The 60,948-nt window shown below is 37.5% G+C and overlaps 1 protein-coding gene across 1 annotated transcript; it reads left to right on the forward strand.

Annotated features, from left to right (window-relative positions):
- The first annotated feature begins 46,551 nt into the window (after positions 1 to 46,551).
- Positions 46,552 to 59,587, forward strand: AGA (aspartylglucosaminidase). The gene is made up of 9 exons (XM_032186230.1): positions 46,552 to 46,849; positions 48,594 to 48,747; positions 49,381 to 49,493; positions 51,390 to 51,502; positions 52,399 to 52,510; positions 54,561 to 54,636; positions 55,477 to 55,584; positions 57,614 to 57,747; positions 58,605 to 59,587. The coding sequence occupies exons 1-9, from the start codon at positions 46,552 to 46,554 to the stop codon at positions 58,703 to 58,705; spliced, it is 1,209 nt and encodes a 402-aa protein (XP_032042121.1). The 3' UTR covers positions 58,706 to 59,587.
- The last annotated feature ends 1,361 nt before the right edge of the window (positions 59,588 to 60,948 follow it).

Genomic DNA, 60,948 nt, shown 5'->3' on the forward strand with positions numbered 1-60,948 from the left:
GGGACATTTATCTTTATTTATTTGTTTATTTTATTTTACATCTGAACAATACCACTATTCTTATTATCACCCACAAGTTCTACATATTTCAAAAGTAGACCATCTTTTGTGGGAATCAATCATTGTTCTCTACAGCCATCTTCCTTGCAGAAAATATACTGTTTTAACTGGTTTAACTTAAATGAATCTCACTATTCACTAAAGTATATAAATTATCTGATCATACACTGGCCATCATATTTATTACAAATCTCAGCTGTTAAAAAAGGCTTTGTAAAACAGTGGTCTACCTTCTACATGTTCAAACAATTTAGATTTCTGACTGTAAGATTTGATTATATGCATTTGTAACGGACATCTTCATCTGCATGATGGATGCAATCAGGAACATTTAAAACACCTCATCAACTCTTACCTTAAAACAAGGAGTACTCACTCTATTACCCACATTCATAATGTTTGTGAACTCCATAGACAAGAGGGTAAAAATAGATGACTGTATAACATATGCACAATGGCTCAGGCTGAGAGCAAAGATGGGAAAGCATTTCTCATGCCAAAAAAAGTGCATGAGTGTGTGTAAGAGCATGTGCACATACAGTGAGATTCTATTAATCAAAATATCCACACATTAGTCACTGTCATCATTCACCAACCACTGTTTTTTGATTTATTATACAGATTTGTTTTTCTTGACTCTGAGAACATTGACAGCTTATATACATTTATGCCTGCAGAACTCCCACAGAACTTTGTTTCATATACATTAGATCCAGTCTACTTCCCCACTGACAGACACTAAAAAACACGGAAAAAATCTTGATCTCTTAAACCAACTACTATTTCTTAAATAAGTAAAACTTTGCAACCCCCACTTCTGTCACTGCTGTCACACTTTCTCCTCACATACATGTATAAACATGCTGTTCAAATGTATACTATGCCCCAAACAGTAAGAGAAAGGGAAATATTGGAGGAATTTACTCTCTAGAAAGCAAGAAAATAAGGTAAGAAGCTATATAACAGATGATGGCTGCAAGACTGCTCCTAGTCATCTCTGTCAAATTTAAAGTTTTGCCTACCAGAAAGTAGGCTAGGAAAAAGATCTTTTTTAAATGGGTGACCCTGGAGCTAGAAGCTTGAATACTAAATGGGAAATGTGAATGAACAGTACTTTGGGACAAGAGATTAAATTTTTATTTTCTATTTGGAGATCAAAATTATCTTACTGAAATATATCATTAAGTTTGAAATTATTAGGGAATGTCAGGAGACATGAATCTCATCTTGATATATATATAAACATTTTTACATCAGGCTTTTATGGTTTTCAAGTGAATATCATCTGATCAATATTTATGGTTCATTCATATGTATATATATATATACACGTGTATATATGTATAAATGTATAAATATATATATATATAACCTAAATACAATGATAAGCTGGTCCAGAAATATAATTTGTAGATGCTTTGAAAAGTCAATATTAATGATAATGATGATAGCATCAATAGAAGTATATCTTAAACATGAATTAATGTGTGCCTTTGCAACCATTAGTCACTGAAAAGTACATGTTAATACCAAGCCTCAGATTATCCAATATCTCCACAAATCAGTGAGACCTGGTAGATAAATTATTTACTTTCTTTAAAAATGATTAAATTATTAAATTATTTACTTTCTTTAAAATTAAATATATTTTTTTTTCTTCTGTTGGGCAGTGTATTTGAGGTAAAACAACTGTTCATAGCATAATTGTGTTTTCCAAAAATGTGTTTGTCAAAGTTTGGCGTCTTTTGTTGCTGTCTGCTTCAGAAACATGAAATAATATTTAGGTCATATCCCCTTTTTTGAGAACCAGGATACAGAGTGTCTATTGAGAAGGTGGAATGTTGGAAAGGAAAAAATGTGGCACAGTCCCTTGCCAAAGAAATCATATATTGGAACCAATATTCTGTCAGATTAAAGCAATTGCAGGAATAAAGTGAAAGAAATTCCTTATCTGGGCTTTGCATTCAGGGCTGAAAATAAAACCTTCATGAAACAAAAACAAAGAATGAAAACTCTGGGAAAAAGAGAAAAACAGATTTTTTGATGCCTTTAACTCAATAAAATAGCAAAATCACATGGAAAGAGATTGTGAATTGATACTAGCCTGAGATGTAGCATTTCATCTGCCTTTTGTACTCACTTGGCAACTGCAAGGCAATAGAGCCTTCACAACTTGAAGTTTGTTCTCATCTGCGAGAGCAATTCTTATATCAGTGAACTTCCTTCGGAAATCAGTTTTCTCAGTTTTTAACGTTTTGCAGTAGTTAGAAGAGTGTGATCAGTCTCTCCCTTAGTTTTTTTGTTGTTGTATTTTTGTTTGTTTTTAAGAACTGTCTGAAATCCTTCCATCAATCACAATTAGATTTCTGTTATTATTTTATATTTATGGGTATGTAGCTGCTTTTCCCTAGCCCTTTCCCCCACCCTTCCCATCCCCAGAGGTAAGTAAAGTTAGTAAGTTACTATTCTGTGTTCCTTGGTTCCTTGAATTCTTAAACACAGGGAGTCTAAGAGATCTTAATCTTGGAGGCTAGCCCTGAAAACACACCCCAAATCATATTTACAACTTCAATAAAAGATTGCTCCTTAAGAACGCTTATTTCAGGAAAATAATAATAATAATAAAAAAGCTCAACTGAGCAACTGTATAGCTTAAAATATGTTTCTCACCACACTTAAATAGAGGAGAGAACACAAGTTAACCTGGTTCAATTTATTTCGTTACATTTTCAATTGTAAGGTCCCAGTATAGGGACTAATTTCTGACACCTGATGATTTGAACAAATCTAGTTCTCACACAGCATGTTACACATCCCATGTTCTGCCAATTATTCACTTGCTTCTGTGTCTTTTCAACAATGTAAAAATAAAAATAAGAAAATAAAAATCTGTAAAGCTCTCAAAAAATATCTCATCACTTTCAACAAATTAATTCTTTGAAAGAATTTCTCTGAACATCCTACCAAAATAATTGCAGCTTGTTCCAGTTCATCCTTACAAAATAGAATCTCACTAGGACACATTTCACTATTGAATATAACATTTATGTTTATAGGTCTACTCTGACGTAGCTGACTGATTGGTCAGAGTATTGCCCTCTGTGCTGCACTTTTCACAGGTAAGGTCAATGTTATGGTCAGATCCTGATCAGCTTTCCTGGATATAAGGAATTAATGAATTCTTAACATAATTGTTCTCCAAAAAAAGTGCAGCACAAAGAAAGTCTCTTCAGATTCATTGGAGGTTCAGTTCATGCTCCTTTCTCATGCTTCCAAAGATTATGCATGTCTGAAAGAGCCGAAGACAGTGATGTTGGTGTGGTCAAGATTTTTTGCCATTCCACCATTTGAGTAAATCAACATTATGATATGAGACAGGGTAAAAAGGGAAGGACAGCAGCCTAGTTTGCAGTGATATTATTCTAACACTATACAACCATGTGGCATTTTTGTCACTAATAGATTTGCAGATGTTCAACTTTGAAGCATCCATCCTGCACATGCAAAGTGCTTGCTGCTGAACTTGCTGTGTGTGAACGTGCTGTGGCTTGCTACCACATCCACACTGAAAATGCACTGTGTCAGGCAGCACCTCAGTGTGCCACCTCAGCCTTGGTCCTGGCACTCAGGAAACCCCTTCTAGTGTACCAGTCTAGCCCTACTTGTGACTCATTTTAGCAAATTATACTCAACTAATTACCTTTCCTTAGGTTTTTCATCTATCACATTTTCCAGCTTTAAACATGGAATTCATTGCTCTCAGGTGAAAGCAATCTATCTGTTACCATAGCTGAATAGCTAGCAGTGTAATTAGTACGCCAATTTGCATATAACTGACCTTTTTCAGTGTTTTCTAATCTCCTGACTAATAGGAAAGGGAACTGGTTAAATGACATCCAAGAAAACTGATTTTTTTTATTTGTAAAAGGCTCAAATAAAGGAGCTATTCAGAAAACCCTGAATCCACACCTATGTCCAGTGCATCATTAAAGACACACTTAAGGTCTAGCTGGCTGACCTAGACATAAGTGCAGACTCAATTTGGAAATCTGTTTCATAAACACACAAATGGAATGATATTGCCTGAATGTCTGGATGTCAGCAGTGCAGAATGATTTGGTTCTCTTCACTTCTTGCATGCTTGTTAGTTTTGCATTTATCCAGAGACAACATAAAATACTAAAAGAACCGCACCACTTATTCTTATACCTGAAGAAGGACATTTTGTTAAACCCTTAGTGGCTGAGTTATAAATTCTTCTATCTAGCCCAGAAAAAAAATCTTTCCCATAAGACTTCACATTTTTTTCAAATCAGATTACTAAAGGTGTAAGGTTTATATGTAGGTTTCCCAGCTGAGCTGAAATAACATTTTATCAATTGCAGAGTGTAATTTTCATTCCCCTCATATTTAATGTATGTATAAACCTTTTTTTCATTATGTTCTGTAATTTAATAAGTAATGGTATGTTTGCGCCACACTTAAGCATATATTAAATGCTTTATAAATGCAGTCAAAATGTGTTTTAAAAATGGCAGGACAGCCAAATGACTGCAATAATCTCATCTGCTGATTGATTTGGATCCCAAGCTGCTTTTATTGCAAGAGAATGAAGTACCATTACATCTGGGAATATATTTTCTCCTGCAATGTTTTGCTATATCTAATGAAAGACAGAGAATTGGGATATTTTTCTTAACTTCAAAAACGTCACTTTTCCTAACAAAAACACCATAAGAACTCCCAATTAATTTTTCCAAATATAGTCAGTGTATTACAAGGTAGTTCTATCTGTGTATAAGCAATGATGATAGTAACCAGTGGGGAAGGTCATTAGGAAGCCTTCCTGGGAATACTTATCAGCTAGATATCCAACATTTTGGGGTTTGGAGCCAGGATAACAAGGCTGATAGGATAGTAGATCATGGACTATAGATTATTTACTCAGCATGGGATTGCTAGCTTCAGCAAATAGAAGGAAAGGGAAAAGAGTTTGAGTTTGAGTTAAAATATAGTTTGAAAACTAGGCCAAAAAGATGAATCTAACAAAAAAGCAGAATATGCTGCTGAGTGTATGGCAAAAGCTTTTAAGAGAGTGTAGTTATGAGATCTAAAGTCTTTTGAAAAGCAAAAGGTACCAAACATTGTTCCATGTATTTATTTCACCACTTGAACAGCTCAGAAGCATTTAACGTGCATTCTGCCACAATAGTAACAATCTTCACAAACTTCACATTCAAGAGGCAAGATATTTTCTAACTGAAATTTGGAAATACAAGATTTTGCACACAATAGCAGCAAACAATTAAGAGCTTAAGATTCTAAATTAGGAAATACAGAGAAAGAGGAGAAAGAAAATATTAGTTTCATGTGAAAGAAGGAAAAGCCTTTGTTTCTAGGTATCTTTGTCTTTACAAACATAAGTGATGCCCAGTCAATTCATTTCTAACACGCATATGTTAGTTTTCATAGTGGTTTGTGATGTTCTCCTCTTGAATACCTAATGCAACACGAAAAGAGTTTAATGGAATGCAGAAAATAACTTAACACCAGAAATCTGAGACAGATTTTAAATTATTAAGATACTAAATGATCAACTTCTTATTCCGATTTTACAGTCTCAAAGATATTTTTCAACCTTTTCTTTATAGTGTGGCTAATTAAACCGAGCTGATAGCAATCTTTTCTTAAAGAGTACATTTGTCATTTCATAAACTGTCTTGGATTTCTTCTTGATTCTGAGTTGATGTTTATAAAAGTCTTTTAGACAGGAAGAAATTGACAGACTGTGCAGGAAACAGTGAAGCTGTCTATACATAATGGGAAATGGACCATATTTTTGCAAAGCTTCTGTGGTCTACTGATGAAAAGTGCTGTATAAAAGGTAGGTATTATAATTATTACAGAGAGCTGTCAAATGCACAAAGTAAACCAATCAAAAAAAGCAGAGATTTTTTTCATTAACTTTTTTCAATTATAGTAATCTTGGTTGCTACTTATAATTACACTCAGTAACAATTTTTCAGACAGCACTGTTATTTTCAAGTTGATTGTGTCCCTTTAAATAAATCACATCATGTGTCTAAATCAACCACATGGCAGAGAGCTGAAGCAGGTATTTAAAACCCCATGTGCACTGCAGATTTTGTGCTTGTGAACTTGTCAGTCATTATCTCATTTTAGTATTTTCTTGATAGAGATATAAAAGATGTTTGCGAAGTCCTTGAAGCATATTTTATTACATGTACATGTTATACATCCCTAGATTTATCTAACTTTGCATTTCTAGAGGTCAAAAATGTCCTTCAGCTACTAGAGTCTGTTCTATTTACTGAAAGGATCACAGAAAAAATAAATATATATAAAAAAATAAGTGGAGGGAATGAGGCAAAGATCAAAATCAAAGTGGGGATTGGATTCCTGAGACTTCTTAGAGAAATTAATATGCTTGCCCAAACTAATTAAATGGAGATTTTATGCCAGAATATCTTTCAGTAATAATTTAAATACCAGACACTATGTGTCACAATGTGGAAAAAAAAAAAAAAAAGGTCAGAAAATATGCTAGGGGGTGACTGAAACAAAAAAAAAGAAAGCAAACCAAAATGGTAATATAGAAGAGATCAAAGTTAACACACTGCAGTCAAAAATAAGATAGGCAGACCCAAGCTACACATTTTAAAGCACAGAACTGTCTACAAACTCCACTGGGGGTGCACAGTCATGTTATATTTACAGTCTTATATCATATAACATTGCTTTCATCTGACATCACAAAGTAAATTAGTCTGTTTAGGATGTTTTCCCTTTCCGCTATATTTTCCTGTATTTTTGTATAAACTGCTGACTTTCCTTAGGATTGTGACAACTGTCCTCTTCGTTTAAATCCTTTTTCCTGCTTTGGCTACTGTTCTCAGATTGAAATACACTTACCCGTTTGGCCTCTGATTTCCTAACACAACATTCAAGCCTGAAATTATGTGGATGACTGGGTAACTCCACCTCTCAGGAGCCACATTGATTGTATCTTCTCATTATATTTGATTACAGTTTTTGATAAACTAATCTAACAAAAAGGGTGACAGAAGATGCCAAGGAAACTTTCATAGGTAATTACAGCTTTATCCGCAAGTTCACAAGCACCTGTTTAAGAGCAGTGATATTTTATTTCTCCACTTTTGAATATATCTATCTGTTGCCTAATGATCTCTCCTGTACCCCAGAAGACAATGCAGAAAGAGGTGGGAACAATCTGATGAAGCTACACGTTGGAATTGGGATCTTGCCATTTTTGCAAATAGTGAAAAATCATCATAGAACAAGTGTGTCCCTCCATGGCCACTTGCTTTCAGATATGAGTGATCCTGAAATTCACATAATGCTAGCTAATATCTGTCAGTAATAAAGTAGACTAGCCCTTAGTAGTGAGGAAGACGGCTATAAACCTTGTAAGGAAAAAAAAAAAAAGGAAGAAATACTCCTCACGTACTTCTTGTTACAGTTATTTGGCACTGCCTTTTGCATCTCATCCTATCATCCTCTATTTTTAAGAGGTTGCAAAATGGTCTTTTTTGTGGTTGTTGTTGTTGAGAAGAATTTACTAACCTCCTGGATTTTGATCCACATCACCACATAGTTTAAATTCTCTGAGCCGTGTTCTGCTAAACCTCTCCTTTAATCTGCTTCAGGAAAGGATCAAATTCTGATGGAAGACAGCATAATATATTTCTCCAGGTCCATTCTTCTTTTATTCTTATTAGCAGATTCCCAGATCTATACAGTCCTTCAGAAATCAAGAGCTCAAGAAAGACAGGAGTGCAAATATGCAAAGAATTGTCATCACCCTGATTTCCAGTGGCCAGGGATAGCTGTATGTTCCCTTCTAAGTATTTGTATGATGGGCAAAGATCTGACTCTCCCTTATGTGTTGCTTTTTATTTTTTCTTCTCACTTACATGCTGAAATGTCAGCCAAAGACTGGTAGTATTATTAAACTCTGAATCAAATTATGTTGAGGAAAATGGCATTTTTATTCACATCTTAGACAACATGAAAAGCTATTTCTGGGCCAAAAATAGAGTCTCATAATGCTCCAATTTATTCACAGCAAATGAAATACAACATTGTTTAAAAAAGGATATTTTTTAGCTCTTAGAGTTCAATTAAATGCACCTGTAGTACCCGTGACATGAGGTCATTCTACTAAAATAATAAATAAGTTAATACTAAATAAGTATAGATAGAGACCTATAACTGTGATGAACTTCTACAAAAATTGATAACAAAGCTAAGAGAAAAAGTGTCATTAAACTGGCACCAGAATTCAGTCCAGTGGATAGGTAAAAGAGACCCACCCATACCCAACCATTATGTGTTTATATCTTCATGGCAGAATAAGTTCAGGTAACCAGGTAGCAGCAATCATATCTAAATTTTCAGGTCAGCTTGCAGAACAGAGGATGACCTATCATCCCTTTGACCAGCCCAGCTCCTTTCAGAAAAAAAGAAGATAAAGTGTTACATGAGCATCTCACTAGAGCTAGCTAGACATCTGCTACCCAGGTTAGGATCTTGAAAAGATGTTGCCATCTATTGTGTGGATACACACAATGTATGTATGTAGTATACTACTACAGTGAATATGTGTAGTATGCAATGGAAAGCTCTCCAGCTAGGAGCATGCCTTTCATGGGAACAAGTTTCCTCTACTACCAAAGAGATAAACTTTTCCTATTTGTACAACACTCCTCCAGATATCTGTACAGGTACTGCAAGATACTGAGAAGCAGCTCCATACATTATTCTCCCTGAATAGACCAAAGGTTTCTAGTCAGACTGTACTGCTTCAGTTGTTTGTCCTTGTGTGAATGCTGTGCTTTTGTCCTTGTGTGAATGCTGATATTTCACCTGGCAAAATATAAAAATCTATGAACAAAACAGTGTGCAAAATATTGCTCTTACAAATGAATTTAATCCATCGGATTCAGCAGAATAGGTATCCAGAGTACGGCATGAATATTAGGAGAGCGGTTGACCAGAATTGAAAACCACCTTTTGGAAAAGAAATACAACAGCAAGAGGCAAGCACAAGGAAGTATTAAATTTCTATTCAAAGTTCTGTATAATGCTGACAAATCTTGTGAAATCTGAACTCAAATTCTGCTTCTCTAATAACCCAGTATATATATATATGCATATATATATATATATGTATATCAAGATAAACTAAAGAAGCAATGACAGGAGTTTATTTTTAGTGTTAAATATCACTTGGGCATAATTACAAACAGTCCAAATTTACATAGTAAAAGCAGACACAAATCCATTTACAATAAATGAAAGACAAAAAGTGAAACGTTGCTGAGGATAAAACAGCACTTAGAAGGTGGGTGTCCAGACAGCATGACTCACTACACAAACCTCAGCTTTGACACATCTCAAGCCAGGAAATCACTCTAATTTGTGACATTGATTGCAATCAGTGAAGTGGCGACTGTACATAATAGCTGCTCTTCTGCGCAGTACATTTTGTGCTGTACTTGGCTGATGCAAGCCAATTTATAAACTGCTAGGTACTAACCCCCAAAAGGGAGGCAGTCTTATTGCCTTTCTCCCCTGAAGCAAGCTTGTACTTTTCTTGCTTTGTTTCAGCCCCATTTGCAAAACCTACCTCAACAGTTCACTGTTCCCTTATACCCGAATGTACCCCAACATAACAGCTGGCAGTCATCAAATACAACACAGGGCTGATCCAAAGAGCAGTGATTCAGTGCAAGAAAACCTACTGAACTGAGGTTCAGGGGAATCAAGCAAGGAAGGTGAGTAGCACTATCTGTAAAGAAGTTCTATTTTAGGTTTCTCAGCCTCTGAAATATTTGTCCGTGTTAACAGGAATAGCAAAAGAAAGGGCACAATTTTTGCTTTACTTTCTTTATTCGTTTGCCTGTTATATTCAGTGTTTGACAGGCATATAGCTATATATAAAATATAATAGATGAATATATCTAGTATACCAAAACCAGACTCTTAACATTAATAGTAACAAAGTGGAAATTATAATGGAATGACAATCAGCTTTTCTAACAGGAAGAAAATGAAAAATGGCAGGATGCTTTCAGAAAGGAAAACAGAGCCTTGTAGATCCCTTTTTAGAATACAGCCTTGAATCTCTCATATTGAAAAAGATGTCTCCTAAAAGTGTAAGTTTTAAGGTCAGAATGGACTATTATCAGTATTTCAGCCTCCTTTATTGCACAGACCATAGAAATTTACCAAGTAACTCCTACATCATGACTGAACTTCTTTCTCTTTGATCTAAGGAATATGCTACATTTAACCAAACATATATATATATATAGCTATTCCTGGTGTGCTCTTCTTGGAATAACTTCTTTCAGTTCCACTTATCATAATTCCAACAGGTAGATGCTTTTCCAACAGACGACTCAGAAAAAGTATGTACCAGCAGCTGAGCTGCTTATGGTAACCTAGTTTCTAAAATGGAGTTCATTTCACATAGCCCACAGTAGCCTGGTACAGCAACCTCAGTCCATTCTGACCAACAGCAAGGCTCTGCAGAGTTGTAGTGTCCATGCCACAAATAGTTTTTACATGAGAAGAGAGAAAGACCTCTTGAGACAATGAAATGAAGCTACCACACCTGAGCAGAACACATGACTGACTGCTCTGGCTAGTATCTAATTGTCCTGCTTTGCTAAGAACATCCAGTTGTACAAGGACAACCACTGTCCAGCTTTGCTAAAGATCTGGAATTCCCAATATATTCCTGACTCATTACAATTTCTTCATGTTTCAAGAACCAAAGCACAGTCGTTTCATGTCTCTTTTTATCCTGGTCCTCACCGACTTGGACCAGCAGCCAGGTGTGTAGCAGCCTGCCCTGTCAGAGCTGCTATTCTGCTCTCATTTTACCAATGCCTGGTGGGGTGCCTTCAAAGGCTCATTCAGGATTCAGATCCTAGATATCAGGTTGTGAAAGTATGAGTCTCAGGAGGCAAAGTGAAGTGTGCACCTACATTAAGCTTAAAGACCAGGGAAGCCACATCTCTCCAGCAGCTGGCAGGGAAATCCCAAGACATGAAACCTTCCGAAATCCTGGCCTGCATTCAAGTAGCAGTGGCTTGGGGAGCAAACGGGATGGAAAGGCTGCCTTTGAACTGCAAGCACCTCCTGTGGCACAGCCTCTGCTTGAGCCATGCTCACTTTTTCCTTCAGCAAATGTCCCTTCCCCTCTTCTCAGGAACTGCAACCGAAAGCTGAAGATGCTGTGAAGTTTCTTTAAAGCAGCAGATGCTGTGAGTCTGTCAAATGTAGCGTTATATATATATATATGTATGTATATATAAATATAAATATCAAATATATATATATAATTATTTCTTTATTTATTTTTATTGTTCTTTCGGGGCGATTTCCCTCCTGAGGCACTCCAGGGCCAGGCGACGGACTGCAGCACTGGGTTCTGCTGCCCCCTGGTGGCCAGAGGGGACATGGCCGCACCGGGCGGCGCCGGCTCTTCCGGAGGGCCCCGTCTTGCCTCAAGGAGCTGAGGGGGTTTGTAACACGGTGCTAAAACTAAAACGAGCGGCAGAGCGATTAAATTATCCCCGAGGATTTAAGCACGGCAAAACCTGAAAGGGGGGGGGGGGGGGGGGGGGGGGGGAGTAGAAGTAACAGAAATAAAGGGAAAATGAAGTCTGTGAGGTGAAATTATATATACTGCTGACAAAGAAACAAGACTGTCTTCTGTTTGACACAACTGAAAAAAATATATGATGCATTACAAGACAGGAAAAAGAAGTGTACTTATGAAGTCCTCAAAAATGGGATTACTCCAGCTGTTTGGTTCAATTTGAATTTTATTTTGAAATACTCTTTCAGCAGCATTAGGAAGGACAAAAGTTATTATCCAAATATATGTACCATAACTACCAAAGAGAAATAAAATCTCTCTTAAGGTGAAGTGTAACAGGCACTTTATAAGTTGTGCTTCCTTCAGTGCAAACACATTGGTGCACTGTATGCAGTAAATATAAATTTATTCATAATTTTTATAAATTCAGAGATACCATCACCTTCTTATCTCTAGCCTCCCTCTTCACCCCTTCCTAAGCTATAAATAAAATAATAAATAAAATCTACTTGTTGGGAAAAAATATCTTATTTAGGGTGTTACCTTCCCATAATTTTCTACTACAGAAGATTTATCCAGATTCTTTTGACATACGTAATAAAATCCTCACTTGTAAATACAATTTGCACTACACAGTATATACAGTATATCCTATTAAAGCACAACATTTACTAAAGCTTATCGGATACTAATTATTCTCAACTGGTGTTAATTTCAGAATATCCCTTAGGGAAACAATATCTTATGGGTCAGGAATAACAATAATATCAGACCAGAGGATTGTTCACAGAATGTGAATATACTTGAGGTATAGCAACTTTTAAAAAGACTGGCAATAAAGTGAGATATTTAAACAGCATTTTGGTCTATTCAGAAAGATAAGAATAATTCCAAACTTTTAACATACTCATGCTTATTAGTTCAACAAGGTCATTCAAGAAGCACAGCAGTCTGTTCATGTAAGGGGCAAACACCAGAGCATAAATTCTTATGATGCACAGTATATTTCTTTCCCCACACAAGACTTCCTATGTACTATTTCTAAATTGTATAGTACCATAGCATTTAAAATAAAATTTTAAATCTACAAAAAAAATATAATCTACAAATAAGTAATTGAATCTTTATTGTGAATTTGATTATTTACAAAAAAAAAAAATTGTTATCAGTTGCCTATGTGACTAACAGGTGTTTATTCTAATTTTATTATAAAAGGAGTTGCGATTTACAGCGTACTTTGTGTACCTAACATGGCAGTTGGGCATGATTTGACAGAAATATGTCAAGATTCTAGGTATGTCAATTTTTTCAGATATTCAAGATTTAATGGAGATGGTTTCAAGCAGACTGACACTCAGATTATTTAAAAATAATAATAATTTTAAATAAATAATTAAAAAAAAAAAAAAAAGAACAAGCATTTATTAAACTGTTGCTGGACAGACTGCAGTGTTATTAATCACTTTAGGGAAAACCTAGGCTAATTGGTCATATGCTACAAATGGAGTAGGTGTCCCGCTGTTCATGTGTTTCATGCTTTTTGAGGGGAGCAGAAGTAACTGCACATTAGGGACTTTTAAAGTACGTACATGAGTTACAGCCAAGTAAGCAAAGTACAACAGGGAAAGGTAATGCAGAGCAGGCATTAAAATCCAATTAAATCAGTGTATTGATAGGCACTGGTTCTGTTTCCTCTCCTGTAAACTGAGTGTTGTGGTGTCAGACTCTGAAACATACCTTGTAGGATTTGAGCAGCTTTTCCAGAGAAATTAGCAATGGGCTGATATCAATGTGTCTGCAGAGTTGACAGGGAAACATTTGTATTTGTGAGGGAAAAGGAACCAATACTTTCCACAGATGTTCTGCATTTACTAGTCTTATGTACTGAGCATCCTTCAATATTGCTCCTTTTTTTTCCCCCCTTTTTTTGCTGAGCTCCTGTCTATTTGCTCTTGAGCAAAGGGCCCTGACATCTCATCCTGCAGGAGCCCAATCAGCAGGATTATTTAGCTCAGGGAGCTCTGCATTTGAGCAGACACATGGAGAGCAGCACACTCTACCCTTCGGAGTGTTGTAGTGAGGAGAGAAGAACACCTCCCCATTCTCTTGTCCACAAAGAGCTGACACTGTTTTGTCCACCAGATATACACCAGTTGGGAAGAAGCACAGACAGTGTTCAAGAAATCAAGGACTTCAAACCCCAGAGAGGAGCTCACTACTCAGCTTTCTTCACCCCAAATGCTTTTCCTGCCTTTGCCATACAATGAAAAATTTTTGTGCTGGAAGCCAGCTCTCAGACCAAGGCAAAAAGGAGATTTGCTATCAGCAGCTCCCCAACAGTACATGTTCTCAGAAAGTTCAGCTGTGTTATGCATTTTAGCTTACCTGGGATAATCCCCCCTCACTGCATTCCATGTACATATCATTATATGCTATATAAACTGTACATATATATCATGTATATCATGATATACCATGTACATATATATCATACTATATAAACTAATGCTAAAATGAATCAAATGGTAAAGATGAAGGTAGGCCCCTTTATACATAGATTAACTAATTAAGAAAGTAATTTGGCGTCCAAAGAGAAAAGGGTACATTTTCTCTAGTTTGCTTTTTCAGAAAAATTAATTCCTCCACGTGCTAGTAAAATATTTTTACAAATTCTATGAAAGCTGACAGCAGAATATTTGGAAACATTTCCTACTTCTACAGATAAAGCAAAACCCTAGACTGGAATAAGAAGTGTATGAAAAAAAAAAAAAAAAAGAAGAATATGATTTAAGATAGTTGTCCTACTCTTCTCCCACTGATGGAAGCAAATTTGAGCTCTGACAAAACCTGAGTGAACAATCCTACAAAATGTTAAAGTTAGAGAGAAAAAAGAGTATATCTCTGTGCAGAATTATGGCCTGAAATTCAATCTTATAAAAAGAAGCCAAATATTAACAGACAAGCAACAAGATCTGATGACATATTAAATATGTGTATAGAAGTTCTTAAAAGGGAAAACCTGTACAGGCAATGGTAATTTTCAAGTAGTTCCCCAACCAGTGAAGTAGAATACATTAAACAGAAGGAGAAATCAGTGAAAACAATCTGGGATAAAATACAGAAAGAGTAACATAACAGATTAAAAAATATGTGAAAGAGGAAATTGGGAAGGGAATACTGTGTAGTTGTATCTTGAAAAGCAGAGACATGCTTAGTCTGTGAAGGTGGAGGTGTAGCTAGACAATAGTAAGCATAAACAATATGTGTTTGTAATTAGAATGGTGGACATACACAGATGGAGATAAAGGGTCTCCAACTAACCAGAATAAATCTTGGAGGGACATGGAATACACAGGCAGAAATGTGTGGGGTAGAGCAATAGAGTGGAAGCGTACAGAGGAGAAACAGAGAATGAAAAACATTTAATATACATGCCAAACTATTCTCTGACTCTTCCCACAATTAATGAAATTTTGGAGAAAAACAGACTAACCCTGATGAGCAAGTAAGCAAAAAAACCTGACTGAGAATAGAATAAGATTTAAGAAAGATTATAGAATTAAGTTTGCAAACACGTCTCAAGGAAAAAATCGGAAGACAAGAATGAAAGTTAAATTGCAGATCAGGTTAAAACATCTAATAAAGGATTTTTAGAAAATATAGAAGGAACCACTAAAGGTAATTGTAAAAAACTAGAAGTGTTTATCCAGTCCAGCTTCCCTTTGTCATTAACAGATGTTGAAATCAATGAGATCAATGGGTTCAGCTGAAGCATTTGAGTCATTCCCATTCTCTAATAATAGACAAAAGCTGTTTTAAGCTGTGGGCTAGATGACTGGCATAATGCTTGAAAGCAACAGCACAATAAAAAATAAGATGCTTTCTTCATAGTGTGTTTATTTTGTGTGTTTGTCAGCTCTTGAGAATTACTCACATCACTGATCCACTGAAAGTTTGTCCCCTTTCTTGATTTGTGCAAAACATATGCCAATAAAAGCAGGAGCAAAGCTGTAAGTGAAAAGGAAGCAGGACAGGTATATAATATAGCAAAATGTAAACGGTTTCTGTTGAGAAAAGTTAGGTACACTGCAAACACAGGTAACCCTCAAAGCTAAGCTCTGCAAAAGGACTGCATGATATGGTGGTATAAGAACATGTGATATAGGAACATCATATCCCAGTAAATCAACAGTCACAGCCCTGAAATATTACCTCTCCTGAATAGTCAAAAATAGTCAATACCACCAAAATGCTGATAAAATCAGAAAATGATTGAATTAGCTCAGAAAGAATTACACATATACCTTGTATACTTGTACTTTCTAACAGATTCTTTCTGCCTACTTATGTTAATTTTGATAAGATTTGCATATACCATTGAGTCTTTTAAGAATGAAGAACGACCCATAACCTGCTAGAAATTTTGATTCATCTTACTTCTCTGAGCCTAATAATGAGTCTCTTTTTTTTTTTTTTTTTTTTTTTTTCTTTCCTTAATGATAGCAGGAAATGTACAGCTTTTGACTTTTCAAGAATAAAAACACCTCAGGTTACTGATCTTGTGACTGTTTACTTACTCCAAAACTATCAGTTGAATAGGTTCTGAGTTTTGTACATATATATGGATAGGACATGGTAGGATATTTCAAACAGTGATTCAGGAATCCTTTATATAGAAAGGTTGAGAGGTATAAAGCTTGACAACAGGCAACATCCATAAAATTTTGACCAGCTGTAGGTTGTAGAGGGGGAAAACTCATAAAGTCATAGCATAGTGTTAAATAGAATTTAAAATATTCTATAACTCACAAAGTGGGGAATCAAATATATGATGGGGAAAATAGATCCAACATTAGGCAAGTAATAGACAATAAGATCTTATTTGGAATAATGGGCATAGTTCTGGTCACCTTATTATGGAAGTGTTGAAACCTCATTGGCTGACACCTGATACTAGGTGTTTTTGGATGTCGTCCTGTTTCTTCCATTATTAATTTTGTGCTTGAGGGCAAATGCCAGCAGTGCTCATTTTAGTTTTTACCTCCTGCTGCAACTTCAACTGTCAGAGAGACAGCAGGAGTCAAAAATGAAAGGAGCCACCTTATAGAAATGCTGTGCCACTATGTCATTTTTAAACTGACAGCTTTTTACAGTCCAATTTCTCAGGGAAAGAAAAAAAGGACTTTCATTTTCACCTCCCACTGCTGCTTTGACAGAGAAAGACATTCACCCAGGTTTGAATGCTGGTGGGAGGCAAAAATGTAAAACTGCGGTAGAGTGTTTGTAAGTGGGCTTTGACTACCCCGTAGAAGGATAAGCTGATTTGGGACAAGTTGAACTCTAACCCTTGCTTACCAGGTGGCAAAAGAGAAAAATGTGTCCACCTGCCCTTACTGCAACAGATAGAGACTATGCTGAAGGATATACATGTATGTGAATATAGAACAACCAGATATACCTGAGGAGGATTTCAGTTCATTGGAAAACATAATAATGGTTGTTTTAAGTCTTTAGCCTATAAGAAATTGGTAATAATGAAGATTCTTCAATGAGAACAACCTTTGAGGAAGGTAGAAATGTCTAAAAGGAGGAATTTAGGAAAGGGAGAGTGTGTTCTTTATGCTAAGGAAAATGCCCCCACCAAAAGACACAAGAAATGAAGCTGAGAAAAAAAAAATGCTGAAGAACCACACATTGTAATTTTTGTGCAGTTATTAACATAATAGGTACCAAAGCAAAATATTTATCATAGTGAAAGTAAAGTAATAAGGAACACCAATATTAAACTATGTACAAGAGATCCCTCTAGCTTCTCAATCTATCTAGCTTCCATGACATGTATAGTTTTTAGAAAAGTCAGAATCTAATATAATAATATAATATAGTAATAAAATTTAATTGTAGAAATAGCCCTTACTCACTGCTTGATTCAGTTTTTCATTTTCATTTTCAAAGTATCTGTTCCATACTCTTCTGAGCTCAGAGTTAAAATTAATCGCAAGTGACAATGTTATTGAGGCTAAAGAAATTAATCTCTTATCATTTTAAACTGTCTATTGTTAATCTTGTATTCCTTGTTTTGGGTCTCTGCTTCTGACAGTGTCCATGACCTTGTCAGGCTTCGAAGGATGCACTTGACTAGAACATGCAAAATGTTTGGCTTTCAAGGACAAGACTGCTGAGTATCTCCATAGCATTGTTTAGGCACAGTATATTATATCAACAAAGCTGCTGGATCTGCAAAACATTCATACTTTCCAAGAAAAATAACACATACATATATGGGGTATGCACTTGCATATACATATGTGCATATATGTGTGTGTGTATATATATATATATATATATATGTACTAAAAGACATAAAAACAGGCATTAAATATATGAGTATACCCGGGGGTTTCTTAAGTTTGGAAATCTGAGCCTTGTAATGAAAACATCTCATCAATTGAAATGTCTCAATTTATAATTAATGCCATGGGCTTGGTTGCAAACATTTTTCAAGCACATGGAATAAAAAAATATTATTTTGAATTCAGCATCTTATGTATTTTATTTTCTGTTTATTTGCTTAGAGCTATTCTGAAATCTCATTTAATTTACATAAGCTCATTAAAAAAAAAAAAAAAAAAAAAAAAAAAAAACTTTTTTCATTATATATTTATTATCTTCTGATAATTTCACACACAAGAAAAAAGATCATTTCAAGTCCCTCTACCATTTTCCAAGATACTAAGATACTTGGCTGCTACCAAGAAACCACAGTCCTGTTTTCCCTTCCTGTTTCATTTTCAGAAGACACGACCCAATACACAATTTTCTTTTAAAACATGGGCTTTCACAAATGGATATACCCCTGTACAGTTGATTCTGTGGTGAATGGTACTAATACAATTCTCAGTAAAATTGTCTTGAGTGTTAACCCTGCTGTTACACAAGAAAGCTTGAACATGTGAATTGGGAAAAAAAATAAATACAAGTTATGTCTGCATAAGTGCTCTTGTAACACAAAATATTATCGGTTGTATTTATGAATGGTCTGTTGATGGAAACATCAAGATAATAATAACTGACAGGGAAAAAATGAATGGGAAAGGGAGGACAATATTAAATGCAATCAACATAAAATATACAGTATTGTAGTGACTAAACAGCATCTTCTAAACTGATTGCATAACACATCCAAAAGCAATTCAATAATAATATTTTTTATTACTTATTATGAGCTTTAACAAATTTAAAACTGCCAATCAGAGCAGCTTGCAGCAGCTTTAGAGCGGATCCTCCAGACAAAACCAGTAAGACTTTTTATGCCACTGTATCTGAAATACCTGTATGGCCTGCTGAGAGAGCATCATTTTATGTAGGTGGAGCTTATTTTGTAGCTGTGGCTAAAGAGCTGTCTCCTTCTGCCCTGTCCTGCCTAAGCAATACTCCTGTGGAGAGAGTCATGTAGCTGGGGAAGGCAGACACAGTGTGGGAGCAGGCTGGGAGGAAATGGGGAAGGATGAAATACTCAGGATAAACAGAGCAATTGTCTCAGAGATGTGTATTGCAGAAACAAAGTAAAAGAACCTAGGTATGTTCAGAGGTAATTGTGCGGAAAAAATAGAGATGGGTTGCTCCTAAGTAATAACCTTAGAAAGAGAACACTTTTACCATTGATACAAAGGCAAAATAGGTTGCAGAGGGAGTACATAAAGAAGGGAGTTGGGTTTTTCTTTGTCTCTGTGTGCTTAATCCAAACTTCTCATTTCTAATCTGAATACAAAGCAGCTCACTATGCATCCCTGCCTGAAAGTATGACTGGGGTGCTTTCCACTGACTTCTGGTAGGACATTAGTTCCCAAGCCAGTTTTGAGCATCAGCTTAAGAAAGGGGCAGAGATGTGCAAGTGCCTGCATACCTAACATAAGGAAGGAGAGCCCAGTGGAATTTCACATATGTTACAAGAAAATCCCATCAAGCACCTAAAGAGTCATGTGAACTGGAAAAATTCCTCTCATGTACCCTTCTCATTTTAGTTTTTAAAACTCTTGTTCTTTAGCAGGCTGATAAAGCCAGAGGCCAAGTTAAACTGAGCATATACTGGCTATATACTGTGAGTAAAGGGGAGAAAAGAAAAATAAAACAAACCTGAAACAATATTGTCTTTGACTTTGCATAGACACCTCCCAATAAGAATTTTAATACAACGTATATGAAGTCCAAATTCCTCTCTTATTTGCTCTGATAGCTAGAGGAAATGTTTTGACTGACAGGGAGTCAGCTCATGTTCTGATATACAACTTTTCATTACTACAATGTTATATAGGTTCGGCACGAATCCCCGGGAGCAAATCCCTAGTATATCCTAGCACATTGTTCTTTTCAATCCTGACTGCTGAAATCCTAATTGAAATCTTATGTTTATTTATTTATTTTCTAAATCTTCCTTTCTCTCACCCAAACCTCAAGTGCTTTCATTATGATTTCTATCTTTTAATAATGATTTGACCAGCTCTGGGTCTCACCTTGTCCATGCTGATGCAAATACTCTGATGAACTTTACAGGGCAAACTGTACAAGCAGCAAAGACTCCCTTCAGTGTGTTGCAGGATCAGACTTCTGGTTGGTAAATTATTCAGGTTCAAATGTTAAAGATATTTGTTTTTTTAACTGGCAGATTGGTTGCATGACATAACTGCAGGGAACTCCGATTATTTCTAGTATGAATCCCAGGAGGAAATGTCTGACAACTGAAAAGACATCAGGGTATCACTGGAACATTGTTACAGGTGGACCAGCAGCTGCAGGGTTCATTGGGCAGAGGGACCACAGGGAGAAGTGTGGTTGTGTGGCAGGGAGAAAATGCCAGAGTGGCCAGTGAAGCATCCTAACAAAAGCTACTTATTACCAGAAAACTTCAAGGCACCACAGAGCTTGCTGAGGGGCTTTTTCCTATCAACCCCCAACCCCTGCAACCCACAACAGCAACAACAAAAAATTAATTGTACTCTATTTTTACCAAATGGGGAAGTCCTCTTTTTCCAGCCAATACACCAAGGCATCCCTGGAGCATTTTAGAAACATGTTAGGAAGAACAGTGCCTGAAAATAAACCTTCCTTGCCATTTCTACAAGTGGAAAAAAGCTCAAGATGTAAATGATTCCCCTTACATCAATGGTATGGAGAATGTCTCTGATTTTTTTCTATGGATTATGGAGTTGCACAGAAAATCCTCTGCTTCCTCAAGGCTAAACAGAAGAGCTGAACCTAAGCTGAACCTTGTGATTGATTGCTAAGCAAAAGGGAAAAAAATGAAAAAAGTGCTCTTTTATACTATTGTTATACTTCTGACTTTCCCAGAAGGAGTTACAAAATATAAAAACAATATTTTAAAGGTTTGTTGGTCGTAGTGTTGTTTTTTTTTTGTGTGTGTGTGTTTTGTTTTTTTTTTTTGTGTGTGTGTGTGTGTGTATTTTTTTCTTTTTCCTTCTCCTGATGGAAAGAGAGAAAACAAGTTCTCATGGGAAAGCCTCTTCTCCTCTTACAGCAGCCTTGTGCAAGCAAGGGGCTCAAAGGTTTGTATAAAGAGGGGCATTTGTACCCTTTAGTAATCAGAAAATTTAAATATATATATATTATTTTCACTTCATCACCACCATGCTGTTATTATAATTAATAGATATTATTATACTGCTATTCCAAGATACAGTCCTACTAGTTATTAAGCAAATGTAACTATCCCACAGGCAGAGTATACTGTTGTATGAGTTATTCAGTCATCGGGATCTTCTTGAAACAGCAATACCAGAGAATGTTGGAACAATACTAATAAAGGCTTCTAATTAATACAGAACGTTTCATTCCAGAAGATTACAAGTTTCTTCACTCATATGTCCACACAGGTATAAACAGACACAGACACACATTTAAATGTACTTGGATACAGAATCTTTTAAAGAGCTTAAAATTCTTACAAAAGAAGAGACAACCAAATGACTAGTGTAAGGCAGAAATGGAGGAAGTATGCCTGAGTTAAATAATATTTTTAATTCTGAACAATAATAATAAATTTTTAAAGGTATGTCTCAATTCACCAACCTCTTTTTTGAAAATCTTGCCTGCCAGAAATGATCCCAGACACAGAGCAGTTAATTCCACTTCTCTGGTAATATAGTTAATTTCTGATTTTTCCAAGATAATGCACCATGAATCAGTAAAACTGGGCTGCAATTCTATAACATTTGAAGGAAAATTTCTACTACTGTCTGCGAAAAAAATCACACTATTGTCCCACTGATGAGAAGCTTATTCATCTTCTTATGAAAGCCTAGAATGTTACAAAAATGCTGAATGTCTTCCAAAATAATCTTGATCTTAGAATATGTATCTTTCTTACATTAGAAAAAACTTTGGAAGCACTTGCCTGTATTTAAAATCATTTTAATTACACAGATCAGCCAACATTTATATGATCAACTCATTGCTTGAGCAATTCACTATTTGAGCAATTCATGTGCTATTATTAGTATTTTAAAACTTCAATAATAGCATGAAATTCCAAATGTATTGTGCTAAATAGATTATTTCAGTTATGGACTTACTTTTGGTCAGATCCTTAAGGAGAAGTTATGAAGTAAATTGTGGCAAGGTTCAATTACTATCTCTCACTGCCTAAAAAACGCAGAAAAAGAATGGTAACATTGTCAGTGTTTTCTGATTTTAACTCAGTTGGGAGGCATCAGTGGTAAGTTTCAACTGCTGAGTTGCATTTGATGAAAATCTTAAAAGCAATTGAGCAGTCTAAACTGTTGACTTTTATGAATTTGTATCATGAATTACTCTTTGAAGGCTCTTTACCTGGAAGGCTTTGAACTACTATTGTTGTGTTAAGCTTCCTGTATTTGCAGATAACAAAAATTAACTTTTCAAAGATTCAGTGGTCTGGAAACTGGAAAGTTACTTAAAAGGTTTCATTCCAACAGTACAGCAACACCATGAACCCTTAATTACAGAAGACAATCTTTATTGCTTATCATCCAAATAAGAACAGCACTATTCATTATTTTTTAAAACAGATAATCTGAGCTGTTTCATTTGTGGATTAGTTGGACATTTGTTTTCACACAGTTTTATGGGTGATTTGATCTTACCTTTGAAAGGTGGTGGAGTACTGCTGTATTTACTTGATTTTCTTTTTATCCCTGAAGATTTTTTACAGTCATTAGGAGCACAAAAGTAGCTTCGTAGTGACTTTATCCCTTCCATTTTGTAAGGCATTCTCTAATGGTTATATATATATATATATATATATATATATATATATATACAAACATAAAGGGCCTGATCCTGCATAGTAATGAGTGGCTTTAGCTCCCATTTAAGCCAACAGGCAGCAGATATGCAACGAACTGCAGAAGATACCAAGCAGGATGCAAATCTGAGCTCAGAGTGATTTAAAACAACATGCTTCAAGTCATGTCCAAACCATAGAAATGCAAAGAAATGTATTTTGACATGACAGAAAGACAAATCAGACATTCACCTTCTTTCCTATGAGAAAGCAGAGACTAAAGGAGTTCCAAAGATACAATGGTTACTGCAGAGAGGTGGCCACTGCAGTAGTCCCTTTTCAATCTATTTAATAAAAAAATAAAAAACAATATGTATATATATATAAATAAAAAAGATTAATTACAAGAAAGAGATGGGGGGATAAACTTAAACTTTAGTACTATCACAAGCTTACCTGAATTTGAAAGAATTGCAGTTGTCTCTATCATCTGAAATACAGATGTTTGAGACGTTTACTTTTACTTCAGCCTCCACTGCTAAGTTTGGGAAGAATATGTACATTTTCTGAATGTTTGCTATTGTCATTAGGGCTTTTCATACTGTATTTCACAGGAATCTTTAATGATCACTTTTGCATTATTAAGGATATGGAGATTGCAAGCTGTTAACACAGACAGCTAGCAGACAAGCCAAAGTATATCGTTCAAGTCCAGGATGCAACTTTTTGCCATGAAATATCATAATGGTACAAAGATAAGGTTGTCTCAGAGAGGGAAAAAAAAAATTAAAAAAAAATTGAGAGTTATTTTCTTTATAAACTCTCTAAATTCAGCAAATATGAAGGAAATATTTTGGTTACACTGAGCCTACCTGCCTTACTGAGAAGCCTTAATACTCCCGGCAGCCTTAATAAAAATCTGTTCTTAGGTCACTATCAGAGTCAGTAGAGCAGAAATGAAAAGTGCTAAGTCAAACATCAGAAGAACAGCTCCAGTTAACATCCAATTTGAGTAGGACAACATTTGTAATCTCTAATGCTTTTCTAACTCACCTCATCTATAGAGGCATTGCAGTCTGATACACACCAAGGACGGAAGTCCACAAAGCAGAATGAACACAAAGGAAACAAGTGGAAATCCTTTCTCCCTTAGACAGTACCTAATGCCAGATAACCTTTAAACACACATACATAACCTAGGAGGTGAAGGATAGTGGAGGGAGATTTCCCAGTGATTTCCAGTTGGTGACATCTTTGTTGATGAGGGAAATCGGAGTTTCCCCTTCCTTCCTTCACCATCTATCTCCCCCTCATACTATAAACCTAAAGGATCATTCTTTGCCTCTCAGAAGGTATGTGTGTTTGTCTGGACTGGCTGATAAGGAACCACAGAAGGTGCATCCCAATATATGACTATTCTGAACTACCTGCTAACTCACATTGTAATTATGTTTTAACCACAAGAATAAGATGTATGAAAGATAAATAGCACACAAAGGCTTTGGAATTTAGCTAAGTTTTATCATATGTTAATGAAATAAAATAAAATAAAATAAAATAAAATAAAATAAAATAAAATAAAATAAAATAAAATAAAATAAAATAAAATAAAATAAAATAAAATAAAATAAAGTAAAATAAAATAAAATAAAATAAATAAAATAAAATAAAATAAAAGTATTTCTGTATAGTGCATAACATTGTACTAAGCTAAGCAGACTAGCTGGAGGAAAAGCTATAATGTACTAAACTAGAGACATTCCAAATCTACACACCAAACCGACAGAAATATATTCTGGCAATGACATAAAAGTAAAAGAAAAAAAAGAAGACTTTTTCTCCTCTATACAGCTGCAAAATACAGACTGGCAGGGATCAATATCAATTCACTGGATGAAACACTGGATTCACCAAACCCTAGAAGATGAAAATGACAGTGATAAGAGTGAAAATATGCTTCACAAAACTACTGGAACACTATTGTTCTTTTCTGTTGAAGACAATTGCCCTTTGTTCATCAAATGTCAATCTGACTTGCTACGGCTTTTATAATGAGGATTCATGAGTAGGTGTAAATGAAAGTAGTTTCTGTTATTTAAATTGAAATTCTCTTGCAATTCCTTGGCATGTAAATTACAGACTATGTTACACACAGATAGAGAGATGGTATAAATAGATCTCGCAGAGTCTGAGGGGACCTTCTGAATTGTTCTGAGTAACATGCACAACTTCTGAATTTGGCCTTGAATACAGACTCTGAATCAACCACAGAAAGAAAAATTTAACTGGTGGAGAAGCTTTGAATGTGTGTATAGGCAGCACAGAAATGAACAGGCACAGCAAGGAGGATGATACATCCTTCCTAGCATTCAGGGTCAAACATGAATAGCAGTAAAGATTGACATTACAATTCCTGTGGAAAAGAAAGTTTCACCAAATTGCTTAAAATCCGACACGACTGCTAGCAGCAGTAAAATGCCTCCAGATGACAGCAAGCACTAGTATCCTATGAAATCCAACCCTATTTAGGGCCACTGGAGATGTAAAATACAAGAATCCATGAGATGACATAGCACAGGATGCCTGTAAGTCTATAATAGTGATAAGGATATTTTATCAAAAAAAAAAAAAAAAAAATTCCACAGAAGTATAACCTTGTTACTCTTTGGGGACACAATGTATGGTCTACCCTTTTGTTTCTTAACTGAGAAACCAAGTGCTGTTGACAGTAGGCTTTAGACTTGAAGCTGCTAACTTCAGCATATCTGCTAATAACAGTATATTGAACTTGTGTGGAAGCTTAATACTCTGCCCTTTCTTCACCTACTTTAGATGATATATTTTATGCTAGAAGATAACCTTTATTTTACATCATTGCAACCATCAAAACAGTAACTGACAAGAAGAAACTAGAGAGTAAGTTAAATAAAAAGGGTATGTATCACCCTGGCTTTGAAAGGAATATTACATATGCATGTGATAGAATACCTATATTGAAAGTTAAATGCTAGAAAATAATAGAAATGTACTGTATGCTGGCTCTGAGCAAGGATAAAGGAATGACAAAGCATTTAGGGACCAATCCATAGGGTTATTTTAGGTGTCAAGCTGCCTATAGTCATTCATTGCAATAGAAAGTTATATACTAAATAGGATTTAAGTAACCAGAAGTTTGTGTGGCTACAGATATATATATATATATTATAACAACTTTATTAATGGAGCTTAATGCTTTATTAATGGATGCTTTGCACTAATCATTCTTATTGGCAGAAACAATATGTTTCAAAATGTAGGCTCAAGATGCAAATATTGTACATAGCACAAGCAGTGTATAACAGTCAGAAGTAGCAAGAATAGGGATAGGAAAAAGACCAAAATACAGCAGCCAATAAGCAGTCTGTGTGATAACATTTTTTAAAGGAAAAGTATTTTTATAAGTTATTATAAAGAGGGTCTTGTTTGCACAGCAAATTCTGAAGGTATTGGTGTTAAGTATACAATAAATGTAAACAGATCCATTTATATCCTATTCCAACATGTAAAAGGAAGGAAGAGCACAACCGCATAACTAAAGATGCCTTTCATATCTGTGATATACAAAAAGTGTATGTAAGGTAGGCATATCCTCTTGATAGAGAACAACATCTGCATTAGAAACACCTTTGTTATTTTCTTGTTAAATTTCTTTGTACAAAAATCTTCCTCTGACTTGTAAAAGATCATAAATGCCAATGCTAGCATTTGAAAAGCCCTTTTGTAAAGTACAGGGATGCTGCAACTCTGAAACATTTTTTAAAAAAAGAAGCCTTAGAGTGTTCCATTAAATATGTCCTGACATGAACAGAGACACTGGTGGGAGAAAGAAAAATTAAGCAACACACTATCATCTTGACCTCAAGTCAATGACAAGAATGACACTCCAAATCTGTTCTGGCAAAGTGCATTCCATAGCTGCATGAACAAGCCATGGGATGCAGAGATGTATAATTCTCCCTCTGAACAAATGAAAGCCCAGCATTTTTACAGTTAAGTAAAACTGGGCCTGGACAACAGGGAACCAAAAACTCATTTGGATACATGTGGTGTTTTAAAACACATCACCAGGATCTTCAAATCGATCCAGTACCTAATGGCAGGCAGCACTGAGATCTCAGTACAGAGACATATGATGACCAGCTATTGTGCATGCTTAAAATCTCAGTGGTTGCATTATTGTACAAGTTCTTGTTTTGTGAAAGGAGGGCTGAGTGAGACCTGCAAGCAGGGAATTATAGTAATCCAGACAAGATGTCAGAGAAGCCTGAATTAACGTTTCAGTATCTCTATGCGACAACACTCTCAAACTTGTTATATTTCCAGGTTGATAATAGGAGTTTTGTTCCCCCTGAATGCACATGATCCCCAAAGAAAAGCCCTCAATTAAAGTTTACCTCTACATTTTGTACAGATGAAGACCAAGCAGTATTTATGTGCCACAGAGTGAAGAAACAAATCTTCAGATACAGTGTTAACAGCATTATTAAGCACAGTGGTCTCATCTTTTTCATGTTTAAAGCAATTTGGGGGCAGTCAGAACTAGACTTCATAAGAAATGGGGATCAGATGCTCCTATTGAGTCTGTAGCAAAATAATGTAAGTCTTATTTCCAATAGCAGTGCAAGCTTTTTACTTCTACTCTTCTTATCTTCCCTTGGATCTTCTTATCCCTTTTTGTCTATGATGCTTAATCAGAGACATAGCAGTTTAAACTGCTATATGACCCAAGAGCTGACTTCTTTATCACCTCTGCACTTTTATAACATAAGTAAGTGGAGGATAAATTATATCAGAAAGCTTAGATGGTGACCTGAGCTAATTTTTTGGGGGGGTGAGAAGGGGGGAGAAAGGTGCTAAATCCTGGCATTGTAACCCTTACTCAGTATTTGTTCAGGCAAAGCCTGCATGGGAGTAAGGGATAATAAAACCTGAGTAGGAACCTCAAGATTCGGCCCTTTATGACCTTTTACTTATAACTTCTTGTAAGCATACTGGGCCACATTTTTAAAAGCATTCAGAAAGTCCTCTCTGTGTTATTTTATGAAACACTATTGTTTTGTACCAATATTAATGGGGGATTTTCCAATGATTTTCCAAATAAATGCAATATGTTACATAATAGCACTTCAATTTTCTCAATAAATTAATCAAAAACATTAGCTTCACTTTGGCCTAAAAAGACAGAGTTAACACTACAATACCTCTAATGCAAATTATTTTATAAGGATTATAGCTTGTAAACAAGATTGGTAGTGCTTACAGTACCAAAAACCATATACTCCAACCTACAGCCACTAGCCAACAGGCTTCAATGACAAAGCTAATAAAGAACACACACTCTTTATTTCTCTTCATTAAAGTATCTTAGGAAATAAGGCTAGAATGAGCCTTAAGAAATTTAGTCCAACACTTGACATGACTGCTATATCTGTGATAGATTTTCATCTGTTTTAAATTTCAGAATTTTTTGTAAAACAAGAAAATGTAATAGCATATACTCACCTTATACTTACAGTGAAAATTGCAGTAAATGCTTTTTTTTTTCAATATACTATAACCATCCTTTCCTAGATGGCACAATTCATGAAAGCAGCATATTCTATCTACAAACATTTTTAACATACAGAAACTGAAATATGCTGATTTTTTTATTTTATTTTTATTTTTTTAAGGAAGTACCACTGGAGCATATTAGGATACATAATAAAAGCTCATCTGTATACCCACAAAGGAACCCAGGGAGACAATGGCTAGGAGAGCCTAAATAATGCCCTGCTGGGCTACTCCTAGACCCATCATGCACCTCCACAAGCCCAGAAGACCAAGGGCAGAAGTGCAGGCAAGATCCCAAATTACAGTCACACATGGAGCAAACACCCCGTCCAGGCCCATCCCAGGTCTGTTCCATAGAGCTTCAGCCCCAGTGTCCAGGTACGAAACTCACTGTGATCTGGGGGCATGGAGCTGCAGCAGCCTCACCTCTCTCAGGCTGTCAGATCCATCATGATGTATTTTCCTCCAACAGAAGCAAGTAAGACAAATTCAGAACTGTTAACTATTTAGCTTCCCTTTCTGTTCTGTATCTTTGATTAAACTCAGTTTTATTTTTTTTTTCCATTCTGCTTCATCCCTTTCACAACGTCATAATGCTGGTGAAATACATCAACTTCTCTCAGCTCAATAGATATGGATCCAAATGTATATAAAAAAAGCAACCATTATAGTTTGCTATTACCAGCTATGTACTCTCTCAAGAACTTCTGTTATCAATGCTCAAAAGCCCTGAGAATCCAGTCAGTAGCCTCTGACCAGTCTCATTGCCTAGTATACATAATGTAAACACCATTGCTGTTATATTCTAGGACTGCTATCGCTCTTAGGGCAGGTATTATGTTCATACTGACTGCACAGGGCACTAATTCTATCATTACCAGAAAGTAGCTGTTTTCTTATCAGCTACCTGGAAAGTCAACTTCACTGAAAACAGCAATGCACAGGATTATTTTGCCTGCTAGGATTTTAGAATGTCTTGCCTCCACTTAGAAGCTCTTTTGTCTGTCTCCTGAATGCCCAGGATTCAGTAATCACACTCTTTCCAAAACATTTTTTTTCTTAAATATCATAATAATTTTAGAATAAATTTATCTTTCTTTTCTACTCTGACTTTAAAAGCCTTTTGGTATATTCAAGTCATATTTTCAAACCTTCCCCTGCTACTATGAAGATTAAAATGTACATTTTTGTTTAGCTGAAAGCTGAGATTCTTTCTTGAACGCAGGGTTGGCAAAACGAATATAGACAGCAAAAAGAAATATAAAATATAGTATGAGTTCTCCTGAATTGCAGCATACATTTTAACAATAACCAATGGCTACTTCTTAGCTAGTCCCCTAACAAAACAAATCATTCATAAACATCAGAAATTCAGAGATATACAGCAGGCCCAGTCCAAAAATAATGAAATGTCTTAAATAATTACTGTCCACTTGACAATTACAGCAAAGGCACAATCTATTGAAGTAATGCAGAGATAATAGAGACAATTTGACAGAAAGTGCCCAGGCCAAAACAACACTGGGTAAGACAGAATACATTGTCAGTGTTATAAAGCACTGTGGCAGTAAAAACTCCTCAACATAAACATTGCCTATTGCCCTGGAGTAAAAAGTATGGACATCTTACAAGACAATAAATTAAGCAATCAAGTCATATAATGAAATATAAGAAAACAAAAGGCTGCCTACAGAAAACTGAACAGGCAGTTAGCCTTACATGAGGTCATTCTTAAAAACAGCAAAGATTGAATCTGTATGACATAAAATATTTCATTAATTCACAAGGCAAAAGAGAAAAGGAACATCTTGGCTCTGTATAATATAGTATCTGTATTTTAACACTTCACATTTTATGCCCATAAAAAAGAAGATTTAACACTGAAGTGATCAAATCATGCAAGCAGCCTATCTACTGTATGCACGGTGAATCTTAAAAGGGGAATTGCAACGGGTCCTTCTGGCTGTCTCCACTGCCACAGTGCCTTCTGGCCCTGCAGTGCAGACCTTGTTCTGCCTCTAATCAGCAAATGTTTCTAATCCCTGGCTGTAACCAGGCTTCTCTCATGGACTGAAATTAACTCTTCCCACTGAAGTGACAGAGCTGCATGCATTCCTGTTGGTGCCAAACTCCATGACACTTCAGGCATACATGTAAGTACCAGAGGTAATGAGGAGTACATTGGCTTTCCTGAGCTACCTTGAAATACCTCATGCGACTCTTGTAGACTTTGCAGTCCACTACAACCTCATGTCTTCTCTACATAGGGTCTGAATTCTTCTAAGCACAAATATATATATATATATATATATATATATATAATTAAATTAATATTACAAATTTTAAAAAATAATAAAATAAAAAAGAAAGAAAGAAAAAGTTATTCTTTATTGCAATCCTGAGTGAAACAGTTGTCTGGTGCAGTTATTTCTGATCAGTACATTTGATCAGCTGATCAGTTATTTCTGATCAGCTCTGCTGTAAATGTGCTACAAATTACATACTACATTGCCACCTAGCGAACAAACTTGGAAACTCAAGTACAATAAAATGAGCGTGCAGCAGTAATTTTATAATAAAGGTGTCCTGAAAATTCACAGATCAATGACTCCCCTATGATAGTTACGTGGTACATAATCCCATGTTCACTAGTCATTATATTCATTGGGTCTGTTTGTGTGTTTGTGCACGTGTACCTTATCCTGCCTAGTCACAGTGTGCATATTCATAATTATGATTGTATTCGCAGGATGAGCACTTTATGAACATAAGTTTTACCACTTAAAATATATATTTGCTGCCACCAATGTCAAGGAAGAACAGAAACGTTATGTGGTGCTGTCTGCCATGTTTGTCACCACACCACTGTAGGTGACATTAAATCTGATTTTTTCAGAGTGATGAGACAGTTCAGATTCTGCTTAGATAAAAATGTAGCAACTATCAGACTCTGCTGGTTTACTTGGATTCTTCTACCAACAAGCTGGCCTACCAGAAGATTTGACATGGTTTCCAACATAGACTGTGTGGGTAAAAGATCTGTGGTGGAGTTCCTGGACTGACAAATTGCAAGTGATATCTTGACAACCTCCATATGAGCTTTTATGTCATGTTGAAGGCAGATTAGGGACTGACATGGGACATGGCAATGCCAGACAAGAGTAGACACAATGAAAATGTACTTATCACAGATTATGAAGGCATAAGGCAGCGCTGCACAGTGAAAACTTTTGAATGTACTCAATCAGTGTGACTGCCAACAGGGTTGTTTCAGATGACATCTTCCTCACCACCACTCTCCACTGAGCATGCAAGGTCAAGACGTGAGAAGTTTAAGGATCAGTTTGTCATTAGTTTTTCTTGCAGGAAACATCCAGTTCCTAAGAGAAAGATGACAAAATGAACTATATGACAAGGATTGTCTGTCTGGAATATTCTGGATCTTTGCATAGAAAGGCTAATTTAATGCACTAGTTGTTGGTGTATATTCTGTGTCTATACTGAAAGATATAGCCATACAAAATCACAACTCCTAACAAACATGAAACAAGTATAAATTATTCATGGCATATATGTCAGCCCAGATTTTTTTTTTTTTTTTTTTTTTGGTGATATTGTTGAATTTGTAATTAGGATTTCTGTTGTAGTAAACAGCAAAGTATGCTTCACTATGAGCTGGAAATGAAAGACATTCCTTGCAATGATGTCCTTCATTTTAACTGGATACATCAGGACAAAAGTAAGTAGTAACCTATAATTAATATGTTTTTAGCTCCAAAGTGTGTTGGTGTGTGTGGATATATATACACTACATTTCTTAATCTTTACTGTTCTCTAGAATAATAGTGAATGACACATTCAAATGCAGATGATCCAGCTGTGTATCTAATTACAAAGTCATTTGTTGATCAAAGGTCATTCTCAGTGGTATACTTACACAGTTAGGTTCACTCCTGTTAGTATAAAACAAGCTGAATGTAGTCAAATACATGCAGTTCACAGACCCAGATGCTGCTTCTGTTTCATAAGTCGAAAAATGAAAAATACTGCTTGAAAATCCACACACATACCTGACAATATTGAACGTAGAGGAAGTTCCATGTCCCATCTGGTTTTCAAGGGAATTTTGTTATATCTCTTAGATATATTTTTCAGCTTCTGAGTATTATGTTTATTACCTGGATTGATTTGTAATCTGTTTTTCTCCTTGACTGAAACCTGTTTTCATGAATGAGAAACTGAAATAACATTCTCTTTCATCTTCTAGTTCTTACAGATTGTAGATAGAATCATAATTTCATACTTTCTGTAGACTGGTGGGAGTCTGTATTTGCTACTTCAAAGCCAGATATGTGTTAAATTAAAGAATGATTTTTCTTTAAAAACAAGCAGAGGCATTACTTATAACTAATGCCTGTATAGCTCTAGGAGTAAATACTCCTAGAGTCAAAGATGGTGCTTTTATTGGAACATCTTTCAATGAATAAAATAAAATAAAAAATGCAGAAAAAGACATGCTAAACTTTTAAAACTATAGATTTACTCATTTCACATTATCTGATCTATTTAATACCTGATTAATATTCTAGCACGACAGGAATTTCAAAGGAATAAACAGAATCAGTCTCATTTATTTTACATACATATGTAGAAATAGGTAGTGTCACAGACCATATGACAGTTTAGCAGTACACAAATCTTGATGGGGAAATGGTAGAAAAAACAGAGTGACAAAAATAGTAACCATTTAATTTTGAACGCATATATTACAAGAAAGAAAATTGAAACTGCTGAAGTGATAAACACCACAAACCAGATTGACACCAGTCAGTCACACACAGAATGTGAATCATTTCCCAGAGTAAGCACCTATAAGAAAGGGCCATCACTGTCTTATATTGATGAAGCCATTTATAAAAAAATCATTGGGTGATATTCTCAGTATTAGAAATTAGCACAATCCCTGATTCTGTATTTTTTTTTCTGTGTGTAAAGTGGACAAAATTTGTATGTCTGATATGAAATTATACACTATAATCTATTAGAATGCATGTTTGATTGGGGCAAACTCTCATAAAAACATTCAAAATAACTTAAAAAGCAACGTTACCAATCACATCACAGAAAAGTGATGTCACTTTTTCAGTCATAGCTGAAATAACAACAGCCATCTTTGTTCTCATAACAATTTTACTGATTAAAGTACCTCCCAGGTGGTACATTACTTAGGCATGACCATATTTTCAATTCAAGGATTAATGAAATTAAAAAATGTTAGAAAAGATTTCTATACAAAGAATAAGATGTATTTTCTCTCAAAGTCTGCAAATGATTTAATCCTAAACACTGTTTATTGGGATAGGCCTTTTGGACAAAATTTCATTAAATACTGTGTCACTGATGGATTAAGTGAAAACTTCAAATTCAGTATTTATGGGAAATATTTAGAGCTTAACAAAATAAATAAATACAGAATACAGAAAAATCAGCCATATTTTGTTTGATTTATTATGACACAGGGCTAGGGCAACTGCTCATGATTCCATGCTCCTCCTTTCTGCTGCCATACTCCCAATAACTTGTGGTTTAATCAAAGTTCATTAAATTGATATGTTTTCAAAAACTGTTTATCTTTCAAGTAATGCATGCAATTTTTAATGGTGTGGAAAAGAACATTACAAACATTTTTTTTGCATTGAGTTCATACTAGGATAGATACAGAAAAGAAAGACATGCCCAATATAAAAGAAAAAAATAATATTTCAGTGAAGTTCATTTAAGATGTCTTGTGTAGTGAGAAATAAAAAAAAAAAAAAAAAATGTGGATGTACTTCAGTCTTCCAGTATTTCAGCCATTCTATATATGTCTAGTCATTACTTCTGTCTCATTACACATTAGTGTGCTGCTCTTCCTCAGTGACTCACACAACCACATTAAACCTCAAGTCTTCATTTGTTCATCCTAGAGATGCTGTGTAGCTACACAGGCACTGGTGGAGGCAAGGACAGAGTCTTCTGAAAATGCTTACATGTAGGTCTTACTGATGTGAAAGAGGCTAAGAGGCTGCAGGTCATTTTGCACATCCCTGAATGCAGAAGATGTAGAATTAGAGCCAGTGTGCGAAGATAGCTGTAGATTTAAGCACAGGATGAGCAGCTATTTTGGGTTTCACTGTTTTGGACTCAAATGCTTACTCTCCTTATCAGTCTCCTTTTTCAGAAAACAGCCATTGGTCACATTGGTTGTGTAGTCCTTCTTCCTTTTGCGTTCATAGTTTCACATAGGTGGTAGTTTGGGAACCTAGCCTAGTCAGATGCTAGGCTAGGTCCATTTTGAATCCGCCTCTTCTGCAAAATACGATATATCTGAAATGTCATATGGTACTCCCTTCAAATAAAAACTTGTAAATATAAACTATGTTTTTGTTATTACATCTCTGGTAACTCTGATTACAAGGGAGATAGACATGATAAATTAGTCCTATTACGTTAAGCAACACATGCATGCAAATTCTGGGTGTTTTCTGGTGGGTGAATTGCCATTGCAAGGGTTAATCTAAGCAGCAATGCACTAGCTATTATTCTTAAAATGGATTTCACTAAAACAATCTAATAGAGTAATGTCTGTAGAATGAAAGACACCCACGTATTTTTATGGCTTATCATTTTGAATTTGAATCTCCAAGCTATACAGTTGCCTTTCATATACAAATGCAAATAATACATAGTAGAATATATAATACAACAAATATGTTTGGATAAACAGGGCAAAGCTGTTAACATAGTTCCTCTTCATAAAAAATGTGTAGTGTAGTGTAGTGTAGTGTAGTGTAGTGTAGTGTAGCACATACACGTTTTAAGTAAAAATTCTGGCAGGTTCTTTCTACAACCAACCCCCAAAAGTGTTATTTCTGTTTAGAAGCTTGACAATTTATACTGAGTCACAATAAAACATCTTGTACCATAGCAGCTCAAAATTAAGATCTACTTGGATGGAGGTCTACACTGCAACTCCATAGTTTAAATACAACATTATTCAGGTTTTCAAGTTTTAGGATATCCTACATATGCTAAACAAAACAAAGTGCTAATAGATTTCTGCTTTTCTATAACCTGATCTGGCAATTTGGGCAGGTTATTTAAATGTGTGTGTGTGTGTGTGCGTGCTCATGTATGTACAGGAAATTTCTGAAAGAAAAACCTGTATTTGCTTGTAGATGCAAATAAACATTTGACATATTTAGAAAACACAAATGGTTGTGTTGTGTACAGTGTTACCAACGGTAAAATGTAACACAGCAGTGCATTTTCTATTCACAATTTTTATAAAGCTTCTGAAGTTTCTTAATCAAAATTCCAGCAATTAATCCCCATTCTTGCCTATAAAACTCTTCTTAATAGAAAAATCCAATAAAATCAGATAACATACATTCTAATTCCATAGGTTCTTACATCAATATTATACTTGTGTTTAACACACCAATTAATGGTGTTTAGCTTGTGTAAGACTGGATTAATAGAGGAGAATATCTGGTACATAAACTAAAAACTAAGCAGACAGGAGGATGCAAATGCCGTTCCAAAACATATGGATAATAATTTGGGTAACAGACATACAATAAAATTTCTTAGAAATAAAATGTTTTGTTTTGTTTTGTTTTGTTTTGTTTTGTTTTCTGGAAAGGTATATATGAATGTGTTCATGGAAATCAAGACAATGAAAAGATGACTATAGACAATCCTAAGTGAATTTAGTAATTGCTGCCTTGCACACCATTACCATTAACTGTTACAGACCAAGAGAGCCCCAGATCAGAAGGACAAAAATGTGTTCCCTTTTTGTCAAATGACCCCCTAAGTTAGCTAGTTGTGCCCTGCATGGCAAAGAGCTCCAGTCACTACCACTATGTAACTCTTAGCTGAACTAGTTTTGCTGATAAGGGAGCAGTCATTTACTGGATAAATCTCCAACAAATCTAATGGGACCATCCGCAGCAGTAACTGTCTGAGAGGTCAGTTTAACTATTATTTATTCATGATCTGAATTAATATTTTTATTACAAAAGCAATGTAGCCTAGCTTTTCGATGTGACTCTGAAGTCTAAATATAAAAAGTAACTGTAAAATCATAACCCTGGAAGGAAGAAAATAAATGAAGAGATAAATTATATTGAAATTTATCTAGGGTTTGTAATGAGTTTAACATTAAATTATACCAAAAGTGAACATCAAAGATGACAGAAAGTGTGTGAAACAATTCCTTTATCTGAAGTAAAAGCTTCCAGAATTTGAGAAACAGCTGCATCAAATGAAAACACAAAAATTGAAGAAACAAAATTCTGCTCTTGCTTCAATCTAGTCTCCTTTGCAATCTGTGGCTATGCATTTGTGTGAAGAGGAAAAATTGAGATTATTCTATTCAAACAATCAGACTAAATCCTCACAACATAAATAAATTCAGAGCCATACCTGCTGCTTAACCGTTGGCTTGCCCTGTTGTCTCAAGGTATCATATCTTATGATTTAATCGGTACAGAAGGTCAATTTCTGGCACAAAAGTGAACTTAAAAATGTAGTGCTAGCTCATAACTTTGTATTTCTGTGCTTTGTATCTCAGCCATTTCATCTAAAATATAGTTGGTAAAATGCTATCTAGAGGGTTTTTGTTAGAGATTCTAGTTTGTCAGTCTGAAGCCAAAAAAGATGTATTTCCCAGTTAATAACCCCTGTGGTTAGTATCAGAGTCCAGAGGAACTTCCAAAGGACAGTAATTGAATGGTTGGTACATTGCTGAAATAGATTCTCAAAATGACTTTGACCTGATTTGTACACTTCTTCAGTGGTTTAGAAGCACTGCAGAGCCACAGATACATTCAGTTCAGACATCGTGAAGTAGGAACTAGCTCTTTACCACTACTCAACCCCTTTCTTAAAATGTCTTTAAGGTTTTTTAACCATGTTTACACTGAACATTACAAGGCTGTGATACCTCAGCAAACTTCATGTGGATGAACTTAAATATGACACACAGAAGCCTGTGTAAAACCAGGGCAATACGTCAATATGCACAGACTAACAAAGGAATACATGTGCAAATACATGCACAGACCAGCATTAGTGCATTTTAAACAAACAGCTACTACAGAGAAACTAACTTGGGTAGAGCGCTCTGCATAGACATCACACATTTTTTCTTTTTGAAATTGGGGTTCACACATTGTAAATCATATCCCAAAACAATTACTTACTACTTTGAGGTGTTCTAACCCTGAAAACACCACAGTGCCATGTATATTGGTACGCTTTCTAGTCTTAAATAATCGTAACTCAGTGAGGATCCTGTTTAAAGGTCTTGGTAGATATACTCTAATCACTTGAAATAGATGTAGATGCTGTAAGTTGCTATATTTCTAAAATATTGTTTGTATATATAATACAAGGTTCTAGGTACCTTCCTTTCACCACTGAAAACTTAAAGTATGTTCATTTAAAAATGCCAAGACAACTTTCAGAGTTGGGGGAAGCAAATACTAACTTGCTGTATTTGTCCAACATCTTTATTATTGCCATGGATCACATTTATGAAGACATCATAAAGTTACAAACAGTAGCAATAAAAAAAGCCGTTCCAACAATGTAAAGTGGTCCATTGCATGTTCCATATGACAACTTTATTACTGCAGTAGACCAGTACAGCAATTACAAATAGGAAATATATTACACATAACTTGTTTTGAGACAGAACACTACAACAGCCCAAAATAATACTGTGAGAACATATTATTCTGTAAGACATAATAATTACTTTGTGACTACAAATAAGAAAGTAAGCCACTGCAATTTAGCAATCTGATTAAAAACATTGGTAACAAAAGCAGATTTGTCAATGGAGACATGAGTATTAATTGTTGTTTAGTTACCATTAATAGCTGCTTGGTTACTTTAATTAGCAACTGTATTTTTTCTCTTATGTATATTAATGCTTATTAACATATTGCCAGGGAGTGCTAAGCTAGGACACACCAGTGCTACATGCTGCACAAATTTAAAATGACAACCCATACCCAAAAGAGCTTAAAGTGCAAGTAAAAGACAACACGTAAAACATGGGAAAAGATTGCTGAGAAAGACATAAAAACATGAAAAGAGTATGGGAGGCAGAGATCTTAATGCTGCGACTTCAACGTTGCACATTTTGACAGACCTCACACTGATGCTGAGTTTTAAGGAGGATTCAGAGGAGGATAACTAAGTAGCTTTGAAAATATTTACAGATAGCTCTTCTCATGCTATGCTTGAGAGAGAGAGCATAGGAAACTAGAAGATTTAATAGGTAGGTGATGGAGATATCCACAATAAATCTTGTCATCCCTTCCAATGTCATTTAGGGAATGAGACAACATATGTAACATGAGATGAAGCCATGAAAGGCATCAAAAGAGAAACTGGGGGGAAAAAAAAAAAAAATAGAATCTCAGAAACATAACATAGTGCTTCCATGAACCTACTCAAAACAGAAAACTACAGCTTAGAGTCATTTAAGAATGCATTTTAATTGCAAGCAAGATGGATTCAAAACTCTAGGTGTCAAAAAAAAATAATCACAAGTAAGCTTATCAGTCAAATATTTTTATTAAGAAAATCATTTTCATGATAATTTTTATGTGTTTATGTTAATATTCAAATATGTAAGTAAAATAAGACAAAAAGTAAACAAATTATGAATATAACTACAATGCCTAATTAGATTTCAAAGCACAGTTATGGAAAATTTGAGACAGCAAAAAGGAGCTAGGCATGCATTTTTGAACAGATGGTGCTAGATAAGGTCACACAGATATAATTGAGGTCAGATTTTGGCCACTGTAGGAATAGACACTCTGAGTGAAAGAGGTGAATTTCCTCCTGTGATTTTCATTAATTACTCAGTGCCATTCAATCACAGTATTGTCTGTGGTAGATCCTCTCAGTAATCCCTTGTCCATACAAGACTTTCTCTAGAATATTCTTTCAATATTATACACTTGAAGAAAGATTCTGTTCATGGAATTGTTCATTTGCTTTTCTACTGCAGAAACACTTAAAAGCCTACTGGTCTCACCATTTATCTTAGCTACAGGCTGTAAGATACCAGTAAGTATCAGGAGACAAACAGATTAAGGTGCTTTTTTCAGCTGATGAAAGAAGAACTAACAGAAAAGACCAGCTAATGTTTATGAAAATACAAATGAGTTTTAAATTCAAAGACCAATTTTGAAATACTTTGTATTTGACAGAAGGCAAATCAAGAGCCTGGATAGATGCAGCAGAACTGACTTGTAGAGCCTGACACATACTGGTTAAATCCTCCTCACCATTTTGCTGTTGATTTTACACAAGATATCTCAGAGCAAAATTTGCTTTTTGAATCTTTTTCACACTTTACATTAAAGATATATGCTATTAAATAGCTTTGTACAGATTAAATATGTGTACATTAAATATGTATACATTAGAATATGAATTCATTATTGTATTTATTTCTAACAGGAAATCATTCACTATTGAATGCCAGTTAGAAATAAAATCAACTGAGTTCCAACTTTGGCGTCAAAGCATATTGATATGCTCTTTCAAGTCTTACAAAATATCCTCTCCACTGATTTGCAGCTTCAGCCTGCAAATGTATCCACCACGAGCAATACTTTTATATGAATGACACCCATATCAAAGTCTTGTTACTTCACAATGGTCTATTTTAGATGGTTAAAAGAAAACAATATTTGAAAAATGTCGTTAATGTATCAATTTTAAGAACCAGTTTGATTATATTTTCCTTTTCACTTATTACTAGAATTACTTTCCTGAAAATCTTTTCCTCTGTTTTCCTTTAGTAACATTAAATCAGATTTTTATTTTGGTTCCTTTCTCTTCCCTAAAAGCTTTTCAAAGAAATACGTGACAGAAAGAAGAACAGCAATATCAGAAATAAATCAGCTAACAATATTTACCTGAGTCAAGGTTTCTCCAGACTACCTGTAGTTTTACTTTGGGGAACCAGCTGAAAACAAGGCCGTGTTATTACTGAACTCAAACCCAATGGTGTAAGTGTATTTTATTATTTTCTGACTTCTGTAGTAAAGGATAATACATTTGTTTTGTGACTACCATTTAATTCCAATGTCTGTGGATCATTTTGGTATAATAAAAATAATACTGCTTCAGGCTTTTTAAACCAGCTTGGGCACACTTAAAGTTTATGTGTGCCTAACAATCTCAGCCTTGTCATGCACGAGGTCCAAGTGTCTTCTTACTACAAATACTACAAATACAAGACCAGATACATTGCTGGTAAAGTGTAAATGAGTTTGGCCTATCAGATGTTGCAAAAGGTTAATGGCACTGACCTGAAAATTTAAAAAGTAGTAAAGTAGTCGATTTCATATTTACTTCTTCTGGTAGAAACAGAAACTTGGTGGTTTTTTGTTTGTTTGTTTGTTTGTTTGTTTTTAACATTGCTCAGAAATAACAACTGGCTGGTGATAAGCAACTCCCTGAATGTCATCAGCCCTTGCACACAAATCGGTGCATCCCACCAACAGCAGGTGGACCCGCGGAGCTGAGGTCTGTCAGACCACTACGGCAACATGACTGATTGTGTCTGTAATACAAGACTTTCTGTAAAGCTGCCCTTGTGAGGCTCCACTTGGAGTACTGCATCCAGGTCTGGAGCCCCCAGCACAAGAAGGATGTTGAACTGGGTCCAGATCAGTGCCATAAACATGATCAAGTGGCTGCAGCACCTCTCCTATGCAGAAAGGCTGAGAAAGCTGGGGCTGTTCAGTCTACAGAAGACAAGTCGAGGCGATCGGCTCCGGGGCAGACGCGTTCTGCAACGGAGCGGGGGATCGGACAGGCAGGGCTAATTTTTCCGGCACCGAGCCCACTCGCGGGAGCCGCCAGGACCCGGCAGCCCTCGCGAGGGAGGTGAACGCGGCGAGAACGAGGCGTAGCGGAGCCAGCAGCGCCCCCTCCCCGGCCGTTCATAAACTGGCCTTAGGGAGGGCGAGTGACCAGGACGGGCAAACAGGGCGTGGCGCGGCAGAAGGGCGTGGCACGTCAGTTAGCACGGCAGTTAACAAGCCAGGCAACAAGCCAGGCGAACAGGGCGCAGCAGAACGGCGTGGCGCGGCAGTTTGCGCAGGCAGGGCGGAGCGCTCTCCCCCGCCCATACGAACACTTCCTCTAACGGCGGTCTACTGCTAGCTCAGCTGCAATGGTGTACACCAGGCACAGTGTGCTCTCCAGGAAGTCTGTGCACACCCAGACCGACTGCCCACTCAAAACTGCGGCAGTTCAGGTCTCCGGGTGCAGGGAGTGCCTGAGCCTGTTGCTACCACCTGCGGGGGGCAGAGAGACTGTGTGTGTGAGGTGCGAGCAGGTGGATGACCTGGTCCGCCTCGTGGCAGAACTCAAGGAGGAGGTGGAGAGGTTGAGGGATATCAGGGAGTGTGAGCGGGAGATAGACTTGTAGAGCAACTCCCTGTGTGGCCTGAAGGACAGGCACCAGGGTGAGACACCCCAAATGGGAGTGGACCCCCTGCCTTGTTGCTGTCGGGCAGAGGCAGGGGACCTAGGAGCTGAGGAGGAATGAAAACAGGTCCCTGCTCGACATTGCAGGTGATTCCCTCCCCCACCAGCCCCACCTTCCCAGGTGCCCTTACACAACAGGTTTGAGGCCCTGGAGCTTGAGGGATCAGTAGCTGAGGAAGAGGTAGAAAGTCTACCCAGGAGGATGTCTAGGGTGAGGAAGTCGACTCCATGCCTCAGGACTGCCTCCACCAGGACAGAAAGAAGGGTGATTGTTGTGGGCGACTCCCTTCTCAGGGGAACAGAGGGCCCTACCCGTAGGGAAGTCTGCTGCCTCCCTGGGGCCAGGGTCAGGGACATTGCCAGAAAGCTTCCCAACCTGGTTCTCCCCTCTGACTATTATCCTCTTTTAATAGTCCAGGCTGGCAGTGATGACATTGAAGAGAGAAGCCTGAAGACCATCAAACAGGACGTTAGAGGACTGGGACAGTTAGTGGATGGAGCGGGAATACAGGTGGTGTTTTCGTCCATCCCCATGGTAGCAGGGAGGGGTACAGAGAGGACACGGAAAGCCCACCTGATAAACACGTGACTCAGGGGCTGGTGTCAACACAGAAATTTTGGTTTTTTTGACCGTGGGGCACTTTACTCGGCACCTGGCCTGATGGCCACAGACGAGTCCCTATCTCTAAGGGGAAAACTGATCCTGGACCAGGAGCTGGTGGGGCTCATTGAGAGGGCTTTAAACTAGGTGGCAAGGGGGATGGGGCTGAAACAAGGCTTGTTAGAGCTGTGCCAGGGGTAACAATGGCAAGGCTGGGAGAGAAGGCAGTGACCCAACTGAAGTGCGTCTACACTAATGCACGCAGCATGGGTAACAAACAGGAGGAGCTGGAAGCCATCGTGCGGCAGGCAGGCTACGACTTGGTTGCCCTCATGGAAACGTATTGGGACCACTCTCATGACTGGAGTGCTGCAATGTCTGGCTATAGGCTCTTCAGAAGGGACAGGCAGCAAGGAAGGGGTGGTGGTGTGGCTCTCTATATCAGAGAGAGTTTTGATGTCATGGAAGTTGAGGCTGGGAACGATAAGGTTGAGTCCCTATGGATTAGGATCAGTGGGAAGGCCAACAAGGCAAGCATCCTGGTGGGGGTCTGTTATAGACTGCCAAACCAGGATGAGGAGACTGATGAGTTCTACAGGCAGCTGACAAAAGTTGTGAAATTGTCAGCGCTTGTTCTCATGGGGGACTTCAACTTCCCAGATATATCCTGGAAGCACAACACAGCTCAGAGAAAGCAGTCTAGGAGGTTTCTGGAGAGCGTGGAAGATAGCTTAGTGAGCCTACCAGGGGAGGTGCCCCGCTAGACCTTCTCTTCACAAACATAAGAGGATTGGTGGGAGATGTGGTGGTTGGAAACTGTCTTGGGCAGAGTGACCATGAAACGGTAGAGTTCTCCATTCTTGGAGAAGCCAGGAAGGGGACCAGTAAAACCGCTGTATTGGAATTCCGGAGGGCCAACTTTGAACTGTTCAGGACACTGGTTGGTAGAGTCCCTTGGGAGGCAGTTCTGAAGGGCAGAGGAGTCCAGGAAGGCTGGGCGCTCTTCAAGAAGGAAATCTTAATGGCACAGGAGTGGTCTGTCCCCATGTGTCCAAAAATGATCCGGTGGGAAGAAGACCGGCCTGGCTGAACAGAGAGTTGTGGCTTGAGCTTAGCAGGAAAAAGAGGGTTTATGATCTTTGGAAAAGAGGGTGGGACACTTGGGAGGACTATAAGGATGTTGCAAGGCAGTGCAGGGACAAAATTAGAAAGGCCAAAGCTCATCTGGAGCTCAATCTGGCGACTGCCGTCAAAGACAACAAAAAATGTTTTTACAAATACATTAATGCGCAACAGAGGACTAAGGAGAATCTCCAGCCTTTACTGGATGCGGGGGGAAACCTTGTTATGAAAGATGAGGAAAAGGCGGAGGTGCTTAATGCCTTCTTTGCCTCAGTCTTTAGCGGCAAAACCAGTTGCTCTCTGGATACCCAGTACCCTGAACTGGTGGAAGGGGATGGGGAGCAGAATGTGGCCCTCACTATCCATGAAGAACTGGTTGGCAACCTGCTACAGCACTTGGATGTATGCAAGTCGATGGGGCCAGATGGGATCCACCCGAGGATACTGAGAGAACTGGTGGAGGAGCTGGCCAAGCCGCTTACCATCATTTATCAACAATCCTGGCTATTGTGGGAGGTCCCAGTTGACTGGCAGCTAGCAAACGTGACGCCCATCTACAAAAAGGGCCGGAGGGCAGACCCAGGAAACTACAGGCCTGTCAGTTTGACCTCAGTGCCAGGGAAACTCATGGAGCAGATCATCTCGAGTGTCAACACGCAGCGCATACAGGGGAACCAGGTTATATGTCCCAGTCAGCATGGGTTTATGAAAGGCAGGTCCTGCTTGACGAACCTGATCTCCTTGTATGACAAAGTGACACACTTGCTGGATGAGGGAAAGGCTGTGGATGTGGTCTACCTTGACTTCATCAAGCCTTTTGACACCGTTTCCCACAGCATTCTCCTCAAGAAACTGGCTGCTCATGGCTTGGACTGGCGTATGCTTTGTTAGGTTAAAAACTGGCTGGATAGCCATGCCCAAAGAGTTGTGGTGAATGGAGTCAAATCCAGTTGGAGGCTGGTCACTAGTGGCGTTCCCCAGGGCTCAGTGCTGGGGCCGGTCCTCTTTAATATCTTTATCAATGATCTGGATGAGGGGATCGAGTGCACCCTCAGTAAGTTTGCAGATGACACCAAATTAGGTGCATGTGCCAACCTGCTCGAGGGTAGGAAGGCTCTGCCGGAGGATCTGGATAGGCTGGACCGATGGGCTGAGGTCAACTATATGAAGTTCAACAAGGCCAAGTGCTGGGTCCTGCACCTGGGCGCAATAACCCCAAGCAGAGCTACAGGCTGGGAGATGAGTGGTTGGAAAGCTGCCAGGTGGAGAAGGACCTGGGAGTATTGGTGGATAGTCAGCTGAATGTGAGCCAGCAGTGTGCTCAGGTGGCCAAGAAGGCCAATGGCATCCTAGCTTGCATAAGAAGCAGTGTGGCCAGCAGGTCTAGGGAAGTGATTGTCCCCCCGTACTCAGCTCTGGTGAGGCCGCACCTCGAGTACTGTGTTCAGTTTTGGGCCCCTCGCTACAAGAAGGACATGGAGGTGCTTGAAAGAGTCCAGAGAAGGGCAACAAAGCTGGTGAGGGGTCTGGAGAACAAGTCCTGTGAGGAGCAGCTGAGGGAGCTGGGTTTGTTCCTTCTGGAAAAAAGGAGGCTCAGGGGCGACCTTATCGCTCTTTGTAAGTACATTAAAGGAGGCTGTAGAGAGGTGGGGGTTGGTCTATTCTCTCACGTGCGTGGTGACAGGATGAGGGAGAACAGGGTAAAGTTGCGCCAGGGGTGTTTTATGTTGGATATTAGGAAGAACTTCTTTACTGAGAGGGTTGTGAGGCATTGGAATGGGCTGCCCAGGGAAGTGGTGGAGTCACCATCCCTGGAGGTCTTTAAAAGACGTTTAGATGTTGAACTTAGCGATATGGTTTAGTGGAGGACTTGTTAGTGTTAGGTCAGAGGTTGGACTCGATGATCTTGAGGTCTCTTCCAACCTAGACAATTCTGTGATCTGTGAAGTCTCCAGAATGACCTCATTGCAGAACTGAAAGAACTGAAATGAAAGAACTGAAATGAAAGAATTGCAGAAATGAAAGAACTGAAAGGTTGCAACAGTTCTTGAAGGGAACTTACAAAAATAAAATGGAGAGCAACTCTTTGCTCAATAAGATAATGACAGGACAAGAGGGAATGGTTTTAAACTAAAAGAGGGGAGATTTAGATTAGAGGTTAGGAGGAAAATCTTCACTCAAGGGAGCAGTGAGGCACTGGAACAGGTTGCCCAGAGAGGTTGTGGATGCCCTGTCTCTGGAGGTCTTCAAGGCCAGGCTGCATGCCCTGGACAACTTGATCTAGTGGGTGGTGGCCCTGCCTATGGAAGGGGGATTAGAAGTAGTTAGTCTTTGAGGTCCCTTCCAACCCAAGCCATTCTATGATTATAAGCTAGTCCATGAACTATTTGCCACAGTATATCCACAGAAAATTCTCTGTGCCACAAGATGCTTTCGACAAAGAGCATACAAGTTAACAAGAAGGCACGTAAAAGAGATGCTCGTGGACCTCTGAGCACACGCTGTGATTGCATTTTATTCAGAAGCTGGCTGAGGAACACGCTTTATCTCAGTCTCTCGATCCCACCAGCCCACTACCCCACAGCCCGGCCGCCGCTGGGCCAGCCGCGGTCCCGTCTGGATGACACCTGCGGCTCTTCCTTGCCGCAAACACACTCCTGAGGGGCCGATGCCATGCCCGGCCATTTCAGGGAACCTCCACCAGCCGGCAACCGCCTCCCCCCGCCGCGGCCGGGCGCTAGGCGCATGCACCGCCTCAGCTCCCTCCTCCGCGGCGTCCCTGCGGCGCCCATGGGGCGGAGCGCGGCCATGGCGGCGGCGGCAGCGGGAGGCAGCGGGGGCGGGCGGCGGGCGGTGGTGGCGCAGCTTCTGCTCGTCGTGCTGCAGCTGGCGGGCTCGTGTGGGGCGGGCACCACCGCCGCCCTGCCCGTAGTCATCAACACCTGGGCGTTTAGGAAAGCCACAGAGACAGGTGCCCCGGCGGGGGGCAGCGCTGCGCCGTGCGGGGTAGTGGTGGCTGCTGGGTGCTGCCCCTGCTGCGCTCTCCACGCCGATGGGCTAGTGGGGCTCCAGGGGGCTTCGGGTGCTTTAAATCAAAAAAAAAAACGCGGGGTGAGCTGTGAGCATGCGGCCATTAAATTGCTGAGGGGCCCGGCTTCTTCCTGCTCCTGTCAAGGGTTAGAGCGATCCGGAAGGGGAGCTGTAAAATGTCGCCCTATGGGAGGGGGGGGGGGGCGGCGCGGTGCCCGGGGGAGGGGGCCAAGCAGCGGAGCTTTGAGTGCCTCCGCCGCGGAGCCCTGCGACCCTGCCAGCGAGTGGTGTGCTGGTCAAGGTTGGGAAAAAATGTAATAATTAAAAAAAAAAAAGTCTGTGGAAAAGCTAAATTAAAAATGTCGCTGATACGGTGATTTATGCTTCTGCAGTGGTTAGCAATAGCGATTTGTTGTTAGTGGTGTCCTTCTGAGATTCATTCACCTCCCCCAAGATTTAGGTGGTTCTGAATATTATATTTTTTGGAGCTTGTTGTATTGTGATGCGTTATTAACGGTCAAAGCGGGTTTGCCTATGGCAATGCTGCCAACATAAATTAGTTGTGGATACCAATTTAAAAAGGCTTATAGGTTATTTTAGCATAGTTGGGTTGTAAATAACTCATTAGTAAGTCTTGCTAGTGAGGTGGGTTACCTGTAGAGGCTTGTATAGGTCACAGCTGAAATACTGTCTTGAAAACTACAAGGCCTTTGTGCTGCAGGTTTTGAAAGCATGGGTTAAGACTGCTTACAGTAATAATTGTAATAGGAACTGCATGCAGTGTTGGGAAGATGGGGCTTCTTGAGATGGCTGAGACAGGGTAAATAGTTCACCTCTGCCAAAAGGAGCAGAGGTGCGTCCCTCTGCTGGGTCTGGCAGATGGCAGAGCACCAGAGCTAGCACAAGGAGGAGGAGGCAGGATTGCAGCTGTCAATGGCAGCAAGCTCAGACATCTAGGAAAATCTTGCCTCAGGTCCAACCTTGTGAAATATTTCATGTGTGTAAAGCCTTCAGGCCTGGTTTGGTTAAGTCATGTACATTTGGAACATCTGTAATGTCTTACAAAACTACACAATGAGCTAGATGGTAAGGAACAGAAGACTAAGGACTGAGCAGAATATTCTTTGCATACTTTTTTAAGTTTCTTTTTGCTCTTATGAAGTTACTGATGTAGGTTTAGATCTTTTAGATCTCCCAGTTTTAGATCTTTCTATTCTGCAGCTGAACACTTAGTACTCTTATGGGAGTCTTTTGAGGGTTGCTTGTTACAACTTTTTTTTTTATTTTGAGAGAAAAGTTTTACTTAGCCTGCTTTATCTTCTTACCCCCACAAAAGGCTTTTAATAGACAGTGATAAAGTACTTGGTGGTTCTGGGAGGACAAGGTTATTTAATTTATAAATGTTGAATTCTTTATTAGTAGATAATACTTCCCCAGTCAGGAAAAAAAAAAAAAGCTTAATTTCTCAGTCAGAAACAGTGATTAAATATGCAAGGAAAACAGCATTTAGAAAAGTAATGCTTTACGTTCTTTTGAATATGTTTGTATTTTGAATTTATTTCACCTATAAATAATGTGTTTTTTTTTAATCCACTTAGAGTGCATCATCAGAGTATCCAACGTTCTTAAAGCAGTGATGGAGTCTGTTTTCATTGGTGACCTTTAATTATTTGTGTTGATTACAGCATGGCGAGTATTACAGTTGGGTGGTTCTGAGCTGGATGCAGTTGAGAAAGGTTGTGGTCAGTGTGAGATTGACCAATGTGATGGGAGTGTGGGATATGGAGGAAGCCCAGATGAAAGTGGAGAAACAACACTGGACGCAATGATTATGGATGGGTAAGAAGACTGTGTGGAGAAAAGAACAATCCCTGTAATTTTTAGCATACTTTAATGTCAGATTTGTTACGGAGATCTTGTTGGCTTAAGGCTGACTATGGGCAAGTTATTTGTTGACTTGTGAAACTGGGAACGGTGCTTAAGTGGTGGAAGAGTAACTAATTATGTTTATTATTGACTTTTCACATGTAGTGCAGTAATTCAGCTCTAGATATAGCAGCTGCAGAGCAGTGTTTGTAGCACTGTAAGCTTTCCTTTTAGATGTGTTCCATAAAATATTTCATTTTTGTAGCAGTTGTCTTCTGTACTTTATTTGCTATTTAAAGCTGTCTGCTTGAAAATAATTGCAAGTACTTCATGTAAAGAGCTTATGTAGCAAGATAATTGCTCAAAAATATTATTATGTATGGAGTTATTGTTACTTGAGCAACATGCCCAACCTGTGCAAGAAAACAATATATGTATAAAGTTTTTACCTACTAGTGTGATGCCACCTGCCTATGGCATAAACAATTAAAGCAGTATATTAAAGCAGCAGACTTTCAAACTTAGATGAGAACAGATTTTGTCTAATAAAAGTTGTGCAAATATTATTGTATTTTCTAATAAGTTCTAAATATTTCTTGTTTCCAGGAACACTATGGAAGTTGGGGCAGTTGCAGATCTCAGACGAGTCAAAAATGCAATTGGTGTAGCACGAAAGGTCATTGAGCACACTAAGCATACATTATTAGTGGGAGAGTCAGGTAATTTTATTCTTTTTACTATTTCCAAGTCTTAGACTCTTCTGCTGTAACAAAATCTGTCATTCATTAATGTTGGTAATATGGGTGGAGGGATTCCCTGACAATCAAGTGAATCTAGTAAAATAAATTAGAAGTGTTTACTATATTATTATATGAGTATGAATTAGGTTTTATTCTATTATTTCCACATGAAAAGATAAATACAGTCTTGCAGTCTTTCCACCAATTTAACTGCAAATATAAGCTTGTAATTCCAAGGCTTTGCTAATAACACTGATAACAGATATTAAAAATTTGATGCAAGATACTATAGAAGCTGAAGCTGTTAAATGCAAATATTGCATTTAAAAGCATGGAGTAACGTTGTCTAAAGAATGACAGAATTAAGATGCTACAGTTATGTATTACTGTTTTAATATATATTAAGCACAATTACTGTATTTCACAGTTTTTAAAATATTAATGAAGACTTTGATGTAAAAAATCACATTGGAGCTGTTCTCCTAGGTGCCATAAAAAAGCAATAACAAACCTGAGGAATGATTAAGCTTTTACAATGTGATCTGTTGCTGTTAGAATAATAATAATTTCAAAAGAGATGTACATTTCAGAGAGGCATACGAGTTAGGTTAGTTGACTCACCATTAAGAATTTTTGAGTCTGGTGAGTTGCGTTCAGTACAGAATAATTACAGGACAGGAGGGATATTTCGGTTTTCATCTGATAAATTTGCAGGTCTGTAGTAGACGAGAAAGTTTCATAATCACATTGTGTCTGACCTTTTCCCTTTTTGTCCTAGCAATACTTAGATGAATATCCAAGTAAAAAAAAGTCCAGAGAGTAAAAACGAACAACTCTGCTTCCTGAAATATAAACAAGGCTTCCAAAGTTGTGGTTGCGCATGTTTGTCAGTCATCCTTTCACAGTTTTATCTCAAAAAGCAATCTGCTCTTTTAGAAATAGGAACATAAGTATGCTTCATTGAAGATGTCAGTTTACCTTCCCTCTGAGTGCAGAGACTTTAATTGCATCTGTTTTCAGGAAAAACATGGAAAAGCTGTCCAGAAATAATTGAAGGCTTTTCTTAATGTCTGGACTGGAGAAGCCTGTTCAGATCTGTGTTAAAGTGATGTTATTTGTCTATCAAGGATTGGTAATATAAATTGTTGAAGTATCTAAATCTAGCAACAATATCTGTTACTAAGTGACATCAAAGTTATCTACAAATAAAATGAGAGAACAGTTGATCTTCTGTTTCAGTGTCCTTTCCCTAACTAACAGCCTTTGTTTTCCTTTTTCTTAAAACAGAATTGCAGCATTGTTCCATTACCTGTGTTGGTATTTGTTTTGCTCCCTTGTTACTTACTGTATTAATTTCCAAAACAAGGGAGCAGTCAATTTTAAAGGTGCAAGGAAGAAGTGTAATACGTTTTAAGCTGCTCTATGGATTTCTACACATATCAGTGTTCTAGTATTAAATATTGTGACACTGGCTATTGCTCATATTTCATAAAAGGCCAGCTTTTTAAGTAAATATAGTATTTGTTTTCACTTTAATATTTTTGTCATGCACACAGCTCAGGTTACTTGTGTTCCAGATTATTTGTGTCCAGTTGATATTTTTTTTCAAAGTTGAATTTTTCTCTCTTTCAGTACTGAAACTTATACCTGTTAACAAAGCTGTAGTGAATTGAGGAAATTTGATCTTCATCCGTGAAGGGAGAATTTGTTATTGCAGTAGTACCTCACTATAATGGCTGGTATCGTTCTCCAAAGAAATACTTCTCATTCCTAAAGAGGATGTAGAATTCGTTGAAAGTTACATGTATGCATTTTCATAAAATATATAAAAACACAAATAAAATAATGGTTTTGATTTTGTTGTTGTTTTTAAAGCCTCCCTGTTTGCTGTACGCATGGGGTTTCCGTATGAAGATTTAACTACCCCAAAATCTCTTTCGATGTATTCAAAGTGGCTTAATCAAAGCTGTCAGCCAAACTACTGGAAGGTACAGTGCAGTGGTTGTGGTGAAGGGGGGAGGATTAGAAAGCCATTAATGCAATGTCGTGTCTTTTCCAGCTTATATTGAAGTTTTGCTTTGCAAGTGAGGAAGTGTTGCAAGTGTTCTGCCTAACGCGCAGAACAAACCTGGTAGACTCAGGAAGAGTATGTGACTAGGTCTTGCTTCTTAATTTTTACTGGTTTTGAACATTCTGCGATAGTGCTTTGATACGGGATTTTTTTTAACTTCATATTTGGACATTTCTCAGATTAAACAAAGAGTGAGTGTATTTTTTGATGCATGTATAAAATCCTGAAATGAATTTTTACAGTAGTAATTAATGTCCTTAAATTGGGCGGCTTTATGTAGAACCGTGAACACATTACACAGATAACTGCACTGACCCAACGTTGCCTGTTGTGGTGGGTTTGGTTTTGGTATAGGTGTTGTGGGTTTGCATATTTGTACATTGTCTCTATTATTTCTTGCATCTAAAATGCTGTATTGCTGAGCCACTTTAATTCAATACATATTCTCCTTTTCAACTGGGGAAAATATGTTGATGTATTATCTTGACACTATTAAAGCAGACTCGATTCATCCTTTTTTTTTTAAGCTTTAAAATTTTCTTAATTTTGCTGAAAAATGAACTTTTTTGATCAGTCTGTTAAGCAAAAGTGAATCTTTAATTTGATGAACATAACTGTGTATTAGGACAACCTTCTTACCATGTAATGCCAGAAGTCAATCTATGTTCTTTAAACAAAATATTTCTAGGATATTGGTATTATAATTTAAATATTGGGCATGTGATACTTGTGTAGTAGTTCATTGGTATTGAGTGTAATGTTTACAGGTTTATCTGTAATGAAGCATAACATTATTCATGCATATAATTACAGAATGTGGTACCAGATTCTTCAAAATCATGTGGGCCATATAAACGACTTGAAAAGGATATTTGCGAAAAATGGACCATCTCACAAAGAAACGTTCATAATCATGATACTATTGGTAACAACCTTTGGTAACTCTAAACCTGTCTTTTTCTCATTCTCCTCCTAAGTCATTCTGAGTCTAAAACAAAATATTTGATATCAATAACTTATTTCATAATGTTTCATTTCTGTTTATAGTAGTTTCAAGATTGTGTAATTTATGTGTTAGGATCAAGTGCCTAAAAGTAGTTTTGTTTTTTTCTCACTGCACTTGCTGCATGGCCACTTGCTTCATCTTTTGACTTCAGCTACTTGTTTGTTGCCTTACTACTTCTCCCTCAGCTACCTTAGCACAATTGGCTGGGCAGATACAGATGCTTAGAAAACTGATCGAGGTTAAAAATAACTATTTTTATTCTGATTATAGTTAACTTAGGTCAACTCTCCTATGTAGCTGTCAGACCAACTTAAAAGGCTTTGCCAAAGGTGGAAGAAGTGAGTAAAGAGTCCTGTTGCCAAAAGCAGTGTTTGTCAAATTGTCCTTAAACTTACAAAACAAGGCTTACTTTTATTTTTCTTCTATACTGGCTTTTGGCTAAATCAATACGTTTCTACAGGAACTGCTGTCCTTAAAAACAGTTATCAGTAGTAGTCCCAAAGACTAAGAGATTACCGACTCAGGACTTTTAATTGCTAAGCCTATCAGCTGATTAAAGAGCAGACCTGACAAGACAGCAACTGTTAAGGGAGTGGGGTGGAATCTGGAACAGTTACAGGTGCATATCTTTCAAAGCTTTGCAGTCTTGAAACTTACACTTTTTGTTTTAAGCTGGGTTTTCCTCAGTGTTTCAGAACTCTCTGCCTGACAGTATTTGCAACACCAAGAGTTAACAAGTCACTTCATGGGGGAATCTTTGTTGTTTACTTCCAGTCCACCCTACTCACAACAAATTAATGTTCTTTGAAAGTCAGGCAACCTACCAAATTCTGAAGCTGGTAGGTAGCTTTATTTACTGGTATAGTCTTTAATATGTTCTCAAAAGCTCTAAAATTGTGGAGTGTCAGGCTGAGAGGGGAGTCTGGTAAATACAGTTCAGGACACGATATATCATTAAGTAGTCCTAAGCTGTTTTGTAGTAAATGTTGGCGCTTATATTTGTACTTCAAGCTCTCTCACCCCATTGTTTGCTTTCTATATGAAATGCCTCCTTGACATTTTGAGAAGAGTCTTCATTCAGGATGCATTTATGAAGTTGTTAGGAACTGATGCCCTTCCAGTCTTCTTGTAGATGATAATGGTGGCCATAGACTCAGTGCCTCTATTACTTTCCAATTTCACTGATCAGAGAACTTTTCTCTGAGAAAGAGATAGTGGCCTAATGAAAACAGAGAGCCAGAATTCAACTGTTAGAATTCTGCTTCTTGGCTCTCACTTTATACTGAAGCTGATGCCAAAAAAATTTTTGCCCTCTCTTAAAGAGGTGAAGTATCACCTCGTGGAAAAGCAGTGGATCTGAAATCATGTCCTAATTGTCAATGTAAGCTACTGTAATATGAGGCAATGACTTCCACATCAGCACAAAATTAGCAACGAATAGGCTAGTCCACATATTTGACTACCTGTTGTGTAATTCTGATTTCTTTGGTAGGTTGTATTTCAGTTTTGCCAAACAGAGAAACTGCCAAACTCTTCATCTTCTAACTTGATTTCTACTCTCCCTTCCCACCCCTATCCCCTGCCCCAAATCAAATACTATTTATAGAATTCCCAAACTTTGTTATGATGGTACTGGTGCCCAATATGGTGACACTAGGTCCTGGTTCTCTACCAAGTAACATGGGTGTATATTAAGAGGCAGTGGCTGCTTGGACAGCACTAATGTGCAGGTCCGAATGGTGTGTCAGTCACTGATTTAGATTCCTTTTCGCCTCCTGTAGTACATCCAGAAAGATTCCAAATTTGTTTTTACAAAACTTATTAAGCGTATGATTTTTCTGTTTTTCAGTATATCAGCAATTTAAGTAGTCTGGATGTCACGGTTCTGTTTAATGAAAACCATAGTGCCAATTTAACAAATCTGTCAGAAGTGTTTCTGAGTGTGTTTCATCCCTGTTGAAAATTTTAGGTATGGTTGTAATTGGTGGGAATGGAACTGTTGCTTCTGGGACATCTACTAACGGTGGAGTCCACAAAATTCCAGGGTAAGTATCTGGTTTTACAAAAAAAAAAAAAAAAAAAAAAGGCTTTTTTTTTCTGTTTCATTTCTGATGTTAAGCTTATGTAAAAGTTAAACAGTGTATCTTTTAGAGGGTGAGGATCAGAAAATGGCCTTGGTTATTTCTGTGCTGCAATAAATCCAATACTAAGAAACTGATGTAGTTGTAGGATGAGTTGGGTTTATTTGAGGGAGTGGTTGCTTTTCAGCTGGTTTAATTCAGTGTACAGACAGACAAAAAAATAAAAAATAAAAAGGCACATTGATGCCTTGCCTTATAATTAACCTCGCAAGAGACAAGTGAGCATTTTGGAAAGGTCTACAGTCTCCAAAGAGGTGTACGTAGAATTAGAGCCCCAGGCCTATGTTTTGTCTTTGATTTTTCTTTTTGTTTATTGTTTTTCTCTGCAGTTAGGAATTTTGTCTGTCAGCTAATTCAGATAATTTCTGTATTTAGCAAAAGTAACTGAACAAAATGATATCCCCAGCTGTTTACTGTTGCCCACTGGCTAAGCCTTATTGCCATATAGCAGGTATAATAACAAAGAGGGTCACAGTGAAGGTGGGATTAAGCCTTAGGTCAGTCAGGTTATCACAGACCACTTCTGATTACCGTAGAGTGACCTTTTTATCTGTTCTTCTGTGGGTTTAGCATTAACCCTGCTGGAGGTGGTAAGGCTGACAAAGTTAGAAGTGTGCCCAAGTTGTAAGAACTTGCTGATATTGGGCCAAGAGCTATTACGTTAATGCAATCTCACTGGCATTAGTAAATAAAGTTTTCAGTTTTCTTCCACAGAATTACTTTTTTCTTCATTGTTCACTACAGCCGTGTAGGAGACTCTCCAATAGCAGGAGCAGGATCCTATGCTGATAGTACAGCTGGAGGAGCTGCAGCCACTGGGGATGGTGACATCATGATGCGCTTCTTACCCAGGTTTGTCCTTAATGCAGACTTTGCTAGCTTTCTCTAGCAAAATTGAACTCAGCAAATGAAGTAATTGATTGAAAGATGATCTGACTTCCTGGTGGTTGAAGTGGGAGAGGAAGGATTAGAAGGGAAGAGAACAGTAGCAAAATCAAGTCATCATTACAAGCTGTCTTAAAAGAAGTGACTGCTTAAGTACCTTAATGAGAGATCCCATTAATACTGCCAAGCTGAGAGCAAACAGACAGCAATAATGAGTATATTACCAATGTGCACGCTCTTTAACAGAAGAGTCATTGTAACAATGAAATTGGTATCTAATTTGAAACTGAAAGAGGTGTTTTAGTGCTGTCATTGTGGTTGCATAAACTGTTAAATATGTCTGTTTTCATCGCTGAGTCTTGACTGTCATTCTTGTGGGTCAGTCTCAAAAGAAATGCTTTATGGAAGTCTGTGCTGTACATAATGAGCACTGATGCTTGAAGGAATCTAAAGTAGTGGCCTTCAGATTACTCAAGTACTGCTTCTAAAACTTTGGTAGTTATAAATGCCTGCTAGCAGATGTGTATATATAAAAGTTACAATCCTTAATGAGTGTGAAGTTATTGCAGACCAGTCCTGAAATAAAAAGCAACTGACAACTTCATGAATTATTCTGAGGAATTGGGTACTGGCAATAGTACTGAGTTGGGTTCCACTATGAAGTTAATTGGTAAAAACTTACATTGCTGTTTAGCAGCTTGAAGGATTTGGTTGTAATGCATTTTGTGTTTGCACCAGCTGGTTCTACAAAACAATTTAGACTAGATGGTTGATCACAGGTTACTTACAGATCAGACATTCTTAATTCTATACTATTTAGATATTCTCAAATGGGGAAAAAAAAAAAAAAAGAACATTCTCAAAAAAATAAATTGACCTGCCAGAAGTCTGGAACTGTCAACTGAAGGGTGAAATTGCTAGTGTTTTCTGACCACCTTTTTTGGAATAGTGTAACATCTTAGCTCAGTTTTTGATTACTGGAACCTATGAAATACAGCTTTATATTCAGATAGAAAGGTTCAAGTTATCTACATATAACTGATCAGCATGAAAAATCAAGGGTAGTAGGGTGTCAGAAAGTGCAAGAAAAGTTCTCTTCTGAGTCACTTTGATAACATCATAGTTAATGCTATCTGTAGATGAGTGTTAGTGTAGCACGTTGAGGTCTTTATGTATCTTTCATCAAAACAAAACATTGTTTGCTTCTAACTAAATTATGCATTGTCTTTTAATCTTCTGTTTCTGAAAGTAAACGACAACAAAAGGTTGCTTGTTTGTTTGTTTTTCCCTTCTGAGGATATTTTGGAAATGCAAGTGATCTATCTCAAACATTGCACGTGTTTTTCTAATGATACCATGAAGTCATTTTGGTTCTTTTGCATTTAGAGTAAGATATTTTTTTAAAAAACATCTTGCAAAAATTTTAGTGGCTTGAAATCATGATCAAAACATATATTTATGAAACGAATTCTGTTAACTTTGACTTTTTCTGAAACTTATACGTTTTAGGAAAAAAAATACATATTTTTAATGCTTACTAGAATCAGTAGGAGGAGTGTAATTCTGGAGGTCAATTTTCTTAAAATAAGTTTAAAAAAAAAAAAAACAAAACTACCTTGATATATGTCTTCATGAAAACTAGTACCAAATTCTAATGTCAAACTTAGTCATTCTATGACAAAGCCAGTGACTCTTCAGCTGCTTCTTTGCAGTTGTTTAACTGATGCGTGGTTTAGCCTCTTCTGTAAATGATCAGAGTTGTTCTATTGCCTTAGAATTGTTGATGGTGTAGATGACATCTTGCAGTCCCTTTTAGTGCTGCTTCTAATTACATTTTACATAGAATTGAATAATAAGTTCCAATATGAAGTTTGGCTAAAGGTTGTGTATTATGTTTGCATTACTCAAAGAAATCTTGATCTCAATGCAATACATAACTTAAGTAGGGCTAACTGGATGTGGGAATGTGTGTCTGTTTTCGGTTGTTTGCTTTTAGCTATCAAGCTGTAGAGTATATGAGGATGGGAATGGACCCGACAGTAGCCTGTCAGAAAGTTATTTCCAGAATCCAGAAGTATGTTCCAGAGTTCTTTGGTGCCGTTATATGTGCCAATACAACCGGAAGTTATGGTATGTATTTCGCTCAACAGGCCAATTCTGTTGACCCTACCTAGGTAGTCACAGAAATAAAACATGAAGGTGGACTTTAAAGCACCAGTCTTTAATTATTTATTCAGTACAGCAGTATGACAATTCATAATATCAAATGGCGGTTATCAGGGCAGCTGTCCTAGTGTGGAATTAAGATATTTTAATTTTACCTCTGCATTTGAATGTCTTAGACTTTCACAAAATGTATGTAAAACTTTGTAAATGCTTTTGTTTTTTCTACCTTTACATGTTCTCCTGGATTGTGTATGATTATCTTGAAGGGTTTTTTTTGTTTTTTTGTTTTGTTTTGTTTTTTTGTTTGTTTGTTTTTTTGTTTTTTTAAATACAAATGCTTATGCTTCCCCTAGATATGGCATAAGGCAGGGAGAATGTGTCTGGTAGTATAGCTTCAAGCAGTTTCAAGATCGGTCATTGTGCCAGGCATCTCATTTCCAAACTCGCAGATCACTAGCAAATACAATTTGCTAATCAACCTAGCTTATTTAGGTAGACTACTTATTGTTGTTCTTTGATCTTTTATTTCGCATAACTCTGTGTTTTAAGAGATAAGATTTGGAGGAACTCATTAAGTTAATCAGGATTGAAAGAGAGAGATTTTCCTAATTTATGGTACTGTTTCAAGTTATACAGTAGTCAGTAGCACTGTATTTTTACTTTAAAAATAAATACTTTCAAGATGTCTGGGGTTAAACAGATTCTAAAAGAATAATTACAACATGGTAGCAGTAAAAACTGCATCTTTAGATGATAAAGCACACTAACAAAGGCACTAATCCTAAATGTAGTAAGTTACACTTTTTTTCTTTCTTTCCTAGGTGCTGCATGTAATAAAATTCCAGGATTCACTCAGTTTCACTTCATGGTTTATAACCCTTTGCTAAGTCAGGCAGCTGAGCAAGTAGTAGATTGCGTTTAATTTCTTTTGCCTTCTTGACATCTAAACATAGAGGGGGAGAGTGTTAAGGTTCTGCAGGTGTTACTTTTAAAATTCTTGTTTTTTTATTCACTGTTCCATAATAATGTGAACAAGTGCAAAGATATGTTGATGTTGAAGATATTACTTCACTGTTTTTATTGTGTTCTGCTTTATTTTAGCTCTGTGTAGTGCTGTAGCTTTCTATCCTAATTACTTGGTACATTGATTCTAAATTATTGTAAACAGTACTTTAATCTAGGACAAGATTTTTGAAAATGGACTCTGCAGTGTATCAGGAAAGTTAATATAGCTGCAAAATTAGTGCTGATACTTTCACAGTTAACATAAGGGATTTGTCTCTGTTTAAAAATTGACGTCTAAGTAAAATGGATGAAAAGTGGCCTCTGTAGGGAGGCATATCAATAAGTCAGGAATTTAGTGCACATTACCTCACTTCTCAACACAATTCCTAAACTTTTGCAAACTCAACAAACTGGGGATCTGAATACCACTAAGTTATCAAGTAATACTTCGGAGTAATACCAAATGTCACCTGCTCTTTTGGGGTAACAGCTTTTTTGTTTAACAGCTGTTTTGTCTAACAGCTCTTCTAGTCTGTTTGTTTTCTTAAGAACTAAATAATCAAAGGATATGGATAATAGCTATTGAACTGGATATTCACTTTGCCTTCACATTTAAAAGCAATTATTTAGCAGAAATCTGGAATAAAGGGCAGGAGGGAGGAAGGACTCTGCCTCTACAAGTCTGGGTGCAAGGTGCTGCACCTGGGTCAGGGCAATCTCAGACATAAGTACAGTCTGGGAGAAGATCTCACTGAGCAGCCCTGTGGAGAAGGGCTTGGGGGTTCTGTTGGATGAAAAGCTCAACATGAGCCAGCAGTGCATGCTTGCATCCCAGAAGGCCAACTGCATCCTGGGCTGCATCAACAGAGGAGTGGCCAGCAGGATGGGGAAGGTGATTTTCCCCCCTCTGCTCTGTCCTTGTGAGGCCCCACCTGGAATGCTGCATCCAGGTCTGGGGCCCCCAGCACAAGAAGGATGTGGGGCTGTTAGAGTGGAGGAGGGCCATAGACTTTATCAGAGGGTTGGAGGACTTCTCCTACGAAGAAGGGCTGAGCTGTGGCTGTTCAGCCTGGAGAAGAGAAGGTTCAGGGATGACATAATTCCAGATTCCCAATATTTAAATGGGACATAAAAAATGATGGAGAGCAACTTTTTTCTCAGTCAGACAATGACAGGACAAAGGGGAATGGTGTAAAACTAAGAGGGAAGATTTAGAGTAGAGGTTAGGAGGAAATTCTTCATTCAGAGGGCAGTGAAGCACTGGAATAGGTTGCCCAGAGAAGTTGTGGATGCCCCATCCCTGGAGGTGTTCAAGACCACATTGGATGAGGTGCTGGGCAACCTGATCTAGTGGGTGGCTTCCCTGCCTATGGCAGGGGGTTGAAACTGGGTGATCTCTAAGGTCCCTTCCAACCCAAGCTATTCTGTGATTCTGCAAGGGAGACTTATTTTGAGAATGTTTGTCTTTTTAAGATTTAGTCCTGGTTTTCTTTTCTCTTGAAAAGAAAATTACATGCAAATGCTAGCAAGCAAGAAAAGGGTATTGAAGAGTAGTGGAAAACATTTCAAACTCTTAATTAAAAGATTGACAAGCAAGAGAGAACTTGTGTCACAATAGCTGAGAATGCCTTTGGATGGAGTCGCATCCCCATATACATCCCTGCTATTTCAGTACAAGCTTTCAAGGAGTATTATGTTTACTGTAATGGGAAGTTAGACAGATTTCCTGTAGTGTAAAATAAATTACAAATCTGAATCACAGTGATTTGCTTGTCATGGATATGCCATGCGCTTGCCCTTTCCTATAGTATATTATCACTGAAAAGGTGCAGTTGCTTACTTAAAGCGTGACAGTTATCCATAGCTAACAAAGCTGCGTTTGTCACTTTCCTTCTATGTCTGGAGATAAAAGGCTTTATTTATTATAGCACTTCAGCATCTTGAGGATTGTTTTATAGATGTTTAATGGTCTGTCTGAACTTTTCCTAACATGGTGGCTTGCTGATCAGTTGACTGAATCTTTACTAAACTTGAGATTGGTAGGGAAAAATTAAAAGGGGAAAAAAAAGGCAAAATGTTTACACCTTGTCATAAACACTTCAATTATCCTTTGTCTACTTGAATAAAATCTTTGGGTAATAAAAGCACGCTTTAATGTAT

This window comes from Aythya fuligula, chromosome 4, assembly GCF_009819795.1.
Source record: "Aythya fuligula isolate bAytFul2 chromosome 4, bAytFul2.pri, whole genome shotgun sequence".
NCBI classification, from domain to species: domain Eukaryota; kingdom Metazoa; phylum Chordata; class Aves; order Anseriformes; family Anatidae; genus Aythya; species Aythya fuligula.

Excerpts from the sequence above, each read along its gene's own strand:
- AGA (XM_032186230.1), top strand. The coding sequence starts at position 46,552 with ATGCCCGGCCATTTCAGGGAACCTCCACCAGCCGGCAACCGCCTCCCC. Across the intron at positions 49,494-51,389 it reads ATTATTAGTGGGAGAGTCAG|CCTCCCTGTTTGCTGTACGC; the intron begins GTAATTTTATTC and ends TTGTTTTTAAAG. Across the intron at positions 57,748-58,604 it reads CAATACAACCGGAAGTTATG|GTGCTGCATGTAATAAAATT; the intron begins GTATGTATTTCG and ends TTTCTTTCCTAG.